We start from the raw sequence: 67764 nt of genomic DNA on the forward strand, positions 1-67764 counted from the left end.
ATATACCATTCATTTATATATATGGTTATGAGATCCGTTGAAGTCTAATTTAAATTCAATATATAGTGTTATAAAAAAAGAAGAAGCTACAAAATAGATGGATATCACCAAATTTAAATAGGAAATGAGGTGGCCAATTAATAATGAGACGAAGTCCATCTTTAACGTGTCGCTGACCCCATCATGAGCACAAATATGGGCGCACATTCACAAACCTAGCAACCAATCAGCTGTCCTAATTAAAAGGTAACTTGTATATTTGAAATGAAATTAATAACATTTAGAGAAGGGGAAAAAATCGCATATTCGAGACTTAACCGTCTCTCCTTTCCTCTCTCATAAAAAATTAAAGATTTCAGATCTGATTTTCGTCGCTTCCTCCTCCTCCTCCTTCTCCTTCTCTTTTTCATTTTCCTCATTCTTCCATCCATCCAGATTATCTATTAAGCTAGTTATTTTAGCTCAGTTCTATTTTATTTCCTTCAAAACCAAAAAAGACAAATCTACAGTTTTTCGACAACTCCCGAGAGACACACGCGGCACAAGCAAACTCCTAAGCTGCAAATCGTCAGAAGAAAATGGTGATTTTGCAAAAATCAATGTGAGTGGCCCTCACACGCCGCACACATCTACACGTAATCCTCACGAGCCATCATTCTGATAGCTCTTCTTGCCACACGCACCAGATTATCGGACTCGCCATCACCAGATCTTCTAAATCTGACCTTTGTGGCTGAAAAGAGACATGCATGTTGTTTTCATGCATCGTCACAGATTCCAAAGTCTACCGGAGTTCCGAACTGTAATTTATCCTTTTTTGCGTTCATCTTACTGCCTTCCTTTTTTATTTCCTTACTGTTAATTAAAAAAAAAAAGTTCATCTCTCGGATTTTTGTCTGTAGAGATTGAGTCATCTCCTTCTATGAAGATTAAGGTTGAGTTGTCTCTTAAATGTTTGTCTGTAGAGAGCATCAGTAGTAGTGAATATCAAACCTGTCACAAAAATAAAATAGTGTACTGGTGGAACTATAAATATATTATTTTGGTTTAAGATGTCATATTTGATATAGAGACATGCCAGAATGGGGACATTTCAAAATGTATCTGCTCAGAAAAATTTTAGACAAAAGCCTCACACCCTGTATACCAATTTAAAAACATGTCATTTTAGTTTTTTACCTACGTAATAAAAATGATTTCATACATGTTTGTAAGAAAAATAGGATAAAAAAATAAAATGACATGTTTTTAAATGGATGTATAGAATGTTATGGATAGTACTGCTCATCTGCTCAAGATATAACTTTTTTGACGAAAGAATGATGACAATTTTCTTCGATCGAGAGAGGGAGAGAGAGGACAAACCAAAAAACAACCATGGAGACGAACAAAAATAAAGTAAATAACTAGAGAAAATATGGGAGATAAGGGCAATTGATTGGAGGGTGGTAGGGTATAATAATTCAGAGACAGAGAGGCAGACTCCAAAGTTCATTAGTCGTGCAGCTGTCATTCGGTTCTACAAAGCCAACCTCCGCCTCTTCCCCTTCTATACAGCAAATTATCGTTTGCAGCTGTCGAATCTCTCTCTCTCTCTCTCTCTCTCTCCACTTTTTTCTCCTTCTCTCACACTTGATGTTCCAAACAACTCATCAAATAATAACAGCAACAACAATAACATCATAAACTATATCCACCTCTTTCTCTGTCTCTCTGACCCCTCTTTCAATGATTTTTTCACTCTGAAAAGGGCGAATAGAGTTGGAGGCATATATAGAGCTGATCAAAGCTAGCAAAGAAAATGATGTCGACACAGATTGGTATTAGCCTGGTCCGCTATCTCTTGTGCCAAGCCTTAGGGCTAGCCATAAAGTGATATGCCAGAGCGTTCATGCACGCCGAGGGATACCAGCCATTCGTCATTGGTTTTGATGATTTAGATGCCAATATGGCTTCCCCACAGTACCGATCACAGTTCGGAGACACCACGTTTACCAAAGTGTTTGTCGGAGGCCTTGCGTGGGAAACACCCACCGAAGAAATGCGCAGATATTTCGAGCGGTTTGGGGAGATTCTCGAAGCTGTGATAATCACCGATAAGAGTACAGGAAAATCTAAGGGATACGGATTCGTAAGTACTTTTCCCATTTCCTGTCCTTGCGCCAATAATTCTACAATATGATATAGGCGTTATAAAGTTCTTTTTTTTTTTTTTTAAATAATTATTAGGTGACTTTTCGCGACCCGGAATCGGCAAGGAGGGCTTGTGCTGAACCAAACCCTGTGATCGATGGGCGGAGAGCCAACTGTAATATCGCTTCGTTTGGACGACCCCGACCTTCACCTCCCCGAGGTCCATGCATTTTGTACCTTAATTGCACAATTAGTTATAATTTATAGGCCGTTTTTCCTTTTTATTACATACATTAATATTGCTAGTCATGATGAAAACTACGTACACAACACTTAAGAAATTAATTTGTTGTTAATACAGGAAGAAATCAGGGAAGTAGTTCTTACCAAGGACGTGCACCACAGCCTCCAGAGCCACATGGTGCACTATCCTATAGCGGAATCCCAGCAGCCTTACCTCCGCCGCCGCCGCCTCTTCCTCTTCCTGTCATTTATCCGAGTTTTGGGTAAGCTGCTTAATGTCTATTTACTTCTGCCATAATATATTATATATAAATGGTCAGCTGGTAAAGAAAAAGGAGATAATTAATTATATGATTTGGCATGGGGTCTACAGTGTCCATTCCTCGGCAGATGTGCATAAATCTAACATGTGCAAAGGGCAGCTGCAATGGACGGTGCGACCCACTCAGTTTAAATGTGTGCCCTCACCTTAATTTGGTCAAATAATCATACATATATACATACACACATATATAGATCATGTTAGCTAATAGCGATATTGGAAAAGTAGGCCTGGAGAAAACACCCTTTTGTTATTTATCCGTTTCTCATTGATCTCGAGTACTACTTCCTAAGAATGCTTTGCGTGGTTAAGAAATGCCCTCATGTGCGCCGGCTTTAAAAATTTGGTTATGATATTTAAGCTGGCTAGTATTTCCAGTTAAATAATTATTTAAATTTATAATCTATCAGTTGGCTCTTGATCAAGCATTGACACGACCTGGGATGAAAAGGAAAAAGAAAAAACCAAAGAACATAGATATTATTTGTTGAGTCAATTTTAACACAATATATATATATATATATATAGAGAGAGAGAAGGTCTCGAAGTATGAGATTTTTGTACATGCACATAGCTTTTTTATACAGTTGTATGCTTTCTAAATATCGTATTTATCGTGTCCAAAATAACGATTTTTATCGGTTGTAGAAAATAAAAAGTAAAAAGAAAGAAACTTTATAGATGTTGAAATATGAAGAAATAAGTATGTCTAGATCCTTTAATCGATGGATAAAGATCATTAGATGTTGAAATATGAAGAAATAAGTATGTCTAGATCCTTTAATCGATGGATAAAGAAATGATCTAAATTGATAGAATAAGCATCGATCAATTAATGAGGTTTTGAGCTGATACAATAAAAACTGCTTACTTATATCACGAAGAAAATGATCCAACCACTTTGAAAGAATTGAACGAGCAGCCGTTCTCCTTTTGGATGCATAGAAATCTTAGGTTCTCTCGCGGTCTTTGACAACCATATACCCATTATTTTGTCTGACCTTTGAAACTTTCATTAATTGTGGCCGGCCTGGCTAAACTTGCACTACTTGTTTACTACTTTCTATAGATAACTGGTCCATGGACCTATAAATCTGTAAATTAAGCATGGCCGCTTTCAGACGCACTCTTACATAAAGTAAATTACAAGATTTGATGAAATATATTAAATTGTAAAATTATTTTTATAATAAAATAGATTTAAAAGATCTCATAAAAATACGTCAGTTTGTAGGTTTATCTTTATATCTATAATAGTTATAATTTTTGCAAACCAGTTGTTTTATCATTTCTGGTTTATCCGCGGTAAGTTGTTGCTTATCATTTTTGCAACAGACAAGCTAATGCTAGTACAACATGAGTTTTCTTTTCTCCCGCCTAGAACAAGGAAAAAAGAAAACAGTGACAGTTTGCTATATATCATCATTAGAGCTCATGAATGCAACCACTCGATCTTGCAGGTATCCAACCTACGCGACTGATTATGGCTACCACCAAGTTAGTCTCTCTCATCTCTCTCTCTCTCTTGATCGTAGCTTATGAATGACAATAATGCAGCTAGCATGGTAGATGATAATAATTGTGTGACACAATATTGGTGCGTGGTATTAATCATTGGCAGGCTCTATATAGCACACAATTCCAACAGCCACAATACTACCAGAATTTGTACGGCACATCTTCTCCCTATTACTATGGTTTCTCGTCATCATCCGAATCCCCAATTAGGAGAACATATTCTACAGTACCCCGGGACCAACGCTCACCTGGATTCCTACTCCCTACCTATCCTTCTCCACCATTTCAACCACCCACAAGACATGATCCTGTTCCGTCTTCTACCGGTAACACTCTTTCTTTTGATCTCCATTCTTTCTCATAGTTCAACCTTGGAAAATGATTTCTGCAAGGCTAGGTCTTACAAGTCTCATGCATCTAGAGTTTTTGGTGGCTTTCAAATGCACGAGACTTGTATGTCCTAAACTTATATCTACCAATATTGCTAAATCAACATCTCTCATTTACAATACATATATTAATTACTTTTATATACAAATTCTCTTACTAAATGAGATAAGATAAAAGAGTCTTGCTGCTAATAATAAGTCGTGTCTAAGCACATATTTAACTTGGGCTAAGTTTAAGTGAGTGAAAATATCAGTTGTTTTTTTTTTTTTAATGGCTGATGCAGAAGAAGACTAGCTTATGCAAGTTATGCACGTATAATTAAAAACATTGTAAATAGAATTTTCTTTACGATAAAATACAAATACGGGCTTTGTGTTGGGGAGAAGTACACAACAAATGTGAATGAGGTGTCGAGGTTTAATTGGGCTATCATGAGTACTGGCCCTTGTCATGCATGTGTCATTATATATATATATATATATATATATAGAAAGTAGTCATAAGAGACGAGCGTAATTATTCTGTAAACTAACAGTGACTCCATCTAGTTTCAGTATCAAATTAAGATGACGGTCGATTCTAGAAATTGACCTGATCTTTGTTGTCGTCGGAAAGAATCCCACACATGAGTACTGCAATATGTTTAGATCAATCTGTGGAATATATTCTATAATATTCCTAACATTAGAAATTAACGGCTGTAGATTAATCAGATATCAGTTAAATTTGTCTCGAATGATATGAATTTTACCTAAAATAGATACATAAAAAAAATGTTGATATGTATATATAAGTTTAGGATGATTTTGAGTATGGAATATATGGTAGATCATATAATGGGAGAAAGATTCCCTTGAGTTCTTGGGAAATTTGAAAGGGCTGAAGCGACCGATCTAACAAAATCTTATATCTGTGATGGTTTGGTAGCTGCAGATTCACAGACGCAACAGCGAATTGTGTCCACAGAAACAGAAGCGCATGAAATCGACGTTCGGCCTTCAGAAAGTCCTCCAAATAACTAAAGCAATAATTGATGAACAATATTATATACACGTACGTACATGGTTTGGCCACAAGTTTCAATTGTATAATATTGACAAGTTTAATATGGCTATCATTTCTCTTTTTATTTCTGAAATTCTCCACAATATTTTACATTATTCTTTGGTGTACAAATAATTTGCTAGCTGTCGCATCACTAATGCTTCGAGAGACTTTGATGATCTTCTTGGCAATGGCGCGGCAGGCAAAGATCATGGTCTCGACTACCTTTGATCTGCAGATTTTCCCCTCCAAAATAATCCGTCTACTTATATACTTAAAGTATATGATCAGCTTTTACATCATGCCAACCTCAGATCAATATTATCTTGTTTTTCAATACATCAGCTCAACAAGACATGATACATGGAATATGATCATATGCATGGCATTGATCTCATGAGAGGTTGCATCCGTGATTTAAGTCTAGAAATGCATACATGATTTAGATAAATGATTGTGTTCGATTATGCTTAAATAAAAATAAAAATAAATTAATAAAAAGAACTCTCGTACGTGCATCATGCCTACCAGCTAATTGTGACTTGGCAGTGTAACACAGAGCCCAACGATCAAGTTTGTACTCGTCCTGCATGGCTGAATCAAAATCCATGATTCCATATGATCATGTGTCTTCGATCGATCTCCAGGCCAGATAAATATATCTTCTATATATATAAGTGGCTATTTAACGGAGCTTAACGGAAATTCTTGTTTTCCGTTAAGTGACTATCAAACGGTGTTAAAACGCAGCAATCCGCATTTTTATGGTCCATTCGAAAATGCCTCTCTCAAACCCAGCCTTCTCTAGAAAGTTCCTTCTCTGGAAACCAGACATATCTCTCTAAAAACTCGCTCGCCCGAACGGGGGAAGGAGAGCTTCGGCTCCTTCTTCCTCTTCCTCTCCTCCTTCTTCTCACAGGCCCTTCGTCGTCTCCGATGGTCTCGTTTGTTTTTTTTTTTTTTCACATTTTTTGCCGAATAAAGGAGTAGCCGTTTCGAGCTTCTCCAGTGACCATCTTCCGACACGCGTACCACCGGGAGAAGCCTCACCCGCCGATCTTGCGGTCGATAGAATTGGGAGCCAATCGGAGCGGCGCGTTGTGCCGACGCGCTGTTAAACGAAACGCGTGGGGTTCTCAAACCACCGCGTTTGTTGCTTCTTGATTTGAAGATCTATTTTGAAATTTTTATTCGCTTCTTCTGTTTGTTGTATTTTTCTTGCATTGTATTGTTCTTTCTCTCGTCGAGACGGTGTGAATCCGAAAGCCAAGTTTGGATTTTTTTTCTTTTTGTTTTTCTGTTCGTTGTGGGTTCCCTTTTTTTTTTCCTTGCAGTTCTTCTTGAAGGAGCTAGCAGCAGCTCTCTGTCGATTTCTGCGTAGCCGCCGTGCTGTCACCGTAAAAAAGATCCATCGAGCTGCCAACCACCGTCTGCAACAAATCCAGCCTCTGGTTCCTTGCTTTTCCATTTGAGCTTCTTGTTGTTGCTGGTATCTCTTAACTTTCTCAATTTGTTTAAATATGAAGTTGCTTATATGATTTCATATTTGTCTTTTGTATTTATATTTGCATCTTTTTATTATTTGTGTTTATGATTTTCTAATATATTTGGTTTATCTAGCGGATTTTTTGTTCGTGGGATTGATATAGGGAGTTTTTAAAGTATTGTGTAAGGACTTTTTGCAGAATCCTTGAATAGGGATTACTTTTCTTGCACTCAACAGATGCACATGAAGAATTTCAATCATAATGCTCTTATAGGAATTTGGGAAAATTTTAGCAAAGTATAGCAATCCAAATTGTTGAACCTGAAAAATTTTGAAAAAACCAATATTTCAATAATAGTGCACCTCATTATATGGTCCTGCTCATGTGTAAAGCAAAGCAAAATGAGACTAACTTTAGAGTTGGACCCACTTGATAATCAGTTTTCACTAGCAGGATTTTTTGATCTCTTGCGGTTGTGTATATTGCCTTTGTATGTTAAGAAGTTAATCTCCAAAATTGGAAGTACTTTGGTTTGTGATTCCGCAATGGGATTATGATGTTTTCTTTCCATGATATTGAATCTTTTTTACTTGCAGGAGATAGTTTCAATATACCCTGTTTTATCACCACCAAATCTTCTGGTTCTCTTCATGTAACATCAAACTATTCAAAGCTGGAGTCTATTGTCCAGCTTATCTCAATGTTTACGATCTGACGTCGATTAATGGCTACGCATACTGGCTCGGCCTTGGGGTCTACCATTCCGGCGTGCAAGGTGAGATTTTTTTTATAGCATGGGCTATATTATATTTATCTGTTTATTTTCCTTTTTTAAATCATGGGTCGTTTATTTATTTTAAACGTTTTTTAGGATTTTCGGTGCTAAGATAGTAAAGGAAGATGAATGAGAGAAACGAAAAGCTAGGTTTTTAACGGCTAATTGAACTTGGGGCTGTCATAAGATGCCTATTATTCCATGTTTTGTTGCATTTTTCTTCTTGGGTTCAAGTTCAGATCTGTAGTCTGTTTGTTTAGGAGCTGAGTGATGGAAACCCAGATTTTTTTTTCTTCTAGATGCTTAGAAATTGATGAATTTACCGTGGAGATTTTTATTAATATGCATGCGTCTTTAGTTTTTTTTTTGTAGGATCGAGTAAGGAGTGATATACAAAGAAAAGTAATTGTGTTGTATGCATGATTATTTCTTTGTTTGGAAAGTGAGGAAAAGAAAAACTTTAATTAAATAAATATATCTAACTATGTGGCTTTATTTGGGTTGGCTCGAGTTTCTTAATATTCTAGCAAACAAGAAAATCATGGATGAAACTATTTTGTGACCCTTAATTTTCGGCAGCCAAATAAATGGTAAATGAGGGAATTAAATTCTGTAGTAGATATGCTTTTTTTTTTTTTTTTTCTAATCCTGTAGTAGATATCCTTATTTGTTAACTCCATCAAATCCTAAGCAGTTCTAGATTTTTACTTTTTCGATGGTTGTGGGATTTTCTTGTTAATTTTGGTATAGTTCATGATGTTGAATATGCATTTGGAGCACACGATCATGGAACTTCAGGGGTTTTTGAAGTGGAACCTAAGCGTTGTCCTGGTTTCACATTCAGGAAATCGATATTGATAGGAAGAACTGATCTAGGTCCCAAGGAGGTCCATGCCTTTATGGAGAAATTAGCTGAAGGGTACTGTGGAAACACTTACTATCTTATCACGAAAAATTGCAACTATTTCTACAATGATGTGTGTACCAAATTGATAAGAAAACCCATTCCTAGGTGGGTCAACAGACTCGCCCGACTTGGTAAGAAACTGACCATAAGATTGCATTTTTTTACATTTTTGTTGTTGTTGTTTTTATGTATGAACCGTTTACTTACTTGTTAGAATATTGTATAATGCTTTTTTTCTTTTTAAATCTAGAACTTTAACAATGTAGATTTTTTGTTGACAAAGGTGGCAAAACACCACATTTTTCGCCAGAATTGACGCCATTGCTCAAACTCCACCTTTCTGCAACTGCCGTTAGTGCTGCAACTGCCAAGGTGGCAAAGTCATTGATGCAACAATTGGAATAGACCCTTTGAAGTATTACTGCTGCTTGCATAACAAAAGACCTTCAAATTCATAAACACAGCTTTCTTCCTTTTGAACGTGAACATTTTTTGGATGTATATATTACTATGGTTGATGCATATATTACTTTATTTTGAGATGTATAGTTGAGATATATGATTAGCTAATTTTATTTTGGCATGTATATTACTACGATTGATGTGTGTTACTTTACTTTGGCATGTATATTATTTTATTATTAGGTTATTTTCTCTCAATTTCTTATTACATGTTTTTACAAGAAATTTCTATTTTTAAAAATATTTTTCATGTTTTTGCAACTAGGCACACGTGCATTGCACGTGTTTGCCCTTACTAGTATATATATATATATATATATATATATATATATATATATATATATATCTAGCATAAAACTGATTGATTTTCTAATTAATACTATCTTAATTATTGGGGTACAATTCATAATGCATGTCTTCTAGCTAGATCCTTAGAATTTTAGACTGTTCAAGTCAAGATAGAGACAAGTTCAAGTTTCGGACCGTCAACTGAGTCCAATGCATTCTAGCTAGATACTATATTCCATACTATATTCCATACTAGATACTATATATATCAAAAAATGCTAATAGATCAATATCTTCTTAAAGGCTTCAATCGCCACTGTTATGTTTGGGTAATGAAATGAGACGAGAAATTATCTAAACTTTTTCATAATGTACTTTCTAAATATCACTCAAACACAAAATATTTTTTGAATTTCAAATCTTCTAATTTTTCTTATAATCATTATCTAATCATGATAACTTTTACAAACTTCATTAGGGGTGTATAACCGCATTGAGTACACCCAGGCAGTTGAGAGAAACCTGGATCCAGTTACGGATCCAGTTTTATGACTCGACTGTCCGTAACAGGGTCCCTTTTTTTTAAAAAAAAATTCTACTTCCAATTAGTTATGATGTGAAGAGTAGTAGCATTGTATTAGTCTAATTAGTTATGATATATTATTATTTATTTTGTTCTTTGTAAATTAATATTTTGCATTGTGATGTAACAACAATATTATTTATTTTGCATTGTTATTTATTTTATTTTAAAAAAACATTTAAAAAGTGTTTAAATTATTTTTTTAAAAACAATCTGGGCAATTTAAACATGATATCATAATTGTTTTTTAAAAAAAAAGTGTTATAAAAATATTTTTAAAGTTTAAATAGTTAAAAAAAGGGAAAAAAAATCTAGATTGAATCCGATTATCCGCCCGGATTATTTCCGGATTTATCCGGGCGAATAATCGCCCAATTTTTAGAATCCGGATCTAGTTATGGCCGAATATCCAGATCTAGATCCAGATCTGGTTGCACACCCCTAAACTTTATATATAACGAAACACACAAATAATATAATTTTTTCCAACTTCAAAATAAAAATAACATTAAAAAAATATATCCAATAATTTTTTAACTATATAATATTTTTATTTAAATTTTTCTCTCATTAATTCTCAAAATTTAAGAAAATATAATCTTAACTCAAATCATTTCATTAATATTCACGTAGTTTTGAGGTACTCCAAAATTCCAAGTGTTCAGAAGATTCCACAATTATTGAATATTTAATATTATAAAAAAGAACCTTTGCAGACAACGATAAATATTGTAGAACTATATTTTAACACGAGAAAGTATATTTTTTCATAGAAGCGTGAGCGGTAGGGGAGAGACAAGGGAGGAGATCAGGAATATGGATCCTACACGTACAAAAGAAATCCGGCCCATTTGATGGGATTCCAGGCCTTAGATTTCGAAGATCCGAGTATTTAGATTCCAGGCCTGGACGATCTTAATATATATACAGATTACTTATATATAGATCATCATTAAAGTCTATTATTAAGAGTAGTGTACTGCATTCACATAGGATGTTGATCAAGTGAATTGCGGTTCTTGACCAAGAGACGTACTTCTACTGTCCCGACTAAATATCATTAAAACAACCAAGTTCAAATTATGACGATTATGGCATGATGCTCATCGACTTATAGCCACACTGCTCAAGTTGATATATACATGTAAGGAAATTGTCAGTGTAACTTCCAAACGTGACCATTCATATATTCTAATTTTTTTTTAATAGTTAGAGAGATTATTAATGAATTTATATTTTTTAATTTTTTCTTAATGGTCAAAGTTTAAAAAATACTTAAAAGAAAAAAAAAATTTCACTGGTGTACCAAATTTTTGGATAATGATACCCTTACACCTCCTATATTACTATTATACTACAGAAATATTTTTTTTATTTTTCTATTTGAATTTGAATTAAAAATTTCATAATATGACCTTCTTGCATAATTTTAAAAAAAATAAATTCAAACAACCAACGTAATTATGTAAATTAATTCAAAATAAATTTAATTTTATCAATATTGACTCAAAGAGCAAAAGGTCAAGTTTTATAAAATTGAATTTATTTTGAATTAAATTACATGATTACATTAGTTGAATGAATTTTTTTTTAAAAATTAGGTAATAAAGTCATATTTTAAAATTTTTAATCCAGATTAAAAAAATAATTAGATAATAAAACAGTAATTGAGAAGAAAAGATATCATTTTCCCAGATTTTTTGTGAACCCCACATCCACCTAATTGTACACTGTCGTACGTAATTTCCTCTCTGAGACGACAAAATGCTACGTGGGCATGAACTGCATGCGGGGGTATAAATGTGAGAATCAAACGTAGACGGAAGCGATGCTTAATTATGAAACGTCCACGTGCACGTCACAAACAGAATATAATCTTTTACCCACTGCAGTGCAATTCATCTCTCTCTCTCTCTCTATGTACGTAGAACAATGTAAACGCTGGCCGTGTTGACTTGTTGAAAGTTCATGAAGGCTATAACCAGACTGAATATATAATACGTTTCCATACTCTTTCAACCCTCTGCAGCGCCATTCTTGCTAAATTCAGAAGCCATGGGCCAGAGGAATTAAGTTATTTTCCTTTAAAATTGAAAATTGACAAACCGTACTCACAACTGAGGATTATATGACCCCCGCAGCAAAAGGCCCTTTTCGTTCAATTGCAATATTCTCCGGCCATCCTCTAGATCTCTCTCTCTCTCTCTCTCGCCAGCTTTACCTTAAATCATAATATCTCCCGGGCTAGCTGATCAACCAAGTCTGCCATCTCATTATAATGAAAACCACTTTCCATTTAAAATATCATGAAGTAGTACTCGATCACAGGTGAGGTGATGCTAGTATTGCGCGCTCGTATATCATGAAACCATTTGAAATTTCATTTAGCTTTGGTCTGTTGGCTACCTCTGATCCAGATCATGCTGATCATACTGAGCCCCTCAATCTTTTTCCAAGCGTGCACCACTATACTGATCTTCATACCCCACCAGTGATGACAGTAGACGAAAAGTACCCGAGAGCAATATGCAGTACTAAAGGTAAAGAGGATGTCACCGTACTGGCCCTGAACATTGGCCTTCCTAATTGTTCAAGTGGCTCAATTAATCCAGATATAGCAGCCAATAATTATTTGATACCCACCCCCGAAGAAATACACACTGGCTTCACTCATTTCTCATGCCACATCTGCTTCAAAACCTTCAACCGCTACAACAATCTTCAGGTGCAATTACTAATTATTACTTTCATTCTGCATTCTTTTTACAATTTATACCTTAACAAATGAAATAATATAGGGATATTTTTCATGCAAAAATCTCCATGACAGATGCATATGTGGGCGCACGGTTCACAATATCGAAGAGGCCCGGAGTCGCTTAAGGGAACACAACCCAGACCGATATTAGGCATTCCATGCTATTGTTGCGCCGAAGGGTGCAAGAACAGCATAAGGCACCCGAGCGGAAAGCCTCTAAAAGATTTCCGAACTTTGCAAAACCATTACAAGAGGAAGCACGGGACGAAGCCCTTCGCGTGTCGCAAGTGCGGGAAGCACTTGGCAGTTAAAGGTGACTGGCGAACGCACGAGAAGAATTGTGGCAAGCGCTGGCTTTGCATTTGCGGTTCTGACTTCAAGCACAAGAGATCGCTCAAAGACCACGTTAAAGCATTTGGTTCTGGTCACAGCCCATTTGCACGGCCTGTACCTGGAAGCTGTTGAGGTAGCTAGGTTCTTCATTATTTGGAAGTACTTTGCCTTTTCCTTTTGTGTATTATTGCCGATCGAGAACAACTACGTCCATAGCTAATCATAAGAACCACATTGGATTATTAACAATCTTGATTGGTCTATACAAGTCAGTATTTACAACGGCCATCGGAGAAGACTTATAAATATTTGTTTATAATTACTATTTCCGTTTATCTAATTTATAATAATTGGCATATGAAATTTTATTGTGGCCACAAATTAATGCAGATCCAAACTCGCGTCAACAAACGCATCGATGGTACGCTTATTGCACCATTTTTGCTCATGAGAAGTCACGCGTGTGAGCATATCATAGGCCGAACTAGAGGATAGCACATGCTGCGCATCTATGACTCCCAGGAAAGGAAATAAATATAGGCCCCAGATAGTGAGAATCATGAGATGATCATTTTGAGTGGAATCTTAATGATTTTAGTTTTCTCTGATTTCAAAACTTAACTCGTGAAAGAGGGAACAGAGGGTCAGTCAGGACCAATTTTGATCAATTCGACGATCTTTTACGGATTCCAACATTGGTCTCTTTTGTTTTTTAAATACATTTCATATCATCATTATAATTTTTTTAAATTTTAATATAATATAAAATAAATAATTCAATTTTTTCAAATATTAAAATAAAAATAATATTAAAAAATATATTCTAATAATATTTCTTTTAATTTTTTAACTTTAATCTCAACTTATTTTATCTTATCTTACCTCATATGTAAAAATAAATGAGGCCTAATGTAATGAGATCCATATCATATTGTATCTATCTCTTTTCGAATAATAGAAAATACTCAGAAAAAAAATGGTAGAAAACTATTATGGTCATGTGCTAACAAATTGATTTTTCGTCCTCCACAGATAATTGACAAATCTCCCTATCAAGATTAATTAGTGCCTATTTTTTGTTTAAAAAGTATGAGATTTTTCGATGATTTAGTTTTGACAATGGTGATGGGGATGGATGCCGTGCCCCATGATGAGTGTGTGAGTACACGTGGGAAATTAGTGAGTAATGTAATGGGAGGTCCCACATTTTTGGGAGGTATTACAATATTGCATGTGTTTTGATTCCACACATGGAATTGGGAAACATAACATGGATTTGCAATGTTGATTTGTAGCAATTCTATATGCTGCTACATATTATTCCAAGCATACAACAAATCATGATAAGTTTTTTAGAATTGGAGGGTTGGATTTATGAGATGAGATGAGATGAGATGAAATCATTTTTTAATCAACCATGGAGGGGACATTCCAACCCCCTGGGCTTTGGGCCCATCACCAAGACTAAGCCCATCACTAAAGCTAAGAAAGTAAGCCCAATGTTTAAAGTTAGGAACCCCACGATCAGGGGACTCGCTCGTAACCACAAACCATGTGACAGATAACTCAAAGAGTTGGAGATAGAACCTATAGTTGGATACGATTATCTTAAGCGAGATAACTCCACAAAATATGATGTATCTTATCCATTTAATAAGAGATCATGAAAGATACGAATACGGGATTGGTAATTAGAGTTAGTCATCATCACACCACAACCTTCTATAAATAACCTACAAGAGGTAACAAACATTTTCATCTTTATTTTATATACACTTATGCTTATACTGTTATTGGCTTAAGAATTAGAGTCTACCTAAGGCGATTAGCACCATCTCTTCATTGTTGCAGGTTATCCGTGCGATTGATGGTGTGAAACCCATACTTTACAAGCCATAATCGGCATGGTACATCTTGTCACAAAGTATTTTCCAAGAAATCTTTTGAATGATCACTAGTCATGCATGGGCATGAGCTGTCTAAAGATTTTTACACGAGCCTTTGTATCGAGGGCTTTGGAAACGACTTTGACGTTTGTATTCTAAGGATATGTTTGGGAACTAATTAATTGTTATCAAACTAGTTCACTATTATTTATAAGCAGTTTACTACAATTCATAAATTAATCATAACTATTCATAAATTATTTCACTATTATTTACAGATAATTTGAGATATTAGTGGGATAATATTGGAATAAAAGTGTAACATAGAACACTACAACAGAATGTGTGTTTTGTGACAGAGAAAACTGTCACAAAAAAATGGCAAACCGTCACTAAACATATTTGGTGACGGTTTCAAACCGTCACCATGACCGTCACCTAAAGTGCGTCATAGAAAATATTTGGTGACGGTTTACTGTTCAACCGTCATAAAAAATATTTTTAGTGACGGTTGGAAGTGTTCCGTTCGGTACAACGTTCGAACGTTCCTTTTTTTATGACGGTTATGAACTGTCACAGAAAATCACGTTCGGACGTAAAATCAAATGTTTGGACGTTATACCCGACCGATTGGTGTTCGAATGAGAGAAGTTGACGTTCGTTGGATATCGTGTTCGAACGTATCATATTTACGTTCGAATGTTAATGCGTCTGAACGTTAATTACAATAAACGTTCGAATATTTGTTCGAACGTAAACGTAAATGTTCAAACGTAGCGCGTTTATTGTTCGGACGTTATTTCGAATGTAAACGAAGGAGCGTCCGAATGCAAGTTCTTTGTTCGAACGTTAGTCGCTTTACCGTTCGAACGGTTCGTTCGTTTTAGCGTGAGTACGTTCGAACGTATAGTTTAACGTTCGAACGATTCAATTGTATTTACGTTTGAACGTTTGTTACAGTGTGAACCAACGTTCGAACGATTTTTATTTACATTCGAACGTACATATCAGAAATACTAATTTCATAAAATTTAAAAACATAATACCAATTGTATCATATTACATACTCAATTAACAAGTAACAATGTCTTATAAAAGTACAAAATTAGATATTAAAACTAGTCAGAAATATTGATAAAATTTATTTCTTCTTTTTTCGTTGCCCACGGGGATTCTGTTGCAACGACATAACACGTTCTATTTGCACCATCATCTCCCGTTGCATTTGCTCTTGCACTTCATTGCGTATTCTTTCCTCCTAGTCTCTCTGTTGGTCCTGCAAACGCGTCTCTAAATGAGACTGTCGTTCTAAGAGAGACTCTAACTCTTGTTGTCTCGACCTCATATACTCATTCTCAAGCCGTGCAGCTTCTAAATCTGCCGTAAGATTATTAATTTGTGAAGCCGATGAGGTTGAGGAGGATGAACATTTATGCTTGATAGATCGTCCCAAACCTCTTGCCATACTAGACTGCGGCCCGAGCACTTGCGTGAATATGTCTATGTCACTAGGAGAGGATTCCTCCGAAGCCGACTGCATCTCCAACATTTTGCTCTGCAATTTAAAAGGTAATGATCGTAAATAATTCTAACATATTAAAAGAAATAGAAATAAGAAATAAACTATTAAAATATTATATAAATAATTTATTTAACAAAATTAACACTGCTTACATAATTATCTGCAGCGACAGGATCTATCCACTCACTATACTCATTAGTGTGAGTAGCAGCATAGATATGAATGAGGGAAAAGTTTTCAGGATCATCACGTTTTTAACAAAGCGACAATATTAGCAATTTTAAAAAGATAATATTAGTACTTATCAGAAATAAGTCCAGGAAAATAAATGAATTCTATAATTTTTTAATTACCATTTTTTCAGCAAAACGATGGAATGACCTTGAACCGGCACGATGGTGGACAGTCAGAACGGATCTATTCTGTGCATTTGTAGAACTCAAGTGCTACAAAATATATTAAAAATGTTAATTGTAATATGTATACATATAATATATAAAACGAATATGAATGTAAATAATTAAAAGATATAAATGTAAAATACCTGATAATCTGGAGATGCGAAAAAAACACAACACTTTCTCCAATCATATAACTTCATCTGCTGAAAAGGAGACTGCGCAGCCTCTTCCAACGTCTCAAACTTCTTGAAGTGGTCATGACATCGTCCTTTGTGACGTCGGAATAGTGTAGCCATCAACTCATTCACGATTCTCAAATCCTCGCTACGGCCAAAGTCGAGGTCGAATTCATCCTAATAAGGGAATCAGGTAAAAAATATAATATATTAATCTAGGTGAAAAAAATGTACTGAAAAGTAAACTCACCAGCACACGACTTCGAATGTGCTCTTTAATCTCATTCGGAACATCTCGCCATGAGCGCACATAAAATGGAGCATAAGCTCGAACTACTGTGCCAATATAGGAGGAAAGCGCTGCTGCACTATCATCCACTCCTCTAGTGGAATTATCAGGAATTGTGATCTTCAGTTTATCATGCCTTCTATTTTTTTCAAGAGAGATTCTACTTGTATAGCCACGACCGCGACGTGCAGATGCATCAACTACATGATAATAGATATACTATAATTATAATTATATAGTTATTGAGAAAAAAGTATTAACTATATATATAATTATCAACGACAATATTTCCTTACTGGTAGGTGTCGACTGGCTGTTGTTCTCTTCTGTGTTAGCTTGATCTTCAGGAACGGATTCCTCGAGTGGGAAGTCCTCAATGGGTTCAGGACTTGGACTTGGCGGAGGCATATTTCTTCGTTGTCGTTTTGTCTGCATTCTTGAAAATAATTAATTATATCAAAGAAAATTAATTAGAAGAAATTATGAAAATTCAAGATATTTTATAGTCACCTATATGAATAAAATATTTAGTACTTTTATTCTTCAGATGAATTTTCCATGCTTGTTTCAGAATCTCCATCAATAACATCTTCATCATCATCATGCACCTCTTCTTCATCATCTTTATCCACCTCCTGCCCGGATAGAAATACGTCTTCATCTTCTGACTCCTCTTCTTCTTCTTCCTCCTCACTGACTTGAATTGAATGATCATTTAATACAGACGGGTCGAGATGTACGGGTGAGACATCATCTCTACACAAGGGGAGTAACTCGAGTGCACCGAGGTCAACAAACGAGTTAATACCCTCTCCATCTTCCTGGTATGCCTCAACAATCGGAGTGTCATCTTCATCTCTACTATTCTCGTAATCTGCACTCGTTCCTGCTTCATATATATTTCGAGGAACAAATTTTTGTACGACTCGCCAAGTTATCTCCCCACTATCTTCATCAGCACTTTTCATTGGATCAATCAAGTAATAGACTAGGGTAGCTTGACAAGCCAATACGAATGGATCATCTTCGTACCATTTAGATGCAGTATTGACACTCGTAAAGTGATTATCCCTATGTATCGAAACCCGACCACCGCCTAGATCCCCCCAATCACATTTAAAGACATATGTTACAGACCCACCCAGATATTTCAATCCGATAATATCACATATGACACCATAATAGTCAATATCATCTGTTCCATGACTCTCCTCAACCAACACACCACAATTTTGAGTCTTTCTATTACGTTCACGGCCCAAAGTATGGAATCTATAACCTCGAACCGTGCATGCAGTATATCGAAGTGCTCTATTTGAGGGACCACGGGCCAATGCATACAATTCAGAAGAAATTGATCTGGGATCACGAGCACGTTGTCCATCCGGGAAATTCTTCCTCGTATCTTGCCTCTATATTTTCTACGCCTTCCGTCCAAAGTTTGTCCATGTGGTCACTGTTATAACATGTTGCAAAAGAAGTATATTTTGAGCACAACAATTCTAATTAATTTAAAGAAAACTATAATTATTCAAAGAAATGAAATGACATACCTAAGATAATCATCAATCTCTCGGCAGTTATTTAGCACATACCACCGAACTTTACCTAACTTTCCATCAATTAAATCGTAACCTGTTTGTGCACCCAAGGGTCGTACATTCTGGAAAAACACTGATAGCTCACGAGAAGGCGGAGTAGCAAGATCAGCATTTCGCTCTTGACGATTAAATCGTGTCTCAACACCACGAAGATATAGAGAGCAAAATGTTAACCATTCATCGTGTATATAGGCCTCTGCTATTGAACCCTCAGCTTTGGCTTTATTCCTAACAGTGATCTTCAATCGACCCAAATATTTTTCAACTGGATACATCCAACGGAACTGCACCGGTCCACCCAGAAGTACCTCTCGCGGTAAATGTATTGTTAAATGGACCATGACATCAAAAAATGATGGTGGAAAGATCTGCTCGAATTTACATAGTATAGTAGCAATGTCTTCTTCCAATTTCGACAACACATTTCGATTTACTACCCGAGCGCACAAATTCTTGAAAAACATACATAGTTCAGATATGGCCACACGTACATTAGATGTAAGCTTCCCACGAATTCCCACAGGTAATAACTTCTGCAAAAATACGTGACAGTCATGACTTTTCAATCCATTGATTTTCCAATCATCAGGACTCACGCATCTACCAATATTTGAAGCATAACCATCTGGCAACTTCACACCTTGCAACCATTTGCAGAAATCCATCCTCTCCTCCCTCGTCATCGTAAAACATGCATGCGGCATGACCACCCTGTTGCATTCCACCCACAAATACAGATTATGTTTAATTATTATTCTCTCAAGATCTTTCCTCGTCTTGATCGTGTCTTTCGTCTTTTTGTTAATACTCATCAATGTACCCAGTATATTATCACAAATATTCTTCTCTATGTGCATTACATCCAAACTATGTCGCAACTTGCATGACGACCAATACGGCAAGTCAAAAAAAATACTACGCTTTGTCCAATTCAATTCTAGTACGGCTCGTTTTCTCTTGTTCTTTCCCCGACCTTTGCCAAAATTGTTCGCTCTAACATGTTGCAGTTGTTGTAACACTCCGAATTTTAGTGTATTTTTACTGAAGGAATTATTTTTATGTAATCAAAATTTATTCTCTTATTTTAAATTGGTTGGATTTTTAGTGAGTTTATTTCTATGATTTTAAATTGGTGAAAATTATTTTTATGTGCTTTCTTAATATTTATTTATTGTTATGCATTTAAATTGCTTTTAATATTTAAATTAATTACCGTGGGATTTAATTATTTTAATTTGACTTTACCATTACGTTTAAATTATTTTATTTAACTTGTAGTTTTAAAATCATCTCCGTTGGATCATTTTTGTGACCCAAGTTATGATGATTGGACCTCATTTCTTTTCCCTCCATTTTTCTTCCTCTCCTTTTCTTTTCTTTTCTTTCTTTTCTTTTTTTTTCTTCTTCCTTATTTCTCCCCTCCCCCGTGCGCGCGGACCCAACCCTCTCTCTTTCTCTCTCCCCGCGTCCGTTCCTTCTCCACCAACCAGCGCCGCCGTGCATCGGCGGTGGTCGACACCGCCCAGCCCGCTAGCTTCCCCAGCCGCCGGCGACCTCGCCCCACCAACCTCACCTCCATCCGCGCCGCCGTTAACCACCAGTAGCCCTTCAAAGCTGCGGCCACCATTCGTTCCTGCGCCGCCGTCGCACCACCATTGGCCACCATCTTCCTACCACTTCATCCCCGACCTCTTGGCAACCCAATGGACCCAACCCCGGCTCCGATCCGTCACCGGTGAAGCTCCACCATCTACATTTCTGATTTGGGCATTTTGGTCTTCTACCGCCCATTTCGCCGCCACCCACGGCAAACCACCACCACCACTAGCTTCACCGACCTCCCTAGGCCCTACCCTATCAATCTTGGGTCTTCGTTTACCTCCGTTTGAAAGTTGGTATTGTGACCCACGGCCACAGTGTATTTTACACTTTGGTGTTGCTCAAACGTCGCATTTTTCAACTTCGTGATCCTTCGAAAAATTATTATATTGCACTGTAAGTATTTCTCCAAAGAACTTTCGTAATTTAAATGTATTTTTGCACTAACCCATTTCACTGTATTTTTTGGCATGCCGGACTGAGTCCGAGGAGTTCGGGGGTCGGATGGATTTGTGATTGGAGTTGTTTGGTTGGATTTGATTGGATTGGTAATTGTTGGTTTGGATATTGTGTTGGTACATGTGCATTTCATTATTTCATGCATGATCATGTTTGTAAAAGAAAACTGGATTTTCGTGTATTGCATTCATGTTCATGTGTTTATGAAAACTGGGTTTTCATGTGAGAATGGATTTTTGGTGCGTGTGTATCATGATCCCAAGCCGAGATGGGGTATTAACTCGGTGGAGCTCCTCTGGTTACTCGGGAGCGGAATATACTGAGTAACGTCCCCTGGATTGTCGCCGGGCGACAATGGGATCGGACGAGATGGTCTCGTGCCGACTCCGTGGTCCTTCTGCTGGCGGGGACTAGAGGATGTCTGGCCACGTACGCGCTGGGCGCGGAACTGGGCATCGCTCGTTGCGTAGTGTGGGTGCTTGGCCATGTACGCGCTGGGCGCGGAACTGAGCACCGCTGCGAAGCCAGGACGTGCGGATGGTCCATAGGGGAGGCCATGGTGCATTTGGAATTAATGCACTATTTTCTGGAAAAATAGTGCTAGTTGGTTTTTGGGTAAATCATTTTCTGGGAAAATGTTTTTACGGATATTTTGGGCCAAAATGGGATTTTGGCGTGCGTTGGAAAATTATCATTTTCGGGAAAAATGATGTTTTGTGGAAAAATGCATATTTTTCATGTGCATGCATGTTAGTTGCATTTAATGCATTTTATATTACGTTGTTGTTTTGGGTTATACTTACCTGCGATACCATTTTGTGGTAACGCAGATTTTGATGCAGATGAGGAGGAGGAGGGCGAGCCTGAGGAGACGGCTCCGCCTGAGGAGTGATCTAGGATCACTCGTTTGTATATCTGGAACTATTGTAAATTATTTTATGGATGACTGTATAACTGCTATTTAAATCTTTACTGATGTTTGATTGTAAATAAATTCTGGTACTTAGTTGACTATCCGCTACGTTATTTTATTTGTACACTGTTGCATGTACACACACACTGTCACTTCGTTGGGATGTGTGACCGTGTTGTCACCATCCTGGCGTCTCGATCCCTGTGTATTTATATAAGGGGGATTGGGGGCGCCACAGTTGTTCCACTATCTCTTCTCCAGACAACTCTTTTGGTGCAATCCTATCCTCTACTCTCCCATCAAACTTGGCACATTCTCTTCTCCATGCATGATTTGCTAGTAAATAACGTCGATGACCCATGAAACACAACTTCTGAGAAAATTTTAGCCACTCACTAGCAGTTTCTTTATTACACGTCGGACACGCTAACTTCCTTTTCGTACTCCAGCCGGAAAGATTCCCATACGCCGGAAAATCATTTATGGTCCACATTACCGCAGCATGCATCTGAAAAGATGTCGACTTAGATGCATCATAAGTTCTAACCCCTATTTCCCATAACTCTTTCAGCTCTTCAATCAACGGCTGCATTAATACGTCAATATCATTCACAGGTGATCTAGGGCCAGGGATGAGTAAAGTTAACAAAAAGTTTGGCGCCTTCATGCACCTCCATGGTGGAAGATTGTACGGAATCAATACCACGGGCCAAGTGCTATAACTTGTACTCATATTCCCAAAAGGGTTGAATCCATCGGTTGTGAGTCCCAGGCGCACGTTCCGAGCTTCTAACCCGAACTCTGGATTCTGATTATCGAAAGACTGCCACGCAAGTGAATCAGTTGGATGCCTCATATACCCGTCATTCTTAACTCTTTTCTCCTCGTGCCACCTCATATCATGAGCTGTTTTCTTACACATATATAGTCTTTACAACCTAGGTTTCAAGGGAAAATACCGCAACACCTTAACCGGGACGTTTTTCTTACCTTTCCACCTCGACTCTCCACATACAAGACATGCTTGTTTCTCCTCGTTCTCTTTCCAGAACAATACACAATCATTCTTGTATGCATGTATGGACTTGTACTCAAATCCTAATCCCTTTCTCAACTGCTTCGCTTCATAAAAGTTCTTAAGCAATGCAGACCCTTCGGGAAGCACCTCGTTAAATAAGTCCAATACCATGTTTATTACTTTCATCGACATCCCACACAATGATTTAATGTGAAGCAACCGCACAATAAACGACATTTTAGAATGTTTTGTACAACCTGGGTAAAGCTCACGCTTTGCATCTTCCCACAGTGAAGGGAAATTTTCACAATCAGTCCCTGTTCCACCAGTTGAGGCATTGTCGTTAACCTCATCCATAAACATCCCAGCTCCAATGTCACCCAACATCTCCTCCATCTCATCATGCTCATAATCATCATCCATGTGCCGCAAATAATTGTGATGATCGACCAATACATCTGCTGACCCTTCATACGGCTCACCATGCAGTACCCATCGCGTATACCCCAGATCCATACCGTTTACAAATATATGACGCTCTACTTCATCCAATCCTATCGCACACAAATTTTTACACCCTCGACATGGACACTTAATGTAACCACGACTATCAGCAGAAGCCCGTGCAAAATCAATGAAAGTTCTTACTCCACATGCATAAGGTACGTAATCCTTTTCAAGTCTATCGTCCAGATGCATCCAATTTTTGTCCATTTCTAAAAACATCTATATATTAATAACACGTACATTGAAAATTCACATGCATGTCATGCTCCAATTCTCATTACTTTTTTAATAAGGTAGTTGGTCCTATCCCATTCGAGATTATATTCTCCATATTGCACAAATCTTGTCACTCTACTAATTTCTACGTTAGTAGAAATTTCGACAGCACCTCCCCATAATTCTCCAAGTATACATGTTCAAATATCGGGATTGTGACCCTACGAACAGTATACCCGAAGAACAGTAGAAGAAGACACCGAAACTTCATATTGCGAGTAACAAAAATGTGCAATACAGATAATATAATCTCAAACTGTCCACACTGGACAATTCAGGAATCAGTGGACACATAAATGTACACTGATTCCCAAACGGGTCTAAGGGTATTTATGCAATGTCACACGCATCTAGCAAAAAATCATACAATAATATCTCCATATTGTTAAACTAAAGAGGGAAGGAAGATTATGTGACCCTACGTTTCGTGTCTTGTATACAACGAGGGAGAATGATCTTGAAGAAATGTTTAAATTTTGGTCTAATTACTTAACCGTCACAAACTGTCCGACCTCGACTCTCCTCTCAAGGCCGAAAAGACTATGACAGTCAAGCAATTAGACCAAAATTTAGAGATTATAATTGTTATATATAATTTTAAAGGTTATTATATAATTTTAATTATTATCATTCCACAATTATAATCTTAATTGTTATACTTAATTGAGTGAGTTATTTACTTATATAGACAATAAGTATATAATTTTTATATAAGAATCTATTTGATCCTTATTTCCTTTCTCTTTAGTTTATAATAAATAAGTATATTTACATATTCAAACTCTACTTATTTAGTAGTTTCAAGACTTTTTTATTGAAGAGTATTTTAAAGGTTATATTATAATTTTAATTAGTATCATTCTTAAAATATAATTTTAATTGTTATACTTTAATTGTAAAAGAAGTATAATATAATTTTAAATATTATAATTCTTAAAGAGTTAGTTTTATTTGTTATTACTTAATTTCAAATATTATTATAAATATTTAATTATCATTCTTAAATTTCAATGGTTATACAATAATTTTAATTATCATAATTCTTAAAGAGTTACTTTTATTTGTTATTACTTAATTTGAAATATTATTATCACAATTTTTCAAATCCATATCACAAAAACACATTGTATAAATATTATAAAATTCAAATAAAGACAAGAAATAAAAATTTTTTCTTACCAAAACTCAACTCTCTCTAACTCTCTAACTCAACTCTCTCTCACTCTAACACCCTCTCTCTCTCTCTGTGTTGCGCGCACGGGAGAAGAAGAAATGATCCGCTTCTTCCCGTGCACGTACTGATTAAGTCCTAAAATTATTAGTTTAAACGTTCGAACGTTTAAGTTGTACGTCCGAACGTTATATTCTAAAATTATTCCCGCTCATAACGTTCAGACGTTTACAGTACACGTTCGAACGTACCCTTTTTATTTATAACATAAAATCTAGCGGGAAAGTTCCCGCACTTTCCTCATATATGTTCGAATGTATCACAATTTTTCGTTTGAACGTTTGTAAATTTACAGATAAACGTTCGAACATTTAACTTAAACGTCCGAACGTACATTTCATCAAAGTGTTACCATATTTGAGTGTGAAATTTCCCACACTAATTTAATTAACGTTCAAACGTTAACATATTTGGTGTTCGGATGTACATAATTTTCTGGTGATTTTCATCAAATAATTTTCGAACGTAAAGTATAAACGTCCAAACGTCTAAATAATCACACAGATACCTTAATCGAGTGGGAAATTTCCCGCTCTTAGTTTAACGTTCGAACGTACGATTCCTACTATACTAGCTTATAATATATTTGTAACAATGTAAACATATTCAAACGTCATTCACAAATAATAATTTAAATATTTCAAGTCCATATCACAACATATTCATAATAACTCACAATATATTCACAAAATAACATGCCACATGTATTAACATATTTTTAAAGTTGAGTAAGCAATAAACATGTATTAACAAAGCCTAATGAAAATATATTTCTAATAAGAAACACAATATTTCAAATTCATATCACAACATATTTACAATAACTCACAAACTATTTACAAACTATACAAATAATAATCACAATATTTCAACAGTAAGCATAAAATCACAACAATATATTGATAAAGTTTAGAAATATACCTAGCACTCACAATATCCTCTTACAAATCAAAATCTTCCAACTTTCCAAAACAAGCAATCCTTAAAAAAAATACAACACTAACTTATTAGAAATATTCTATAACAAAAACACATTGTATAAATATCATAAAATTCAAATAAAGACAAGAAATAAAAATTTTTTCTTACCAAAACTCAACTCTCTCTAACTCTCTAACTCAACTCTCTCTCACTCTAACACCCTCTCTCTCTCTCTCTCTCTCTCTCTCTCTCTCTCTCTCTCTCTCTGTTGCGAGCACGGAAGAAGAAGAAATGATCCGCTTCCTCCCGTGCGCGTACTGATTAATACCGTAAATTATTAGTTTAAACGTTCGAACGTTTAAGTTGTACGTCCGAACATTATATTCTAAAATTATTTCCGCGCATAACGTTCGGACGTTTACAGTACACGTTCGAACGTACCCTTCTTATTTATAACATAAAATCTAGCGGGAAAGTTCCCGCACTTTCCTCATATATGTTCGAATGTATCACAATTTTTCGTTCGAACGTTCGTAAATTTACAGATAAACGTTCAAACATTTAACTTAAACGTCCGAACGTACATTTCATCAAAGTGTTACCATATTTGAGCGGAAAATTTCCCGCACTAATTTAACTAACGTTTGAACGTTAACATATTTGGTGTTCGGATGTATATAATTTTCTGGTGATTTTCATCAAATAACGTTCGAACGTATAGTATAAACGTCCGAACGTCTGAATAATCACACAGATACCTTAATCGAGCGGGAAATTTCCCGCTCTTAGTTTAACGTTCGAACGTTAACTTGAAACGTTCGAACGTACGATTCCTACTATACTAACTTATAATATAATATGTATACTACATTTTATATATCTATAACTATATACTACATTGTATAGTATGATAGCATAATATTTTAAATGAGAACATAAATGTATATAATATATAAATTATACCATATATATAAATCAATAATATATATTAAATTGTTACTTATTAAATTCTTTATTATATACTAACTTATACTATAATATGTATACTATATTTTATATATCTATAACTATATACTACATTGTATAGTATGATAGTATAATACTTTAAATGAGAACATAAATGTATATAATATATAAATTATACCATATATATAAATCAATAATATATATTAAATTGTTACTTATTAAATTCTTTATTATATACTAACTTATAATATAATATATATACTACATTTTATATATATATATATCTATAACTATATACTACATTGTATAGTATGATAGCATAATACTTTAAATGAGAACATAAATGTATATAATATATAAATTATACCATATATATAAATCAATAATATATATTAAATTATTACTTATTAAATTCTTTATTATATACTAACTTATACTATAATATGTATACTATATTTTATATATCTATAACTATATACTACATTGTATTGTATGATAGCATAATATTTTAAATGAGAACATAAATGTATATAATATATAAATTATACCATATATATAAATCAATAATATATATTAAATTGTTACTTATTAAATTCTTTATTATATACTAACTTATACTATAATATATATACTACATTTTATATATCTATAACTATATACTACATTGTATAGTATGATAACATAATATTTTAAATGAGAACATAAATGTATATAATATATAAATTATACCATATATATAAAACAATAATATATATTAAATTGTTACTTATTAAATTCTTTATTATATACTAACTTATAATATAATATATATACTACATTTTATATATATATTTATAACTATATACTACATTGTATAGTATGATAGCATAATATTTTAAATGAGAACATAAATGTATATAATATATAAATTATACCATATATATAAATCAATAATATATATTAAATTGTTACTTATTAAATTCTTTATTATATACTAACTTATACTATAATATATATACTACATTTTATATATCTATAACTATATACTACTTATTAAATCATCAATAAACACCATAAGCTCATAAACTATTCACAAAATTCACAAACAATAATCACAATTATTTTAAGAGTAAGCATAAAATCACAACAACATGTATAAACATATTGCTAAACTTTAGAAATATAACAAGCACTCACAAAAAAACCAATAATCTAATTGTCAATAATATTATATAACATCCTAATATATAACATAAACATTTATAATATAATATTAAATTGAAAAATGTTCGAACGTAATAATAAGTACGTTCGAACGTTCTGTGTATATAAGGCCAAAATCGAACGTCGAAACGACATTTCCAATATGAATCGTCTACTTCGTTGCACGCCGCCACGCCTCCTTCACCGCCGCCGTCAACTCCGCCATAACCGTCACTAAAGGTAGGCATTCATCTTTTATTCAAGTAACATGTATTTTATTGATATTTGGATTGAGTTTTGTTTAAAACCGGATAAGTGGTTGCCGGATATTCGTTGTCATTTTCCGGCCACCACGGCTAGTCATTGGCCGAATAGTCACCGTAGAAATGTTTCTTGAAGTGTATACTTCATTTCCACGGTGACATTTCGGTATTTAGAACCGTGTAGAGAAATTTTTGAGATTTCAATAATGGCTGAGTCGACTCAGCCATTCTGCGTCGAAACGTTCGAACGTTTCACCAAGACGTTCAAACGTACGACGTTTAAATTACAAAGCCGTTACGGCTTCCATGTTCGAACGTTTAATTATAACATCCGAACGTAATGATTTTCTACATTATTCATGCTTCGACGTTCGGACGTTCATATTTATGTTCACACGTAAAACAAATACGTTCGAACATATTTATTTTAACGTCCGAACGTACGTCAACCAATATTTATTTACTACTTATGTTCGAACGTACATTGTTATATTCGAACGTATTTGTTTTACGTTTGAATGTAAATATATTGACATTATTTTACGTGCGAATATATAAATAAACATCCGAACGTTTTATCTTTAACGTTCGAACGTTACGGCAGAGCATCTTAAAATTAATACAAAAAAATGCATTATTGTAAATAATTTTTTTTCCTTTTCTATTTTCAGGATATGGCTCTTCCACTGCATACTAGAAAACGAGGGAGGGAAAGAGCCACGTCGGAGACTGCCCATATCGGAGCTCGTACTGTTATGGTAGAGCGAGAGGTCTTAATTAATGAGTTCGACGAACTCTGTTGGCAGCAGACGAACCTGAGAGATGTTTTCCTCAGTAGAGGCTGGGGAAATATCTGCACATTGAGGGGGAAGGTATACCCCTCAATGGTTCCAGAATTCTATATGGGGATGTGTGACATGCCTCAGGATGTATCCTCTTACACCGTGACTGTACGCGGTGTTTCCATTGAGGTATCAGCAGATGTCATCGGCGAGCACCTTGGGATTCGTCGAGGAGTGGAGACATTTGCACACTCGACACCCCGTGAGGATGTAGGCACTTCTACATCATCTACTGGCCGGGGATGTGAGCCAGCATCAGCCAGAGATGCAGGCCAGTCAGAGGCTAAGGATACTGGCGTCGAGGCTCGGGATGATGACCGAGACGAGGATTTCTACATGCTCACCGGGAGGGATCGCATGCAGATCGAGCGGAAGAACGCCTTCAACCAGAACCATCTGCTGCATTTCTTCCGCATGTTGCACCTTATTGTTGCAACAAATGTCGATCCTGTGGCTCATAAAACCACATTTAGTCGGCTTCGGGCACAATTTTTTATACGAGTAGCACGTGGAGATCCTATAGATTTGCCATTGCACATCTTTCAGAGGATCCGTTACGAGGCGAGCATCGTCTCCACGGATAATCTCCCATATGATGTCCTCATCAACCGACTATTACTTGCACGGGGAGTGCCGACCCAGCCAGAGGAGCGGGTCAAAGATCAGATGAGCCCCCTCGACATGACCACGCATCGACGTAGCATTGGACAGGCGAGGGGACGTCAGCCACCCCCTGTAGAGGATCTAGTTCCTCCGACGCAGCCTGAGCCAGGTCATGTCGGGAGTAGTAATCAGCATACGCCGAGTACATCTGCAGGAGATGTGCGGCCTGCTTGGGTTGATGCGGTCATCTCACAGCTGACTGCGCATATCGATCATAAGATCGATCGATCGCTCGAGGCTATATCCGCGTCTATTGCCGAACTCACCCATCGTGTAACTATCCTCAACGACAAGGTTGATACCTTGACTGAGGAGGTACGGAGTTTGACTTTTGCGGATAACGTTATCATCTGACTGTTGTTTACTACATTCTATCAAATTTTGTATTTTATTTTTAATATTTGTAACGAAAAATATTATTGAATATTTCTATCGTTTTTTAATTTTAATTTTTAATCTTCTTTGATGTTATATTTTTCAACTTTAATACTAAATCACTGCGTTTCAAATATATATAAATCAATAATATATATTTATATATTACAAAGTGTGTATATATAAATATATACAATTCAATTTTTTAGACTTGTTCACAAATTATGCACAATAAAAACCACATAATTTTTAAATTAAAGTCATTTAATTTAAATTTACAATGAACGTTCGAATGTTATAATTTTACGTTCGAACATTGGTGCAAACATTTTACGTTCGAACGTAAAATTAATAACATTCGAACGGTTGCGCCAAAACATTTTACGTTCAAACGTAAATAGACATAATGTTCGAACGTATATGTAACGTTCGAACGCATATTTCCCATACGTTGAAACGTAAAAAAATCTCATTCTATCTTTAGTGACGGTTTCCAGAAACTGTCACAGAAAATGCCTTTTAGTGACGGTCTAGGGACTGTCACAATTTCCTAACCGTCACTAAAAAGCAATTGTGCTGTAGTGGAATTTTCTAATCCAAGAGAAATGGAAAGCATTTCAGTTACAAAATATGATGAATGTAGGTTAAAAATATAGTGTATATATATCATTACTGTTTTTAAACCGATTGAGATCTATCCTATTATAATAATCTATTTAAGAAATAAAAAAAAATTATGCCAACAATATCTCAAGAGTGGAGCTCAAACCGTCAGGGGATCGAATGCATGGCCAGCGGCCGATGCAAATGAGGTGTTCAATTTGCTATTGCAGACACTGATCCTCTAATTGTGTTGTGACTTTTGTCGAACAACAAAACCCTAAAAACAAACCCTTTAGAGGTTTGCTGTATAAAAGAGTCGAGCGCAGCAACTTTCTTTTGGTGGGCTAAATTCTCGCTATAATTTCTCGAGTCCAAATCGTTCAATTCATGTGCCATTGCAATCGGCCGTGTACATTATTGCAACTTGCAAGTCTTGCACCATTAATTTCGCTCTCAACTCGAAAGGGAGACCTCATTTGTACAAGATACTCGAAGAGTGTGCGTACGTAGTGGTCCTCAGAGCACTGGGCCTTAGCCAAATGCCAGTGCTCAGTCAAATCGGTTTGGTTTATATTGATGTAGAATTTAGATTTGGAAAAACAAAATTTGCAAATTCTATTTTTTAAAAAAATAAAAAATAAAACCAACATTCATTGAGAAAAAACTAGTTCAGACAACACATCAGATCTGATACATATATAGAGGATACAAAGTCTACTCTCTTGCAGAACGAATTAGCACTTGATTAATCATTTTGTCTATGTGGCGCCCCCAATCCCCCTTATATAAATACACAGGGATCGAGACGCCAGGATAGTGACAACACGGTCACGCATCCCAACGAAGTGCCAGTGTGTGTACATGCAACAGTGTTCAAATAAAATAACGCAGCGGATAGTCAACTAAGTACCAGAATTTAATTGCAATCAAACATCAGTAAAGATTTAAATAGCAGTTATACAGTCATCCATAAAATAATTTACAATAGTTTTAAAAGCTACAAACGAGTGATCCCAGATCACTCCTCAGGCGGAGCCGTCTCCTCAGGCTCGCCCTCCTCCTCCTCATCAGCATCAAAATCTGCGACACCACAGAATGGTCTCGCAGGTAAGTATAACCCAAACAACAACGTAATACAAAATGCATTAAATGCAACTAACATGCATGCACATGAAAACATGCATTTTTTTTCACAAAACATCATTTTCCCCGAAAATGATAAATTTCCAACACACACCAAAATCTCATTTTGGTCCGAATTATCCGTAAAACATTTTCCCAGAAAATAGTGCATTAATACCAAATGCACCATGCATTATTTCCATATGCACCATGGTCTCCCCTATGGACCATCCGCACGTCCTGGCTTCGCAGCGGTGCTCAGTTCCGCGCCCAGCGCGTACATGGCCAAGCACTCACACTACGCAACGAGCGATGCCCAGTTCCGCGCCCAGCGCGTACGTGGTCAGACATCCTCTAGTCCCCGCCAGCAGAAGGACCACGGAGTCGGCACGAGACCATCTCATCCGAACCCATTGTCGCCCGGCGACAATCCAGGGGACGTTACTCAGTATATTCCGCTCCCGAGTAACCAGAGGAGCTCCACCGAGTTAATGCCCCATCTCGGCTTGGGGTCGTGATACACACGCACCAAAAATATTAACACATAAAATCATAGCTTTTCAAAGCACATGAACATGAATGCAATACACGAAAACTCAGTTTTCTTTTACAAACATGATCATGCATGAAATGATGAAATGCACATGTACCAACACAACATCCAAACCAACAAATACCAATCCAATCAAATCCAACCAAACAACTCCAATCACAAATCCATCCGACCCCCGAACTCCTCGGACTCAGTCCGGCATGCCAAAAAACACAGTGAAATGGGTTAGTGCAAAAATACATTTAAATTACGAAAATTCTTTGGAGAAATACTTACAGTGCAATATAATAATTTTCCGAGGATCGCGAAGTTGAAAAAGGCGACGTTTGAGCAACACCACAGTGTAAAATACACTGTGGCCGTGGGTCACAATTACCAACTTTTCAACGAGGACAAACGAAGACCCAAGATTGATAGGGTAGGGCCTAGGGAGGTCGGTGAAGCTAGTGGTGGTGGTGGTTTGCCGTGGGTGGCGGCGCAAGGGGTGGTTTTAGGCCAAAAAAGTGCAAATCGGAGATGGACTTGGTGGGGCTTCACCGGTGACGGATCGGAGCTGGGGTTGGGTCCAATGGGTTGCCAAGAGGCCGGGGATGAAGTGGTAGGAAGATGGTGGCCGGAGGTGGCGCGACGGCGGCGCAATGGAGGAAAATGTGCCGCGGCGTCGTGGGTTTCGTGGGCTTCGTGGAGGCTAACGGCGGCACGAACGGCGGTGATATTGGTGGGGTAGGACGGCCGGCGGCTGGGGAGTCTAATGGGCTGGGCGGTGACGACCACCGCCGGCGGACGGCGGCGCTGGGAGTGGACGATGGAACGGGCGGAGGAGAGGAGAGGAGAGAGAGAGATCGCGCGGGAGAGGAAAAAAATAAGGAGAAAAAGAAAAAAAGTGGAAAAGAAAAGGAGAGGAAAGAAAAAGAGGGAAAAAGAAATGAGGTCCAATCCTCATAACTTGGGTCACAAAAATGATCCAACGGAAACGATTTTGAAACTACAAGTTAAATAAAATAATTTAAACGTAATGGTAAAGTCAAATTGAAATAATTAAATCCCACGGTAATTAATTTAAATATTAAAAGCAATTTAAATGCATAATAATAAATAAATATTTGGAAAGCACATAAAAATAATTTTCACCAAATAAAAATCATAGAAATAAACTCACTAAAATCCAACCAATTTTAAAATAAGAGAAATTATTTTAATTACATAAAAATAATTCCTTCAGTAAAAATACACTAAAATACGGGGTGTTACAGTCTAAATTCGCGTAAGATGAGCCAATCGGTTTACTTGTGGCGGCCTCCTCCGCCAACCTCTTCCATTCTTCAGCTTTCTTCCTCAACTCTCTCCCATTTTCTCCCAGCATCAGCTCTCTCACAAGGCTCTCTATTTTCTCTCTGCTTGCATCTCCCTCAATCTCCATGCCCACCCCCCATTCATTGCAAGTGAACCTACAATTGGTTTGTTGCTCAGCAAAGAACGGCCAACAGATCATTGGCACTCCGCTGCTCAAGCTTTCGATCGTGGAATTCCATCCGCTGTGAGTCAGAAATCCTCCAACCGACGGATGGCTGAGAACTTGTTCTTGAGGACACCAACTTGCTAAAAGACTCCTTTCTTTGGTCTGTGCCAAGAACTCAGGTGGAAGAATGGACAAATCACCCTCCACGAGATCAGGCCTTATAATCCACAGGAATGTTTGATTACTATTTTCAAGTCCCCAAGCAAAATCAATTAATTGCTTGCTTGTCATGACTGTTATGCTTCCAAAATTCACGTAAACAACGGAGTTGGGTTCTTTTTTGTCCAGCCATTCTAGACACGAATATTCTTCTTTCCATAGGTTTGATCCTATTGATTTATATTCACCATCCGGGATCTGGTTTACGAGAAGTTGTAGGGGACCGACGGTGTAAATGGGGGGAAACATGGATGAAAGTGAGTCCAAAACTTCTTGCTCTAAGGCCTCAAACGTATTAAAGATAAGAGCAGACGCCTTTCGAGCTCTCTCGGCTTCGACCATTGGAAAACTTAACATATATTCATCAGGATCCGTGGTTCTAATGAAGCTTGGAAGATCCCTGAAACGGATACCTTTCATACCAGGAATCCAATCTATGACCATATCCAAATAACCATTGGTTAAATAACTCGCATCTGCACATCAAAGAAATTGCACAATCGATACATCAGATCAGTTCATGCCAATAGTCAAAGTTCTACTTACGCGCTTAGTGTTTAGCAGAAGATGAAACGAGAATTAAAGGGTATGAAAATAAAAGAAAGAAGTTATACTTGATTGATAAGTTAGTAGTAGTACCTTTGAGTGGTGTTAGACCTTCCTCCACGAGACGGCGATATTGAGCGTAGCCCATGAAACCACAGGCGCTGGTCGTCCAGAAAATTACCTCAGGGACGCCCAGTTCTGCTGCTGCGTCAAGAGTGAAACTCATGACACCGTCGGAAATTATGCAAGAGACTGGGGGGACGTTGGACGAAGAGGTGTCGTTCAGTTTCCGAAGAAGGTTTCTGAAGGGAGTTAAGCAATGTTTTTTCGTGGATTCGCACAGGGACGGAATGTCCTGGGTGGCTTCGGCATCGGACTCAGGAAGGCCGTCGGGAATTGTTGTGAATCGGAAGGAGGGAAGGCCGTCGAGAGAGTTGGGACCTCGGGATTTGAGGAGACGTTTGTGGTTGTACTCTGAGTTGACGAAAGTGATATGAAAGCCTCTGTAGTGCAGGAGTTTGGCCAACTTTAGCATTGGGTTTATGTGGCCTTGAGCTGGGTAGGGGATGCAGACTGCATGGGGCTTCTCCATTAATTAAGGCCTTCGGAATCAACACAGTCTCTATCTAATATCTCTCTCTCTCGGCACAGATCAATTGAAAATGGGATAATCTTGGCGAGAGAATTGGCATTGTTTTTATAGGGCCAAGGGAAATTACCCGACTCTCCTTTCCCACCTCAGCCGCCAGAGATTTGGAAGTCGGTCTGAAAATCTTTAACAGAGCATTGATACACTGACAACTCATCTACAATTCGTCTACTACTTCTTTATAAAATATAATTTTTTTAAATTTTAATTACATCAAATCAAAACCAAAAAATAAAATCAAATTTTAAAAAAATATTATTTTATTCAATAGTAGTTTAAAAGTAGAAAATTAGTCGGTGACATCATTTTTAGACTCGTTTATTTTTAAAAATAAGATAAGATAAAATAAAATAAAATAAATTAAATTAAAATTAAAATTAAAAAATTAAATATATTGTTATAATATATTTTTTAATATTATTTTTATTTTAAAATTTAAAAAAATTAAATTATTTATTTTATTTTATATGATAATTTAAAAAAATTATAATAATAAAGTGCAACGAGGTGAGATATTTTCGAGTTTAATTTTATCAGCCAAAACGTAATGAGTCGGTCAACCTGCGGCTCTTTCTACTCCACCGACGTTAAGTAGACAAAGCTACACATAAATAAAGATGTCAGAAAGGAACGAATTACGAGAATCATTAGAGTTAATTTTTTTTTATTTATATTTTTTTAATATATTTAAAAATTTTTAAAATATAAAAAAAAATATTAATACATTTAAAACCACCTCTATCATTATTGATAAAAGAAAAAAAAAATAACCAAACAGTCGATTGCGATACATTTCAAACCGCATAATAGCGTTTTTCGAATCTTTAACCATACGTGGTTAATATAATATTTCTCTTACTAATTATGGAAATGCGTACATCAAATCAGATTTGTTTAAAATATTATTGAGTTGAATTGAGTTAAGTTGAGTTGAGTCGAGTCGAGTTGATAAAATATTATTAAAATATTATTTTTTAATATTATTATTATTTTAAAATTTAAAAAAGTTAAATTATTTATTATATTTTATATTAAAATTTTAAAAAAATTATAATAATAAGTTAAAATGAGTCGAAAATAGTTAAAGATACAAATAAAGAATATTCGTTCATCAGACGTGACGCGAGCTTCTAATCATTGTTACTGTGCGCAATTCGTGATCGTGGTGAATATCTACACGATTATTATTTAATTGTAGCGGTAGATATCGACTATAACAAATTTGTAAACCTTAAATTTTATAAAAATAAGTTTATAAATTAATATGATTTTATAAAATTATTTTTTATTTTATATTAAAGTTAATATATTATATAAACTCATAATAATTAATAAATTTATTTTTTTAAAATCTCAATTTCTTCAACGATTAAGGCTATATTTAGATGTTAAGCTGAATTCAGTTCTTTATGAGTTGTATTAAATTAAATTGTAACATTCCGTATTTTAGTGTATTTTCACTGAAAGATTATTTTTAATAATTTAAAAATTTATTCTCTTATTTTATAATTATCGGATATTTTAAATGGATTATTTTATGATCTTTAAATTGTGAAAATTAAATTGTTATATTTTCTTAATATTTATTTATTGTTGTACATTTAAATTGTTCTTCTTTTTAAATTAATTGATTGTGAGATTTAATTATTTTATTTTCATTGTATCATTACGTTTAATTTATTTTAATTGATTTGCTGTTTTAAAATCATCTTCATTGGATATTTTTTGTGACCCAAGAGGTGAGGATTGGACCTCATTTCTTTTCTCCACTTTTCTTTTTTTCTCTTTTTCTTTCTTTTTTTTCCTTCTACTTCCGCGGATCTCCTTCTCCGTGCGACACACAGCCTTCCTCTCTCCCGTGCGCTTCTCTCCTTCCACCCAACCCACCGCCGTCGCTCCGCCGTGCGCCACACTGCCCCTCCCATTAGCTTCCCCACTGGCCGGCGACCACCCCCCTCCATTTCCAGCTCCTTCATCGCCGTCGTTAGCCTCCACACGCAACACCCAGCCGCGGTGCATCTTGAGCTCCAGCGCCGTCGTCGCGCCACCTCCGGCCACCATTTCTTCACCACTTCATCATCAACCTCCGAGCAACCCAATGGACCCAACCCCAGCTCCGATCCGCCACCGGTGAAGCACATTCAACTCCATCTCCGATTTCAACTTTTTGGCCTTAAAATCATCCTTTGCGCCGCCATCCACGGCAAACCATCACCACCATTGGCTTCACCGACCTCTCTAGGCCCTACCTTACCAATTTCGGGTCTTAGTTTGTCTCCGTTGAAAAGTGAGTTTTTAAGACCCAAGGCCACAGTGTATTTTACATTGTTACGTTGCTGAGTCACCACTTCTTGCACCTCCGTGATCCTTCGAAAATCATATTATAGCTCTGTAAGTATTTTTTCAAATAACTATCGTGATTTAAATATATTTTTGCACTAACCCATATTATTGTGATCTGGTTGGACATGCCGGACTGAGTCCGAGGAGTTCGGGGGTCGGATGGATTGTGGATGGAGTTGTGTTTGGTTGGTATTGTGAAATGTTGGCTGTTGGTATGGTGGTGTTCATGTACATGGCATATTGCACGCATGATCATGTTTGTAAAGGAAACTGAGTTTTCGTGTACATGAATTCATGTTCATGTGTTTCATAAAAACTGAGTTTTCATGTGTTAAATGATTTTGGGTGCGTGTGTATCACGACCCCAAGCCGAGATGGGGTATTATCTCAGTGGAGCTCCTCTGGTCACTCGGGAGCGGAATATACTGAGAGACGTCCCCTCGGTTGTCGCTGGGAGACAACGGAATCGGACGAGATGGTCTCGTGCCAACTCCGTGGCCCCTCTGCTGGTGGGGGCTAGAGGATGCTTGGCCACGAACGCGCTGGGCGCGGAACTGAGCATCGCTACGAAGCCAGGACGTGCGGATGATCCCTAGGGGAGATCATGGTGCATTGGTTAATGGAATAATGGGTTGTTTTCTAGAAAAATAGCGTGTGTTAATTAAAATGATTTTATGTGATTCATTTTCTGGGAAAATGAGATTTTATTGATTTGGGTCATTTTCTGGGAAAATGACGGAGTATTCTTTTTGGGCCAAAATGGGATTTTGGCGTATGTTGGAAAATATCTATTTTCAGGGAAAATAGTATTTTTGAGAATAATGCATATTTTATCTTATGCATGCATGTTGGTCGCATTAATGTATTTTTATCTCGTAGTTGTTTAGTTTATACTTACCTGCGGTACCATTTTATGGTAACGCAGATTTCGATGCAGATGAGGCTGAGGGTGAGCCTGTGGATTCGGCTCCGCCCGAGGAGTGATCTGGGATCACTCGTTTTGGTTGAGACTTGTAAAATATATATTTTGGATGGCTGTATAATTTTTAAACCTTTTTACTGATTGTTTAAAATGTATTAACAATTATGGTACTTAGTTGTATTAATTATCCGCTGCATTATTTTTGTACATTGTTGCATGTACACACACTTGGCACTAACGTTGGAATGTGTGACCCTGTTGTCATCATCCCGACGTCTTGATTCTCGTATCTCCTTATATGGGGTCGTGGGCGCCACTTAAATAGTGGAGAGAGTTATGTGAGATCCATCTAAACTGAGTTTAAAGTATGTTTCGATTGTAAGATGAGTTTAATACTTTTTATGAGACGTTGAAAAAGGTTGTGAATCTTATGTATAGAGATGTGTTGAGTTAAAAAAGGTTATGAGTCTCACATGTAACTAGATTTTGAGTTGAGATGAGTTTAGTAATTTGAGAGTTAGATGTTTAGATACTAGATTTAATTTAAAATTAAATTAAACTCAGATGGATTTTGCAACCAAACGCAACCAAAGTTTGTAAATTGACCATGTGATCTTCGGATGAAAGCAATATTGACACATACACTAGATATTCAAAATTATAATATCTCTTTCAAATTACAATAATTTTCATTTAATGAAATATATCAATGGGTCTACACATACAGTCATCACTGGAAAATTGTAAATATAATTTCTCTTCAAAATTATAACTTGATGATTTTGTTGTTCATGGCTTTGTAATGGACTCATTAACATGGTGATTTAGATGAGATTCAAATATATAATGAAATGCCGTGAAGACCAGCCAATTATCACTTGGCTGTGAAATAATTGTGACTTTATATTTCTTCTCAAATAAAAAGGATAGCATGTTCAGTCGCTTAAAATTCTTCTGCGTACATGAGGTGAGGAGATTATTCCATAATTTGCCATTAACATTGAAAAGTTGGCGGTCGCGTCTATCGGATGAACCATTTTTTGTTTTTTAATCTTTTCAAAACTTATCAAAAGAAACAAAAGAGAAAAAACATGATGAAAAGCAACTTGTATAAATATTTGTAAAGAGTAATGATACTTTTTACTATATAATAGATATATATAATAAAATAAGGATATTTTATAAAATAATGATACATGTATAATACTTTTTATAATGTTTTATATAATTATATTTTAAAAAAAATTATGTAAAATGATTTTATTTTTATAAATTATTTTATAAAAATATTCTTAATTTAAAATATAATTATATCAAACATCGTAAAAAAAATTGTACGTATGTTATCTTTTGCAAAAATATATCTTCGTTTGAAATATAATTATGTAAGATGTTGTGAAAGGTAAGATTCGCGTTTATTGTTTAAAAAATTATTCTCACCAGTCACTATTTGTTATTTCATAATTTACATTTTATGAAAAATATTTTCATATTTTATGAAAAATATATTCACACCTTATAAAACAATAATTGATGTAGAGTGTAGAAGTAAATAGTCACATATATTTATCTTAGACTTGAGGAAACCTCATATGTCACTACAGGAAAAAATACTTTTTCTAGCGCCATATTTCGTCACTAATAGTATGAAAAATTGCTGGAAATGCCGTTTCTCGTCGCTTTTTCAATTGCCGCATGTTTGTCTTTTTTTTTTTTTTTTTTTTTTTTTTGTGCATAAAATCAACAAACTGCAAAAAATCATCACAAATAGTTTATTATTTCAGGCGATTAAGTTAATTGCAAATAGTTAACAGTTCGCCAAAAATGTGTATCCCTTGGCCATAGGAAATCGTTGAGAAAAATATATTGTAGTGGTATTTTTTCGCCGCAAATACTAAAAATCGCCGCAAATTTTTCCAACGAATATTTTTACGATGCAAAAAACTTATGAGAACCATAACAACATTTTGTGACAAACATCATTTGCCGCAATTAAAGATTTCCATCGATCTCAGATTTGTCGCAAATACAAACTCGCCTCTTCCATAAAAAATTTTCAACGCTAAAAGCTTATTTGCGAAGAAAATTGAGTTTTTTACGGTGAATTGTAGTCGTCGGAAAAAGCTTGTTACAAAATTAAAAAAAAAAATACTAGTGAAAGCGTATGGCTTTCATAACCTAATTGAACACAAATTTGTTACAATATATTATAAATACACTTGGCAGAAAATATTAAAAAGAGAAGACATTCTCAATATTAAAAAGAGTAGAAATATGTATCAATATTCAACTCGCCTAGTCAAGGAAGAAAAGAGAGTACCCAGAACCAAAAGAATGAAGCCAATTCAAATGCATTTTGCAAATAGTTAAAACAAAGAACATGCAAATCAGTTTTGCTTTTTCGATTGAAAGTCAGTCCAAAGAAATTTAAGAAAGAACAAGAAAATAGATTTGCAACTATCTGCAGATGTGTCATACTTTTTCCAACCTGAAACAAAATAAAATGGATCAAGGACAACAATAAATACACGGGTTCTTAAACAGAAAATATCATCTCGAGACCTTAGCTTTGCTTCTGTTAAGAATTCAGTTATACCAACATTCTCTAATGCCAATGTTGCAATAACATGCTGCAGCTTTGTGCCCACCAAAAGAACAAGCTGCACACAACATGTAGAATCAGATGACAAGACATTTACATGAGGGGAACTCAGACCTATGTAATGTTGACTTTTCATGTTTTTTTCATTTGGTAATACACATCTATTATACCACCTTTGAATGTACACACGTATTCAATTAGCCTATAAGTAACTATGAAAGCTACAAATAAAAAATAAAAAGAGATCTTACAACAATAGGAATGATTACAATCCGGCAATAGAGATTTGCACAACCACACCCATGGCAAGCTTTATGATAATATCTTCATTTTCTTTATGGAAGCATGACCTAAAACTAAATTTATACTATAATTTGAATCAAGGTTAATAGATTAGCTAGGACTTAATTCCTTTTACTTAATAACACAAAGGGCACATAGAAAATAACAACAAAGTACTCAAGGATCTTTACCCAAATCCATGCAAAAAATGCCAACTGAAAGGAATTTTGCGTGCAAACCCAAAAATGATATTACTTTTGTCAAAATAAGGCTGTTAAGTACTACTTAATGCAATTATATTTTTTCTTAGGACTAAACAATGTATTTTCTTGGATTATATTGAATGGAAAAGGATTATAAGGAATTGTCTGAAGGGAAATGCTAGGGAACCTGTTTTGGGCTCCCGATTGATTTGCCCGATTACCTTTTTTTATTTTTTATTTTCCAATTTTTTTTACTTAGTGATTAAAAAAATATTGTTTAATAATATTGTGAATTTTTTTTTTAAATATTTAAAAGTATTAAAAAAATGAAATGAAAAGAAAATATTGTAATTTTTTTTTCAAGTTATTTTTTTAATACTTTTAATTTAAAAAAAATAAAAAAAATTCACAATATTATTAAACAATATTTTCTTAATCACTAAATAATAAAAACCTAAAAAATAATAAAAAAAACCAATCAGGCAAATCAAATGGAGCCCAAAATGAACTTCCTAGCATTTTTTTTGTCTGAAACAGTATGAACGGGATAAGGTAGAGAAGCATTGGTGTATTACATTGTAGTTAGAAGTCAAAGTTACTGAAAGGTTGGAGCATTAGCATTGGATTGACTATCTTAATCTTTAAATTTTGAACAATATGTAACTTTTTTATTTTTAGCTAATAATTCAAAACTTGAAATCTACATTGGATTAGTCCTCACATACTCTCTATAATAATAAAATATTATTATTTTTTATTATTTATATTTTTTAATTAATTTTTATTTTATTTTCATAATCTTTGATAATCTCCAACAATTATATTTATTTTTATTTTCATTTTCACAATCCTACAATCTATAATATAATAATCTCATATGAATAAAAATTTCATATCTATAATATAATAATTTTAAAAAATATTTTTAAACTTGTTATAGTTCTTTTTATATTTGAATAGAAGAATAGATTCACTGTAACTTATATTTTAGATAAAAATAATTTAATTAATTTAATATAGAGTAAATATAGATGATATTTATTAAATTTAAAGATAAAAAGATATTTAGTTAATCTAATACCAATGCTGTAAATAGCCCTACTTGCATGTTTAAGGTTCCGTGTATGTTTGGGAAAAGTCTGTATGCTTTAAATGAACGTATGCAGCACTGGTCAATAACACCCGGGTTCTCTCACTGTCATAGCATTATAAAAACGAGGGCATGAGAAGAGGAAAAAGACGTAGCTGTGTCTGCTTTGGGACTCTTTGTTTTGTTTTTTTGGTGTAGACAGTAGGTGCTGAATACTTGGCCACTCGGTTGCTGAGAATCTTCAGCAATGGCAAATAGATAAAAAATCAGAAATGATATATACAATAATGAAATATATAAGTTTTGTATAAACTTTTTATAAAAAATAAATTATATCATAAAAAAGTATGATTTTTTTTTTTATGGAATCTATATTTTTATAAAAAAATTTATATATTTAAAATTTATAACTAGCATTACTCAAAAATTTTTATAACTATTTTATATCTCAAATTTTGAATAGAAAGCAAAGTAAAACAAAAGAAATTTTTTTTCTCTTTGACCGCATAGAGCATATGTAAAGTATTCAAATAGTATAATTTGATTTTAAACATCAATTTTAAAATTTAAATATTATAAATCAGAATTTTACAATTTAAATTATGTATATAATATATTTTATACATTGATTTAAAAAGAGAATAACACGAACAAAATTATAAAACTATTATTATTTTATAAAAATACAAATCATTTGAAGAGCAATTTATTAAAAAAAATAAAATAAAATAGAAGTGATCGTTGAAGTCTAGCAGTAGCCACTACTCTTCTTCAAGTGGCGTTCCCTCGTGGGTGTATGGATAGAGGAAGTTCAAGAAAACATTGATTTGCGGATATGATCAAGCCAGCATTTCACCATTTGTTTTTCTTTTTTTTTAAATAGTAAAGTGATGGATATAGCGTGCTACCCACGCCATACATAAATAATATCTAATACGTGTATCTATCTATAAAATTTCGTTTAGATTCTTAATTCTTTTTAATTTATTTCAACTCATTATTATAATTTTTTTAAATTTTAATATAAAAAATAATAAATAATTTAATTTTTTTAAATTCTATAATAATAATAATATTAAAAAAAAATATTTTAATAATATTTTATTTTCTCAACTTAACTTAATTTAATTTATTTTAACATCTAAATGTAACTTAACTCTTAAAGGAATATGTTGTTCCTACATCGTCTTATTAATTTATATAAATTTTAAAATCCTTTTATCTGATTTTCTTTTCTTGTTTGCGTAGATAAGCGCACTGATATTCGACTAATCAAATTATAGCTAGAAGTGTTAAAATTGATATATATTGAACTAGGCTTGAGCTTTGAGCTACAATAATTCCATCTCATTTTCTAAATTTGGCTACTTGCTATAACAGGATCAAATATTATTTTATTGTGTAAGATTGGCTCCAACTTACTGCAACTTGGCTGCAGTGGCGAAACTAGCAATTGTGTTGAGGGAGCCAACTTTTCTACAGTATCACACATTTATGTAAAGAGTAATAATATATACAGTTATAAAATGTAAAAGTATTACGCATTCCATTTGAAAAAAACGTGAGGTTTATCATTAAAAAAATAATTTTTTTCATGTGAATTATAAAATTACCTATTTTTTTTAAAATGAGTGAGCGGGACTTGCACATCTTAGAACTATCAACATCATTTCTCTTATGTAAATTAAAAAGAGATTGAAAAATAATAAAAATATAAGTACATATAAAAGGATATATCGATAATTTGCTAAGTACATGTAGAAATAAAATTATAAAAACACAACTTAATATATATTTTAGATTCTAACGATAATGTTTCAAGGAATAATATTTAATATTTATCCATTGTTATTTTTATAATGAAATATTTAGAATTTATTTTCTTCATATAAACTATCAAGAGATCTTTTAGAATATCATCTTTTATTTTAGTATGTAAACCACTTTATCAGATTTCATGTAAAATTTAAATATTTTCGTATCACATTAAGCATATAATGCTAATTGAAAGTTTAAATAAATTATTTTTTTACTCAATAAAGTCTAGAGGATAAAATCTCGCATCTATTTTTCATATAGATTATCGACTTTAAATAATTTTTTTTATATTTTATTTTAGATTCCATATTAAGAAGTCCAATATTGTATAATAAAAAATTTTGGGATCCATATTAATATGCTTATGATTTCTCCTAAATTTAATTTTAAGTTTAATTTTGAAAAGACCACACCCTTGAAAATAAATAATATACAAAAATTAAATAGAATTTTGGGATTATAAGAAAAAAGCTAGAGAGAGATATTTTTAGATATATTGAAATTTTAGAAAATTTTGAAGAGTATATTGAGATTATAAATTTTTTGAGAGATTATTTTTTATATTTATAGAATTATGTATAAACAAAAAGTTTGTTTTGGGGGGGGGGGGTGGGGATTCTAAGTTGTCCAACGTGGGTCCGCCGCGGCTTAGCTGATACTGAAAGTTGCTAACTTTGAGATGTTGATACTGAAATGTTATTAATTAAAATCATTTCATTATAAATTGTTTTTTAATGGGAGGCATGGCCCCCTCAAGTCCAAGTTGTCCAACGTGGGTCTGCCACTGCTTAGCTGATATTGAAAGTTGCTGACCTTGAGATGTTGATACTTCGATGTTGTTAATTCAAATCCTTTCATTATAAATTGTTTTTTTAATTAAAGTCATTTCATTATAAATTGTTTTTTCATTAAAATCCTTTGATTATTTTTTTTAATTAATCGGATTTTTCAAACTAATGTCAATTTAAGATATATTGATGTTGGGAAACAATAATTTTTTTTTATTAATTAATATATGAAGTGTATTTTAAAATATTTAAAAATATATTATTATTTTATTATTTTAACTTTTAGATCACTAGTTTAATGTGGTAATTTTGAGTTTGGGATGGCTAGATAAAACGATATGAGATGAAAAATTTGTGAATAGTAGATATCCCAAATTACCAATTTATTTATTTTTTTATTTTTTTTCTAATTTATTATTATTTAAAAATTAATAATAATTATTTTAAGTAAATTTTTTTATTAAAGAAATTCCTAAATTATAAAAAATAGAAAAAACTAGCATTATCGCACCCAAAAGCGGGGTAGCAAGCCCTATCAATTGAATGATGCCAACCACCTAACTAAGGTGGTAGCCCAGCTGACAAAGGTTAGAAAATGGTGTTTCCCTCTCTTGCCCCAAGTCGTAGGTTTAAACACCTCAAACAAAAATCACGAGGGACTTTTACATGTTGAAAGGTAGAAGTGATGGATTAGCTACTTGTTAAACTTGCCAACTTTCTGAACCCCAACCCTCAATTCGAGCCGAACCTATCCCGTTTTGTATTTTTCGAAATTCCCATATGACGGTGCGGTCGTGAATTTTAAATAAAAAATATTTTGTAATGGATTAATCAAAGAATAAAGCTAGTCTGCAGCTTCAATTATACTGCTCAGTTTGATCGCTTGTCATTTTTTTTACTTAGTAATTAAAAAAATAATTTTAAGTGTATTGAGATATTTTTTATTTTTTTAAATATTTAAATATATTAAAAAAATATGAAAAAAATAAGAAAAAAATAAAAATCAAAAAGTGAAGTGCGGTACATTTGAGTGGGCTACTCTGGGAGGCAGAGTAGCCCGACTCTTAATCAAATACTTGGTTAAAACATCTTTCGCTACAATACTTCTGCATATTTATTTGCACAATAATTCTACGTGAAAATCTTATATCACACATCTTCGTATAATTAACATATAATTTATTATTTTTATCTTTCTATCTTAATGCTTCAATATGTATATTTAAATAAAAATAATAAAATTCACATATTTGTTAAATGGAAGTCATTAACTTTGTGTTGTAAAACTTTTTTTATAATACTTCTCATAATTTATTGCCCTTTCCTTGCTATTTTAGAGTTGAAAGAGTCTCGGGAGCAACCCCTGTTCACGCATCATCCAAAACACACCTTAGGTGTCAAAGTAAATTGACAAATTTATTCCTAAACAAATTGACAAATTCCACGAAGTCCCCTTCCCCCTCCCGAATTCAAGTTGAAAACACTCCATTTCTGGTTGCCGTGACTGGGGTTGATCTGAGCTGCGATGGAGAGGGAGGAGGGAGTTGCCGTGACTGGGGTTCGACGATGGGGGTTGCTACGAGGTCGTGAGGCTCGGTGGTGGTGGCTAGGCTGGTGTACGGTGGCAGCGAGAGAGGGGGAGACCCATTTCGGGTTAGGATGATCTAAGCTGCGATGAGGGGTTGCCGTGACTTGGGTTTGGCGGTGGGGGTTGCTGGGAGGTCGTGCGGCTCGGTGGTGGTGGCTGGGCTGGCTTACGGCGGCTGGCAACGGCATTTCGTGTCTACATTCGTGAGACCCATTTCGGGAGTGAAAAGGACGCTGCGCGTGGGGCTGTGCGTGGAGGCTCGAAGGTGGCTGGAGGGTCACCGGTGTGAGGGAGAGCTGGTGAGGTGGTCGGTGGCGCTGCTGGGTGGCCGACAGCGGCGGAGAGAGGCTGACACGATTCGATTGTTTGGCGAGGAAGGAGTACGCGGCGCGGCGAGGCGAGGGAGGAGTACACGAGCATCAGCGGTACCGACGGTGGGGCTGGAGGCTGACGATGGTGGTGGCCGGTGATTGCAGGTGGCGCATGGCGGGGTTGGGTGGGCTGAGAGAGGGAATCGGGTGGGGGTAGGGGCTGGGTGGGGAGAGAGAGAGAGGGAATCGGTTTTGGATTTAAAAAAAAAAAAAAATAGCCATGAACAGGGGCTGATCCGTAGCACAGCTCTTTAGAGTTTACTCCCATTATTCGAGTGCGTCGGTCATTATAAATAATACTAAGTACAAGTTTCAAATAAATAAGTTCCGTATAATTTTTTCTTTAAAAAAAAATAGATCCCACTAATAAAAAATTTATTTATTTTTTAAAAATTTTTGTGGAATTTGTTTATTTAAAACTTTTGAATAAAAATAAAATGGAGGATCGGGGATTTTCTGTTCATTTCGATAGCAGCCTGAAACAATTTTAAGAAGGCCCTAAGGAGAAAACCGGCTCCATGGGTTCAGATTCCAGAATGGGCTCTATTGAATTGGGTTCACTCGGGGCATAGCCTAATAGAATTTTAGGCTTGAAAGTACTGTCAATCTCGGACACAAGGAAATCGTCGATTATGATTAAGTAGGAATGATGAAAACCACACCTACGTATCAGCATGTCTAGTGTTTAAAACAACTGTACAGTTATAAGAAAACAATTGGAAAAATCCTTTAGCCCTCAGGCACATGCCGACAATTTGTAAAAAGAAAGAAAATAACTGCAACTTTGCATTACCACACAGCAGATATTCTTCAACTAAAATGCACTATACGTGAACCAGCTCATCTTCAATTTATAAAGATTTTTATATAACCATGTATATATTAGAATCATGCTGAAATCATAAACAACAATGTAGTAGTTTTAATAGAAACAATCATCACACAACTAAGAAATGGGAAAACAAAAGAATTAAAAGAAAGGGAAGGGGGCTTACAGGGCTTACAGGGCTCGTCAGAAAAGAGAGAGAGAGAGAGAGAGGTTCCAAACCAAAGACTAAAATCCCAAGAGAGAAAAACCAAGTGAGAGAGGTTCGAGCCTATTTATAGGCCATGAAAAATATACCATCGATTAGATCGAATATTAATTGGCTTCTCCCAAAATTATTTCGCACGTTACAACGGCGATATCCATGCTATGCTAATGAAAAATGGCGCCAAAAAATATTTGTAATGTACGTGAATGGCGTTGTTGGAATTGGAAAAGGAAAGTTGCAGAAAAATCTTAGGGAAAAAGGAAAATTTTGGGGAAGAAAGAGGCGGGCCACTATGTATACGTTGCGCAAAGAAGGGAAAAAAAAACATTTAGATGGATGAAAATAATTATTTCTGGCGTTTATAGATTGTTGTAAATACTCTTAATTTTAAAAATTATTTTTGGCGAATTTTTATCTCCAGAAAAGGTCCCTTAAAAAAAAAAAAAATTACACTAAACAGGATATATGGAAAATATAATACACGTTCATATTATACGCTCTCTATGAGACTAATGTGAAAACTGCCTTCCAGGATCTGCTCCAAGCATATGCATTCTTTTTGGTGCCTCTGGAATTGGGGGATTCATCTAGAAACAAGTAAAAACCAAGTTTACCAAATGTAGGAGACTAAAACCCTCAGACTATAGGAAGGTGAAGATAAAAATATAAGGAACAAACTCCAAGCCACTTTCCTAGAATTTAAGCAGGTATTTGTGCATCTAATCAACAATAAAATCCACAATATGCCTCAGCAAATAAAGCATGAAATAATATTCTTTTAGTTGTGCAGAACACACTAAATAAAGTAATAAAAATTATTAATCTAAAATAAATAATTTCCATTATTCCATCACCTTCCAAATAGATTACCTCCAAATGAATTAAATTAAAACACATGAAACTATTAAGGTATACTTCCAAACAGGTTACCTCCAAATGAATTAAATTAAAATAATATTGACAATTATCACAAGAACATAGAAGGCACCAAATCGCCTTAAATTTTTTATCTGCACAACCAAGTACATAAATTTACTTGTAATACTATTGCTGAATTATTTTTAAGGATCATAACCTCTAGCTAAGAAAATTAAATAGATTAGGTCAACTAAACAGAGACATATCAAGTCAAGATAGATTCCTCATGATCATTTGTCTTCGATCGATCTCCAGGCCATGCAGATATCTAGCATAAAACTGATTGATTTTCTAATTAATACTATGTCAATTATTGGGGTACATTTCGTAATTTATGTCTTCTTGCTAGCTAGATCCTTAGAATTTTAGATTGTTCATGTGATCAGCTAGAGACAAGTTCAAGTTTCGGACCGTCAACTGAGTCCAATGCATTCTAGCTAGATACTATATTCTATAGCTTCGGGCAAATTGAGAATTTCTTTTCTACTTTTGATAAAAAAATGGCAATGGATCAATATCTTCTTAAAGACTTCCATCCCCACTGTTATGTTTGAGTAATGAGGTGAGATAAGATGAGATGAAAAATTATTAAAACTTATCACGATTTAATTACATTTCAAACATGACTTAAATATAAAATATTTTTTAATTTCAAATCTTCAACTGTTTCATATAATCATTATTTAATCATTATAACTTTTACAAGCTTAAGAACAAAATACAAAAATAATATAATTTTTTCAAATTCCAAAACAAAAAGAATATTAAAAAATTATATCCAACAATTTTTTAACTATAAAATATTTTCATTTAAATTTTTCTCTCATTTTTCAAAATTCAAGAAAATATCTTAACTCAAATTATTTAACTAATATTTACATAATTTTAAGCTACTCCAAAATTCCAAGTGTTCAAAAGATTCCACAACTATTAAATATTTAATATTATAAAAAAGAACTTTTGCAGACAACGATAAATATCGTAGAACTATATTTTAAACCGAGAAAGTATATTTTTTTCTAAGAAGCGCAAGTGCGGTAGGGGAGGGACAAGGGAGTACTGCAGATGAACCGGCGGACCAAAATTTTTCATATATATACAGATTACTTATATATAGATTATCATTAAAGTCGAATAGTAAGAGTACTGTATTGCATTCAAATAGGATGTCGATGAAGTGAATGCGGTTCTTAACCAAGAGACGTACTTGTACTGTTTTCGTTTGAATTCAAAGTGTGTTTTATCTTTATATCATTTCATCAAATGTTACGTGGGCATGAGCCGCGTTCGGGGAATATAAATGTGAGAATTGAACTTACACGGAAGCGATGCTTAATTATGAAACGTCCACGTGCACGTCACAAACAGAAATATAATCTTACCCAACTGCAATGCAATTCATCTCTCTCTCTCTCTCTACGTAGAACAATGTAAATGCTGGTGTTGACTCGTTGAAAGTTCATGAAGGCTATAACCAGACTAAATATATTATACGTTTCCATAGACTTTCAAGTTTCAACCCTCTGCAGCGCCATTCTTGCTAAATTCAGAAGCTATGGGCCAGAGGAATTAAACTTAATTTCCTTTTAAAATAGAAAAATTGACAAACAGTACTCACAGCTGAGGATTATGACCCCCGCAGCAAAAGGCTCTTTTCGTTGATCAACTGCAATATTCTCCAGCCATCCTCTCCCTCAGAGTCTCAGTCTAGTATATATATATCATTACTCTTTTTGTAAGGAAGTAAAACAGTAGTAATTTGAGCAAGGAAAAGATGAAGAGCAGATCAATGGAAGAAAAGTTTCGTCTCCATTTTACTGTCAAAGTTTGTTGCTGTACAAGTCTGTGCTCTCGGGCATATATACAGAGAACCTTTCAACAAACTAACAACCTAAAAAGCTCACACTATGCCAGCTAATTAATGTGTACAAAAAGAATAAAAGAATTATAAAAGCATACGACAATAAAATGAAAAAAATTGAATGTATGAAACGACTTGCAGTTTTAGTCTTGGTCTATATCTGTTAACACCCCCCCGCAAGATGGAGAATAGTAATTTACTATTCCCATCTTGGACAAGTGTGCTTGAAGAAGATAGGATGGTAAAGCTTTGGTGAATGTATCGGCCAGCTGTACTTGAGATGAAACATGAGCTGTAGTTAGACTTCCTTCTTGAATTTTATCACGTATCAAATGACAATCAAGTTCGATATGCTTGGTTCTCTCATGGAATATCGGATTTGCATCAATGTGAAGAGCTGCCTGGTTGTCACAGTAGAGAATGGCAGCTTGTGGATGAGAAACACCAAGATCATGGAGAAGATATCGAAGCCAAGTGAGTTCAGAAGAGGTGGCAGCCATGGAGCGATATTCAGCTTCAGCTGATGATCGTGAGACAACCGTTTGCTTCTTAGTTTTCCAGGAAAACACAATATCCTGTTGTAAATCGACGGGAATCCGGGCAAGAAGCCCAATCCAAGTCACAATAAGCTGTAAGTTGAAGCTGAGAAGAGGATGGGAGCAAAAGGCCTTGAGCAGGTGCAGTTTTAATATATCTTAAAATACGGTAAGCTGCTGCCAGGTGTGAGGAAGAAGGCTGATCCATAAATTGGCTTAATAATTGAACAGCAAAACAAATGTCGGGACCGGGTTATTGTGAGGTACAACAATCTACCAATTAACCTTCGAAAGATACTAGGATCAAGAAGTGGAGTGCCTTCAGACTTGCTGATTTTGAAATGTTGATCCATAGGCAGTTTAAGGGGCTTGCATCCAAGCATACCTGAATCTGCCAAAATGTCTAAGGTATATTTCCTTTGACAAATATGTATGCCCTTTGAAGATCTAGCAATTTCCAACCCCAAGAAATAACGAAGACAACCAAGGTCTTTAATCTTGAATTTGTTATTCAAAAAAGTTCTTAGAGAAGCAATGGAATCATTGGAATTGCTAGCAACCAGAAAATCATCAACATAAATCAGCAAAGCAATAAAACTGTCCCCTTCATGCTTAGTAAACAAGCTGTAGTCAGACTTTGACTGAATAAAACCAAAGGCAATGAGGGATGAAGTGAGTTTAGAGTTCCATTGCCGTGAGGCTTGCTTGAGACCATAAAGGCTTTTAAGTAATTTGCAAACCTGATTTGGTTTACCTTTAGTGTATCCCGGGGGTTTCTTCATGTAAATTTCTTCATGTAAGTTACCATTAAGGAAGGCATTATTTACATCAAATTGATGCAAATACCATCCTTTGATGGCAGCAATACTAAGAAGGCATCTAACAGTTACAAGCTTTGCAACGGGTGAGAAAGTTTCAGTGTAATCTATGCCTTCTTGTTGAGTGTAGCCTTTAGCTACAAGTCTAGCTTTAAGTCTTTCTACAGTACCATCAGACTTGAATTTAATGCGATAGACATACTTACAACTAATTGCTTCTTTCCCTTTAGGCAAATCAGTGATGGTCCAAGTATGATTATTTTCCAAAGCTTCAATTTCAACATCCATAGCTTTGCACCACTCAGGATCTTTAATTGCTTGTTTATATGAAGTTGGCTCATTTTGAATGGAAATGGATGGGGAAAAAGCTTGAAAAGAAGGATTAAAGTGCTTGTAAGATAAGCAATCAGAGAGAGGAAAGGACTTACCATTTAATAAAGGACCTGTTTCGGAGTCTGATTGCTGAGGTGAGGCAAGCCTGACTTGTGTGCAGTGAAAATCCTTCAGATATTGAGGAGCAGTTTTGTGTCTGGTGGATCTGCGAATTGCAGGGGCAGCAGGCAAAGGAATAATGTGATTGACTGGTGGAGAAGGGGGGAGAGGGAAGAGGGAGTAAGGCAATCAGCAGAGACAATGGGAGAAGTATGGTGTGAAGGAGAAGAACTTATAGGAGTAGAAGGGTTGGAAGTTGAAAAATCTGAGAAAGGTGCTAAGGGAGGAGAAAAAATGGGTGTAGGTAAGTTTGTGGAAGGAGGTAAGAGAGATGTTTGAAAAGGATAAGTAAATTCATGAAAAGTAACATCCCTTGAAATGAATATGGTGCTAGTTTTGAGATCCAAAAGTTTGTAGCCCTTGGTACTAAAAGGATAACCAAGGAATGCACATGCACAACCTCTAGGGTCAAATTTTTTTCTGTTTTGGATAAGTGTGGCAGCAAAACATAGGGAACCAAAAATTCTCATACGAGCATATTCGAGTTTCTTTTTGAAAAGAAGCTGATACGGGGTTTTATTGTTTAGAATGGGTGAGGGAAGCCTATTAATAATGTAAGTGGCTGTAAGGATGGATTCAGTCCAGTAAGTTAGAGGAAGACCAGCTTGAAAAAGAAGGGCATGAGCCACATTTAATAAGTGCTGGTGCTTCCTCTCAACAATGTCATTTTGTTGAGGGGTTGCCACACAACTTTTGTGATGAATAATTCCTTTTTGATTGAAAAATTCTTGCATGTTAAATTCAGCACCATTATCAGTTCTTAGAATTTTAATTTTCACTTGAAATTGTGTTTCAACAAGATTGTAAAAAGCTTCAATGTATTTTCTTGTTTCAGTTTTGGCAGCAAGCAAATAAAGCCATGTAGTTCGTGAAAAATCATCAACAATAGTCAAGAAATACTTTGAGCCATCATGGGCAATGGTGGAACAAGGGCCCCATAAGTCACAATGAATGAGCTCAAAAATTCTTGATGAAGAGTGTGAACTATCAGGAAAAGGTAAACGATGAAGTTTAGCTATGGGCAAATTGTGCAAGATTTTTCATTAATAGATGAAAGTTGCTTGTGTACAAGAGAATCTGAAATTAATTGTAATCGAGGAAATGATAAATGGCCTAGGCGACAATGCCATAGGTGAGTATTAGAAACAGAGTTTGCAATGGAAGTAAAACAATTGAAATTGTTGTTTTTGCTGTATGAGTTTGTTGAGAGGAAAGTAGATAGAGTTGAGGGGAGAACTTCTTTGCAAATGAGGTGGTACAAGCCATGCTTGAGCTCACCCTTCCCAATCGTTATCCATGAGTGCAGGTCCTGAATAAAACAGTGAGTAGAAAAGAAGAGCAAACAACAATTGAGAGTAGAAGTTAGTTTGTTTGCCGAAATAAGGTTGAAGGAAAAAGATGGCACACGGAGAACATCATGTAAAACGATAGAGGTCGTTAACTGAATTGTTCCAATGTGTGTAACAGGGGCGGAATTGCCATTAGGCAATTTCACAAAATAATTAACCGTGGATGTGATGGAGGTAAAAAAGTTGGTGCTGTAGACCATGTGATCTGTAGCACCTGTGTCTGGTATCCAATTGATGGAAGATGTATGTGCGAATTTGTGTGTGTGTGTTGACAAAGAAATGAATGTACCAGACATTTTGGAACATGATGCTGTATGAAAAGAGGAGTGAGGTGGATTTCTGGAGTGAATGGCAGAAGCCGCAATTGGAGAATCCTGAGGTTGGATTAATGCCATTAGTTGCTGATATTGTTGCTTAGTCAAACCAAATTTGTCATCACTGTTGTCTTCAGAGTCATTAGCAAATGAAAGAGAAGTCTGATTTGCAAGGAAGCCAGAGTTCTGCTGCTGCTTGGTATGATATTTGTGACCAGGTGGATATCCATTGAGTTTGTAACATTTCTCAATGGTGTGTCCAGTCAAGTTACAATGTGAGCAGACGGGAGGCTCAGCATTGCCAGCCTTGAAACAGGTCTCGAAGGTGTGACCAGTGATTTTACAATGGCTGCAATATGGACGATCTTTTCTGAAGGATTGGTTTGGTTTAGAGATAAATTTGGAAGGTTTCTTGACTGCCATAGCCATGGTTTCGGGGGATGGGGTGTGGGAGGTCATTTGATGGTGTCGTTCCTGCTATTGGATGAGAGAAAATACTTTGGGGACAGGGGGAATCGGATCCATAAGCATGATCTGGTCTCGGATGGGAGAATAAGAGTCGTTGAGACCCATTAAAAATTGCAGCACACAATCTCTTTGATATCTATCCAGCAAGGTTTTCATAGTACCACAATTGCAAGGGGGAATGGGATCGTATACAGAGAGCTCATCCCAGAGAGCTTTCAATTTTCCATAATAAATACTTACCGGATCGTGGTCTTGAAGCAGAGCAGCTAGAGCCTTCTTGAGTTGGTAAATACGGGGACCATTTTGTTGGGAAAATCGTTCTTAAAGATCCATCTAGATTTCTTGAGCATCATCAACAAAGAGAACGCTGGGCTGGAGAGAAGGACTGATGGAGTTTTGGAGCCAAGAAACTATCATGTCGTTACAGCGCTCCCAAAGTGCAAGTAAAGGGTCTGTCGGTTGGGATGGTTTTAGGAGTGAGCCGGTGATAAAACCGAGTTTGTTTTTCGCACGAAGAGCACGACGCATTGAGCGAGACCATGTGGCGTAATTGTCTGTGGTAAGAAGGTCAGCGACAAGGGTTAGGGCTGGGTTATCACCATGGTCAAGGCGGTATGGGTTCGCCGGATCACTAAGATTAAGATATGGAGATGATGTGTTTGATTTTGGGTTTGAGTGAACTTCAGAAGAATCGGAGCTAGGAGTTGCCATTGAAAGTGCTCTCCCTGGCTCACTGATACCATGTAAAGAAGTAAAACAGTGGTAATTTGAGCAAGGAAAAGATGAAGAGCAGATCAATGGAAGAAAAGTTTCGTCTCCATTTTACTGTCAAAGTTTGTTGCTGTACAAGTCTGTGCTCTCGGGCATATATACAGAGAACCTTTCAACAAACTAACAACCTAAAAAGCTCACACTATGCCAGCTAATTAATGTGTACAAAAAGAATAAAAGAATTATAAAAGCATACGACAATAAAATGAAAAAAATTGAATGTATGAAACGACTTGCAGTTTTAGTCTTGGTCTATATCTGTTAACACTTTTTAAACCGATTGAGATCTATCCTACTATAATAATCTATTTAAGAATTAAAAAAATGATGCCAACAATATCTCAAGAGTGGAGCTCAAACCGTCAGGGCCGGGATCGAATGCATGGCCAGCTGCCGATGCAAATGAGGTGTTCAACTTGCTATCGCAGACAGTGCTGATCCTCTAATTGTGTTGTGACTGTTGTCGAACAACAAACCCTTTAGAGGTTTGACAAGTGGCCCTTCCTATATTTTTTTTAATAAATTCTCGTATTCTAATTTGTCTGAATGTATAAAAGAGTCAAACGCAGCAACTTTCTTTTGGCGGGCCAAATTCTCGTTATAATTTCTCGAGTCCAAATCGTTCAATTCATGTGCTATTGCAATCGGCCGTGTGCATTATTGCAAGTACTTGCACTTGCGCCATTAATTACACTCTCAACTCGGAAGGGAGACCTGATTTGTGCAAGATACTCGAAGTGTGTGCAACGTGGTGGTCCTCGTGAGTTTAAAATAGTTATCCCTGAAAAATTACGAGATGCAGTAAATTAGTTTGGGTTACATTGATTGTAGAATTTAGATTTAGAAAAACAAAATTCTAAAATTCTATTTTTTTTTTATATATAAATAAAACCAACATTCATTGAGAAAAAAACTTCAGACAATACATCAGATCGGATACATATATAGAGGATACAAAGTCTACTCTCTTGCAGAACGAATTAGCACTTGATTAATCATTTTATCTAACTTCGCGTAAGATGAGCCAATCGGTTTACTTGTGGCGGCCTCCTCCGCCAACCTCTTCCATTCTTCAGCTTTCTTTCTCAACTCTCTCCCCTTTTCTCCCAGCATCAGCTCTCTCACAAGGCTCTCTATTTTCTCTCTGCTTGCATCTCCCTCAATCTCCATGCCCACCCCCCATTCATTGCAAGAGAACCTACAATTGGTTTGTTGCTCAGCAAAGAACGGCCAACAGATCATTGGCACTCCGCTGCTCAAGCTTTCCATCGTGGAATTCCATCCGCTGTGAGTCAGAAATCCTCCAACCGACGGATGGCTGAGAACTTGTTCTTGAGGACACCAACTTGCTAAAAGACTCCTTTCTTTGGTCTGTGCCAAGAACTCAGGTGGAAGAATGGACAAATCACCCTCCACGAGATCAGGCCTTATAATCCACAGGAATGTTTGATTACTATTTGCAAGTCCCCAAGCAAAATCAATTAATTGCTTGCTTGTCATGACCGTTATGCTTCCAAAATTGACGTAAACAACGGAGTTGGGTTCTTTTTTGTCCAGCCATTCCAGACACGAATATTCTTCTTTCCATAGGTTTGATCCTATTGATTTATATTCACCATCCGGGATCTGGTTTACGAGAAGTTGTAGGGGACCGACGGTGTAAATGGGGGGAAACATGGATGAAAGTGAGTCCAAAACTTCTTGCTCTAAGGCCTCAAACGTATTAAAGATAAGAGCAGACGCCTTTCGAGCTCTCTCGGCTTCGACCATTGGAAAACTTAACATATATTCATCAGGATCCGTGGTTCTAATGAAGCTTGGAAGATCCCTGAAACGGATACCTTTCATACCAGGAATCCAATCTATGACCATATCCAAATACCCATTGGTTAAATAACTCGCATCTGCACATCAAAGAAATTGCACAATCGATACATCAGATCAGTTCATGCCAATAGTCAAAGTTCTACTTACAAGCTAAGTGTTTAGCAGAAGATGAAACGAGAATTAAAGGGTATGAAAATAAAAGAATGAAGTTATACTTGATTGATAAGTTAGTAGTAGTACCTTTGAGTGGTGTTAGACCTTCCTCCACGAGACGGCGATATTGAGCGTAGCCCATGAAACCACAGGCGCTGGTCGTCCAGAAAATTACCTCAGGGACGCCCAGTTCTGCTGCTGCGTCAAGAGTGAAACTCATGACACCGTCGGAAATTATGCAAGAGACTGGGGGGACGTTGGACGAAGAGGTGTCGTTCAGTTTCCGAAGAAGGTTTCTGAAGGGAGTTAAGCAATGTTTTTTCGTGGATTCGCACAGGGACGGAATGTCCTGGGTGGCTTCGGCATCGGACTCAGGAAGGCCGTCGGGAATTGTTGTGAATCGGAAGGAGGGAAGGCCGTCGAGAGAGTTGGGACCTCGGGATTTGAGGAGACGTTTGTGGTTGAACTCTGAGTTGACGAAAGTGATATGAAAGCCTCTGTAGTGCAGGAGTTTGGCCAACTTTAGCATTGGGTTTATGTGGCCTTGAGCTGGGTAGGGGATGCAGACTGCATGGGGCTTCTCCATCAATTAAGGCCTTGGGAATCAACACAGTCTCTCTCTCTCGGCACAGATCAATTGAAAATGGGATAATCTTGGAGAGAGAATTGGCTTTGTTTTTATAGAGCCAGCAAGTGAAATTACCCGACTCTCCTTTCCCACCTCAGCCGCCAGAGATTTGGAAGTCGGCCTGCCTGAAAATCTTTAAGACGAACCGAGAGTTTGAACCGAGAATTCAACCGATGCCACACGTCTTTTTTGAATGGCCCGCACAAAATATTTTTAAAAAAAAAAAACTACACGGCCCTCTCTGTCGGCTGAAACTGAAAAACTACCGAGATCTATCTGGATTTTTGTCCTTTTTTTTTTTAATTTTATTTCTTTCGTGACCATTTGTTTGTTCCTTGAGAAGGACTACAAAGAAACTAAAGTTTGGATATTTTTGGAGATTTTCCAATGGAGTGACCACTGGCCAGAGTTGAGGTTTGGAATCAAATGGAAAATACAGAGTTGTACGTTAGCACAAAGCACATGTCTGGAACTGGATCAATCTCTTCTTAATTGAACAAGATTGTCGTGAGGAACTAATTTTCATTTTCTTATTCTGTGCCACCATATTGGCATTTGTTTATGTTAAAATCGTCATGTTCAAGACAGTCACAATTAACAGATTGACACGTTCAAGACTATGATATTAACTATAATCTGGATAAAAGAAAGAGAGCTGTTACATTCACCGCTCTTAATTACTGTTGAAAGATACTGTTAGTTATAGGATTTTTTTTTTCCATACATGTATTTTTTAATATTTTTAAATATTTTTTAAAAAAATAAAAAAATTATAATATTATTAAAAAATACTTTCTTAATGATTAGGTAAAAAAACATTAAAAAAAATTAAAACAGCAAAACGGTAGAATTTTGAGGTAAAATAAAGAGGAAAGAGTAGTATTATCTTAAAAGAAATTACCTTTATGATCTTATAAAAAAGAAATCACCTTTATAGTCTTATAAAAAATAAATAAATTTCATTTATGGCGATTGCTAGTTGTGCCTTAGATGGAGGGAGGATGGGAACGGAGGTATTTAGATTTGAAATGAGTTTTTCTTGATGCCAAGTCACTGATTCCGTACAAGATGGAGGAAGGTATGGGTGGAGGGAGGATGGAGTATTCAGATTTGAAATGTTTTCCTCTTATCTTTCTTTCTAATTTATTATTATTATTATTATTATTTTAAATTGTCACGTGCTGCAGTTAAAGGTAATCGGTCGATTATCAGTAGAAAACGCGTAGCATCAGCCACGCCAAAACGTAATATGGACATGTGGTCAAGAGCGGTGCTATTCTGCCGTTGAGATTTCTATCGCTTATTATTTTTTAAATTTTTTTTCTTTATTTTTTTTACATTTTTTTAATATATTTAAATATTTTTAAAAAATAAAAAAAATATCAATACACTTAAAATTATCTTTTTAATCACTAATATATCTAAAAAAAAAAATTTGCAACCATGCATTAGAGCGGTACATTTTGAGCGGCAAATAAGCTTTTCCCTATGGTCAATCTACGGCTCTCATTTCAATGAATCTACGCCGCCGACTTCAAGTTGTCAAAGCTACGTATAAATAAAGATGTCAGAACGGAACGAATTAGGAGAATCATTAACCAAACGTGATTAATATAATATTTCTCTTACTAATTGTGAAATGCTTACATCAAAATTATATTTGCTTTTGTGACGCTGCTTCTAATCAGACGTGACGCCTGCTTCTAATCATCCTTACTGTGCACAATTCGTGATCGTGATAAAAGATCTACACGATTTGTTTATTTTATTATTTAATTGTAGCAGAAGGAATTCGGAGATCATACAAGGAAGATGCTAGTCGCCTGCTCTTGACTCCCGTTCTAATATATCGCTCGACGTAATTTACACGTTTGTAAATAATTATTCATAAAAAATATTTATTGCAAGTATTTGGTGTAAAGAGCGTGTAAACGAGATTGATATAGAGATACTTGATGAGAGAGAGGCCGAGCTGAAGAGAGAGAGACCAAGTTGATGAAGTTGATAAGAGAGAAAGACCGAGCTGATGAGAGAGAAAGACTAAACTGATAAGAGAGAGACCGAGCTGATAGGAGAGAGAGACAACCCGAGGAGCGAGAGATAGAGAGAGTTGACGAGAGAGAGAGAAAGAGAGCGCTGATGAGAAAGAACATGTACGTTTAGAGAAAGAGCAAACAATTCAAAAACGCTTGTTGCAAGTGTCTGGTGCAAACGTGGCTGACGTGGAGACACTTAATGAGAGAAAGACCGAGCTGATGAGAGAGATGAGAGAGAGCTGAGGAGAGGGAGAGACCGAGCTGCTGGAGCTGATGAGAGAGAAAGACCGAGCTAATGAGAGAGGAATAATTCATTTTAAATCTAACGTGGCATGGACGACTTACGCCGGTTGTATCCACCGACTGTACATAGAAGAACTGATTATTCATTTTAAAACACACGGAAAGCAACGAAACTCATCATCTCGTGCGTGCTCTTTCGTTCTCGCCTATTACCAATCGTCCGACCTCATCTCCCCTCCCTCCATCTCTGACCTCATCTCTGATCTCCATCTCCGACCGCATTTTTTTTTCTCTCCTCCAGACCCACCATTTCGTTGTCCCCAGCCTCACGAGTTCGAGTCCCACGGGTTCGTGGTCCCCTCTCGGCCATCTCTCTGACGAATCCAAGGTCTTTTTTTCTTTCTTTCTCAATTACTTTCCCCTGCAAGGGTGGCCGAACGTATTTTTTTTTTTGTGGTTTGTCTGGATTTTTTTTTTCTTCTGAACTATGTTGTAGTAGAATTGTTATGATCTTTCCTTATTGTACAAATGAAGGGAATGTAAATGGAACGATAGAGAAATTTATGAAATAAGGGATTGCAGTTGATATGTTTGTGAAAATGCATGTGAAAATCGAAAATGAAAATGGAATGGTCTCTCGGTGTACAATGTAATGCAATAAGTTGTAGGAGGATGTTTGACAGTCCATGTGATGATGTGGTGTAAATAAATCTCAAATGCAATCTCAAATGTACTCATGACCTGGTGTAGGAGGATGTTTGCGGTCGGCTATATGCATCCTAGCTAGGTTGTTTTGCCATTTTATTGTATATGTTTTACCATGAGAAATGTTGATCAGGTCATAGGTGTTTTGTATCTGTTTTGGCCATTTTCTTGAAAGCCAAAAGTTGTCTTGATTAGATCGTATCAAGAAGTTCCTCATATAGAAATAAAACATTATTGGTGATGGGCGAGATGACTGCGCCGAACAGAATAGATGGGCGAGAACGAGAGAGCGCGCGGGAGGAGATGAGTTTCGTTGCTTTCCATGTGTTTTAAAATAAATAATTGTTTGCAAACGTGTAGGCCACGTCGAGCGGGATACAAGAATGAGACTTAAGAGCGGGGCGACTAGGATTTCCCTTCTATAAATTTCAATTTTCTTCAACGATTAATGTTTGGGTAGTGAGAATACATGAAAAGTGTTGAGAATGTTTGTAAATAGTTGTGAGTAGAGATTAGAGTGATTTGTGGGTCTTATTGAGAATATTTTGAGTTGTTTGGATGTATGAAACATGTTGAGTTGTTGACTTTTAGATAGGTAGTTAAAAAAAGTATGGCCCAATCAATAATTGATTTTTTTTAATGATTAATAATATAATAGTGATAAATATTATAATGATTTTATTTTATTTTTTCTTTCCTCTCTCTCTCTCTCTCTCTCTCTCTCTCTCTCTCTCCTCTGACTAAATTCCTTCAGCCCAGCTCGGCGCTGTCGTGCGCCGCCCAGCCTTATCGCCACCACCCACAACTCCCCCTCAAGCCGGCAACCAAGCCAACCAGTCACCGATCTCCCCCACGCGCAGTTCTCTCTCTCTCCTGTGGTAACCCAACCGAAATGGGTTTCACCCATTTCTCTCCACTTGCGTCGCCGTACACTGCCACCTAGCCTCACCGCCACCATTGGCGACTCCCCTTCATGCCGGCGACCAACCCAGCCACCACCAACCTCTCCCACGCGCAGCTTTCTCTCCCTTGTGATAACCTAACCGAAATGGATTTCACTCATTTCTTTCCACTTGCGTCGTTGTACGCAGCCACCCAAGCCACTGCACCTCCACTAACTCACACCGGCGACCATCTTTTACAGACCCAGCCACCACAAACCTCCCACTCTCTCTCCGTCGCATACTGGCATTCGCACCCGATAAAGACTCTTGGCTCATAGTGAAACTTAGTGGCAAGAAATGTTTGAAAACTACTTCAAACTTATTTGAATGGAAAACTACTCTCAACCGTACAAGACTATCTCAAGTAATATTATTTATCATCTCAATTTTTATCATTTTCTTATTATTTTATTTAAATAAAAAACTAAAATAATGAATAGAATTTTTCAACTTGAAATGCGGTGAAGACCGGCCAATTATCACGTGGCTGTGAAATAATTGTCACTTTATATTTCTTTTCTAATGAAAAGGTCAGTCTGTGAGTTTGCCATTAACAATGCGTCGCGTCGGAGGAAAGTCTTTTTTTTTTTAATCGTTTATTTAAAAAAAATTATTTCATTTAATTTAATTATTATAATTTTATCATATTTTCATATAAAATAAAATAAAAAATTTAATTTTTTAAAATTTTAAAATAAAAATAATATTTAAAAAAAATATATTCTAACAATATTTTATTTAACCTTCAATTTTTACTTTAACTTATCTTATCTTATCTACGAAAAAAAATAAGTAATGATTCTTCATAATATATAATATATATAATAAAATAAAGATATTTTATAAAATAATGATACGTGTATAATATTTTTTATAAATTTTTATATAATTATATTTTAAAAGAAAAGTATTTATATAAAAATAAATATATAAATTTTCTTTTCTTGTTTGGATAGTTTAACTACATTAAAGAAATTCCTACGTTATAAAAAAAGTAGGAAAAAACTAGCATTATTCCACCCAAAAAAGGACAATTGGCATGATGCCAACCACCAAGTAGTAGTCCAGTCGACGAAGGTTAGCAAATCGTATTTCCCTCTCTTGCTCGAAGTCATAGGTTCAAAACAACTTATTTTAATAAAACTTGCGAACTAAAATCAAGAGGACCTTTACGCACCTTAATAAAGTCGCAGTGATGGACTTAACTGTCCGGATCAATAGCGCAATGGCACAAACTGAATATGCCGCATTTGTTAAACAGCCAATTTTGCTAAACCGCAATAATCAATTCGAGCCGAACCTATCCCGTTTTGTTTTTTTCGAAATTCCCATATGACAGTGCGGTGATTGGAAGTGTTCGATGTTCATGGGCTTCCACTATTTTCAATGGGGAAGTATTTAATAAAATATTTAATAATAACAAAATGCAGCTCTGTCAATGGAGTGGTTGTCTGCCCGGTCAAAAGGGGCAACGCTACTGTCAGTAGAGGGTGCAGCATTCTGACCCTCGTTTTCTTTGACTGAGTTTATCCAAAATTGAATACCAAAAACAAAAAAAAAACAAAAAACAAAAAACAAAATTGACCCCAATTCGTTGTCTTTTAATTTGGCTTTTCAAAGCCTGTAATCGTGCTTAATTGTTTAAAAATATATTTATTTACAAATTATTCACCGTGAGCAGTGGCGGCAGTCGACCTAATATATATATACTAGGTCGGAACTTGCACGTTTGCCTAATTCATATTTTATAAAAAAGTTGAATTTAATCAATAATTTAAGGTATATGGAAAAAAATGTGAAATATAACAAATATTTAAGAATAATAATAGTTAAGTAGAGTATAATAATTACATATGCCATATAGTGATTTATTTCGGTTGGCTTTGTGTGTGTGTGACTTCGGGCCCAGCCTGTATGAGAGAAAATGGGAGCTCCGCAAGCGGCGCTGTTTTGGCACTGCTAAAGTGAAATCCTAAGAATTTTATCTTTTTCTCTTTCCTTCTCTGATGCGCCGCACGAACCCTTTACTCATTTCACTCATTTCTTCTTCTTCTTCTTCTTGTTGAACCTTGCGCCGCTATATCCATCTCCCTGAACTCACCCACTCTCATTTCCGTGTTTCTCTGTTTCTCCCACCACCATGTCCTCTCTCCACTTTTCTTTAACTCTCTCACATCACTCTCTCGCCTCACTTTACAATGTGCCACCTCACTCTCTTGTCTCTACCTCACTCTCTCGTCCCTCAGCCCCACTCTCCATCGCACACAACCTAGACACAGCCTACCAGTGAGACCACACACAGACCTTCGGCCTCACCTCACCCTCTCTGTCTTCGATTCCTTATGGTAAGTTATTTTTGTATTTTTAAAATTACTTTAAAATCTCATATCTGGTAGACGATATTATGTAATTGTTTTATTAGGATTTCTTAATATGAAATTTAGGATTTTTGAGATTGTGTTTGTATTATTAGGGTTTTGTGATTAGATTTGTGTTGTTAAAATTACTTTGAAATCTCAAATCTCAAATATGTGAAGAAATTTAAAAAGAAAAAAAACCAACATATCTGATCAACGTCCATTAATATATCTACGGATTTACAATAGAAAAAATAAAGTAAAGATCAAACAGAAAAAAATAAAAATAATAAATAATAAATAATAAATCTGGAGACAAATTTTAGATGACGGGCTTCAACGTTGCAGTTACATATACAGTAGACTCAGTTTAGCCAATTAACTGGTGAAACCTGTATATACAGCCATTAATAAAAGAATATCTATGAACATACAAATACAGCAAAAGCAACACCAATTTGTGTAATACCCTGACATTTAAAAAGTACACTTTGTAATTTTTTTCAAAACTTGGTGACAATTTCCAAGTTGTGCAAATAGAATTTATGAAAATATAAATACGATAGAGGACACGTGTCACTCTGTTATTATCTCTGGTGACAAATTGATTTCCTTCACCTAGAGCAAGCAAGTGTATAGATATGTAGAATAGAGGAAAAAAAATAAATAAATAAATAAAAGAAAGCCCAACAAAGTTTCCTCATTGGAGGAGGAAATAAAGAAAAATTAAAGGAAAGTTCTCTAAGGGTATGCCTCGAAGGTGAAGGATTGAAAAGAGGTTAATAAAGTTCAGTAAACACTTGAGGTTGCTAAGTGAAGTGTATAAGAATTCATGAAGTTGAGGAGAGACAAGTAGATATGATCAACTCCTTACTTTCTTCAAATGTCAACAAAATATTTCTCTGAAAATTGTTTCAATAATTATATGTAAAATAGCCTGCCTTTGGTAGCCCTCTTTATGCATCCAACACTGTAGAAAGATTTCAAATGTAAATGATAATATTTCATGTTAAGTGTAACTATTATATATCCAGCCTTGTATAGAAAGTTAAGATTTTTAGGTCACCATCAAAACCACACAATATACATGCACTATTAATGAATAAATAGAATAACATATGCACCATTTTTATTAATGAAAGTGTTGCCTCATAAATAATATAAAATAGAACAACAATAAATAAATAAAATTAAAAAAAATAAATTATATAATAAACGACGTGACAAAAATAAATAACACCATACACTTACAAAGACAAGAGCCAGAAATGTCCAACCGATCCTCAGCCAAGAACACCTTACAGAACTGGGAAAGCAACTGAAAGCAAATCACCAAAAAAAACCAGCAGTAAACATAAAAAATAGTAAAAGAAAAAAATAGAAGAGAAGAGAAGAGCTTTGCCAAAAATGAACACCGAACACTTTAATCAATTATTCACCTATAACAATTTGTTTGATCCTCAATTTCAAAATATGAGGAGCAAAGACTAGAATTTGTTTAGTTAGAAGCGAGGCTGCATAGATATCAGGTAGTTTGGTTTGGCCTCTCAAAACACATTATCTTTTTAAAGTGCAATGTCCCCTCTCATTCCAGGCAACCTATCAGCTATCAGGCCACTGTAAAACCAAGCAAAAACTGCAAAACCAACCAAGCCAAACATAAGAAAAGAAAAACTCACAAATCAGATAAGGAAAAAAACTCTTCAAATCATGCATGCATATGTTTTTTTGTGTTCAGCAAGGGGCAAGTTTTTTTTTTTTTTTTTGTACAGTTTTTTTTATTTACTTAGATGTATTCTTCTTAAAATCTTTTTGACATGTATTTTATTTTATTTTGTAGAAAAATGCAATAACAGGACCATGACGATTGTAATATTATTTTTTTCAGAAGACCATCTCTGGGCCATGACCAGAAGCTAATATTGGAGTGCTGCCGTGACAACCGCACGAAATCAGCTTCTAGGCAATATGCAATTTGTTTTTTTTTTGTTTTTCAGTAATGTTGAAACTTTTTTATACCCAGATTAAGAATTTTTTAATGGCTTTTGTGATTTTTTTTTATCTGTTTTTTAGATTTTTATTTTTTTTTACATTTTTTCTATGTTTTACGTATTTTTTTTTAATTATTATTTTTAAACAGGCACATTGCCTATATGCGTGCACTAATTCAACCTGCAGAAAACAAAAAGCATACAAAGACCAAAATAAAGAGAAAAAGTATGTACTGAAACAAAAGCATCAGATTTAGTCAGTGCATCAGAAACCCCAATAACCCCCAATAACATCATAGTCAATGAAATTAATTAAAAGCTTCTAAATTATACAACCTGCAAAAGAGAAAAAATATATAGAAAAAACATAAAAATGGTGTACTGACACAATCGGCATAATATAAAGGATAAAAATAATAAACCCAACTTGCAGAACAGAAAAAGTATACAGATAAAAAGCATAAAAGTAGTGAACTGACAAAATCGGCAAAACATAAAGGACAAAAATAATAAATCCAGAATATCTTAATACTTAATGGATAAAGATGTGAAAAAGAAAAAACTGACTAAAGGATAAAAAAACAACTATTTCCAAAGCTGCAGTAGTGACTTAACATTGATTTTATAGAAAACTAACGGAAAATAAGAATTTCTGTTTAGTGATCGTTTGATAGCCACTTATATAATAATAATAAAGATATGAGTGTGAATTTTAAATAAAAAATATTTTGTAATGGATTAATCAAATACCTGGTTAAAATATCTTTCGCTACAATACTTCCACATATTTATTTGTTGAGTAATTTTACATGAAAATCTTATATCATA

At 35.4% G+C, this 67764-nt stretch overlaps 3 protein-coding genes and 1 long non-coding RNA gene across 8 annotated transcripts; 2 read left to right on the plus strand and 2 right to left on the minus strand.

Moving 5' to 3' along the window:
- The first annotated feature begins 1364 nt into the window (after positions 1-1364).
- LOC121263017 (RNA-binding protein 38-like) lies at positions 1365-13903 on the plus strand. Of its 4 annotated transcripts, XM_041165776.1 has the most exons (7): positions 1455-2131; positions 2230-2353; positions 2495-2639; positions 4159-4195; positions 4320-4542; positions 13089-13376; positions 13634-13903. In XM_041165776.1, exons 1-6 carry the CDS (start codon positions 1892-1894, stop codon positions 13373-13375), a joined length of 1056 nt encoding a protein of 351 aa, XP_041021710.1. In that variant the 5' UTR covers positions 1455-1891; the 3' UTR covers position 13376; positions 13634-13903. The 4 variants fall into 4 exon arrangements, with proteins under 4 accessions (XP_041021713.1, XP_041021711.1, XP_041021710.1 ...); XM_041165779.1 differs by lacking the exons at positions 13089-13376; positions 13634-13903 and adding an exon at positions 5540-5688 and having other exon boundaries at positions 1365-2131; XM_041165777.1 differs by lacking the exon at positions 13634-13903 and having other exon boundaries at positions 1454-2131; positions 13089-13465.
- LOC121263246 lies at positions 7827-8095 on the plus strand. The gene is made up of 2 exons (XR_005940220.1): positions 7827-7912; positions 8009-8095. It is a non-coding gene; the product is annotated as an uncharacterized LOC121263246 (long non-coding RNA).
- Positions 13904-31571: 17668 nt separating the features above from the next.
- Positions 31572-35518, minus strand: LOC121262933 (7-deoxyloganetin glucosyltransferase-like). Of its 2 annotated transcripts, none has more exons than XM_041165639.1 (3): positions 34929-35518; positions 33869-34765; positions 31572-31697 (listed from the first exon to the last, which is right to left on the minus strand). In XM_041165639.1, exons 1-3 carry the CDS (start codon positions 35425-35427, stop codon positions 31651-31653), a joined length of 1443 nt encoding a protein of 480 aa, XP_041021573.1. In that variant the 5' UTR covers positions 35428-35518; the 3' UTR covers positions 31572-31650. The 2 variants fall into 2 exon arrangements, with proteins under 2 accessions (XP_041021573.1, XP_041021572.1); XM_041165638.1 differs by having other exon boundaries at positions 31572-31692; positions 33864-34765.
- A 21391-nt stretch (positions 35519-56909) lies between these two features.
- Positions 56910-58698, minus strand: LOC121262931 (7-deoxyloganetin glucosyltransferase-like). The gene is made up of 2 exons (XM_041165637.1): positions 58120-58698; positions 56910-57956 (listed from the first exon to the last, which is right to left on the minus strand). The coding sequence occupies exons 1-2, from the start codon at positions 58616-58618 to the stop codon at positions 57013-57015; spliced, it is 1443 nt and encodes a 480-aa protein (XP_041021571.1). The 5' UTR covers positions 58619-58698; the 3' UTR covers positions 56910-57012.
- Positions 58699-67764: the final 9066 nt, after the last annotated feature.

The sequence above is a fragment of the Juglans microcarpa x Juglans regia genome, chromosome 4S (genome assembly GCF_004785595.1).
Source record: "Juglans microcarpa x Juglans regia isolate MS1-56 chromosome 4S, Jm3101_v1.0, whole genome shotgun sequence".
In the NCBI taxonomy this organism is placed as follows: domain Eukaryota; kingdom Viridiplantae; phylum Streptophyta; class Magnoliopsida; order Fagales; family Juglandaceae; genus Juglans; species Juglans microcarpa x Juglans regia.

What these genes read in the sequence shown, in the direction of transcription:
- LOC121263017 (XM_041165777.1), top strand. Translation starts at nt 1,892, where the DNA reads ATGCACGCCGAGGGATACCAGCCATTCGTCATTGGTTTTGATGATTTA. An exon ending in AATCTAAGGGATACGGATTC is followed by an intron (nt 2,132 to 2,229) that starts GTAAGTACTTTT and finishes AATAATTATTAG; the next exon opens with GTGACTTTTCGCGACCCGGA. An exon ending in TCCTGTTCCGTCTTCTACCG is followed by an intron (nt 4,543 to 13,088) that starts GTAACACTCTTT and finishes GTTGCGCCGAAG; the next exon opens with GGTGCAAGAACAGCATAAGG.
- LOC121262933 (XM_041165639.1), bottom strand. Translation starts at nt 35,427, where the DNA reads ATGGAGAAGCCCCATGCAGTCTGCATCCCCTACCCAGCTCAAGGCCAC. An exon ending in AGGTCTAACACCACTCAAAG is followed by an intron (nt 34,766 to 34,928) that starts GTACTACTACTA and finishes TTTGATGTGCAG; the next exon opens with ATGCGAGTTATTTAACCAAT. An exon ending in TGGCTCATCTTACGCGAATT is followed by an intron (nt 31,698 to 33,868) that starts TAGACTGTAACA and finishes GGGGGCGCCACA; the next exon opens with TAGACAAAATGATTAATCAA.
- LOC121262931 (XM_041165637.1), bottom strand. Translation starts at nt 58,618, where the DNA reads ATGGAGAAGCCCCATGCAGTCTGCATCCCCTACCCAGCTCAAGGCCAC. An exon ending in AGGTCTAACACCACTCAAAG is followed by an intron (nt 57,957 to 58,119) that starts GTACTACTACTA and finishes TTTGATGTGCAG; the next exon opens with ATGCGAGTTATTTAACCAAT.